The sequence below is a fragment of the Athene noctua genome, chromosome 2 (assembly GCF_965140245.1).
Source record: "Athene noctua chromosome 2, bAthNoc1.hap1.1, whole genome shotgun sequence".
NCBI lineage: Eukaryota > Metazoa > Chordata > Aves > Strigiformes > Strigidae > Athene > Athene noctua.
Window position 1 is genome coordinate 156,423,946 of NC_134038.1, and position 72,089 is coordinate 156,496,034.

The 72,089-nt window shown below is 42.4% G+C and overlaps 1 protein-coding gene across 2 annotated transcripts; it reads left to right on the plus strand.

Annotated features, from left to right (window-relative positions):
* The first annotated feature begins 13,393 nt into the window (after positions 1–13,393).
* On the plus strand, positions 13,394–54,467 carry TBX20 (T-box transcription factor 20). 2 transcript variants are annotated; one of them, XM_074900811.1, is made up of 9 exons: positions 13,394–13,616; positions 15,589–15,823; positions 17,174–17,338; positions 22,457–22,565; positions 28,057–28,215; positions 31,877–31,953; positions 44,138–44,247; positions 48,651–48,869; positions 54,045–54,467. In XM_074900811.1, exons 1-9 carry the CDS (start codon positions 13,490–13,492, stop codon positions 54,050–54,052), a joined length of 1,209 nt encoding a protein of 402 aa, XP_074756912.1. In that variant the 5' UTR covers positions 13,394–13,489; the 3' UTR covers positions 54,053–54,467. The 2 variants fall into 2 exon arrangements, with proteins under 2 accessions (XP_074756912.1, XP_074756911.1); XM_074900810.1 differs by having other exon boundaries at positions 48,651–54,467.
* Positions 54,468–72,089: the final 17,622 nt, after the last annotated feature.

Sequence of the window (72,089 nt, forward strand, 5' to 3'; positions counted from 1 at the left end):
GAGTTTGATGCAACCCTTCCCCCTTGATTTATGGCTCTGAGGAGAGGTTATTTTAAGATACCAAGAACTCATTTCAGGAATATGGTTAACTGCTGAAATGACCCCATCTTTGCTAGATCATGTATGGCATGGTTCCTGTGGATAGCGGAGCTAAGTTCACCAGTAACCCCAGGTGTTAGCAAGGCTCCAGCTGAACAGCGGTTTAAGAATATAAAACAGTGACACACCACAGGAAGAACATTGCAGCATCATCACTGTTTATTAACTCCTTTGGATGTGAGGCTGAATGTGACGATGTTTCAGCTTTACCTCAAAGCTTATGTGCTCTGAGAGAGAGCTGGCATTTCACAGCAGAAATTGCTTTTCTTTAAAAACAAATTTAAAAGTAAAATGAGAAACAAAGTGAGTTACAGATGTTGAGGACTATAGGCTGCCAGTGATGGCCATGAGATAGCATTCAGATGACCTAGGCAGTGCTCGAATAAACTGAAAATTCTTTTCTTTAAAAAAAGACCGGAAAGAGAAAAGATGGCTTGCAAAGGGGCTAACCCTTTCTTTCTTTCTCTGCGTGTACAACCTCCCTTCTCTATGCATTTTTCACTTACGTACTTCAGATGCACTCAAAAGTTGGTGCTTTCTGGTTCCTGATTTTATGTGAAAGCCCTCTCATTCCCATGACATCTGGCTCTCTAGACTTCGGCATGATGCAGCTTTAAGAACACACCCTTCTGCAAACAGAAGGAAAACAGGGTAAATGACAGGGATACATTAGAAATCCCACTCCCTTTACGGTGTCTGCTTCTCCAGCCCCCATCACTACCATCTACACCACTGTCGGTGGGACAAGCGCATACTGCTTCTGTAATTCCACCGTGACCACCACTGAAAGCACAACAGACACAAATTTTCAGGCAAAAGAGCACGGCTGAGACACAGACAAGAAATACCAAGGTTAACATGTTATTCAAAACTGTATATACTCAGGTTTTAGTGGAGAAGATCAGCAAAATAATGGTGACCATTGTATTGTGCTTGTGACTGCAGTCTGTATCCATTCTGTCTTCCAGTGCTCAGGTCACACATTAGAGAGGGATCAGTCACTGTAGATTAGCACATGTCATCCATTTTAGTGACAGCAGAACTAAGTAATACTCCCTTTCCTGCAGCAGTCAGTGGCTTCTCTAAAGACATTTCCAAATTCAATTGCTGTTGGGTTAATTCCTCTTCTCTTATATCATACTGCAAACTGGACAGCTGCCTCAGCTGGTGTCTGAATCTTCAATAGAGAAGAGGTCAGCAAAACTATTTTTCAATATTTAGCAGAAATCTACTGAAACTGTCAATTTTAGAAAGCTGATGGCAAGTTGTTTGACAGATGCCAAGTGGTAAGAGCCCAAATATACTATTGAGAATGTTTATTTGTGGGCATAATCTCCCCTGTCAAACTGAAGAAAAGGATGCCATGCAGGTTGCTAATATTAAGTGACAGATTTCATACGGCCTTTCTTTTGCTGAAAACATGAGTGCGTGTTAAACACAGAATTTCCCAATCCCTATGAGCACGCCAGTGTAAAAGGCTCACAACCCCCTGAAACTGAACTTAGGCAAGAAAGGGTTCAAACATTTGTTGCTTTGATAACAAAAATATTTAAAAAGGACTCTAAAATTTGACCTGATTGAATACGATAGTGTCATCGGCTTTTAGTGAGTAGCAACGCCAGCTTTAAGAATAGACTCTATCTTCTCCTTTGTGAAAGCTCAGACGGAGTCTACAAATCAAGCTGTCTTCCAAATACCCTGTTTTATAAGCAGTACTAATACCAGCTCTCTATATGGTGCTTTTAATCAGCACACTTCAAAGCCTCTTAAATACCAGGCTGGTATCATTGTGCTTGGTTTTGGGCAAAGCAAATCAGGAACATGGAGCAGTTGCAACTCTGGGCTAGAGTCTAAGACTAGTAAATTCCAGTCTCATGTTCTAGTTACTATCTCATACTGATCGAGAGCAAATACAGCATTGCCAAGGAAGGGTGGAGGCATCACCTGAGGTACAAAGCTGTCATTACTGCTGTAAAAGTTCAGCTGCGCTTAAGCCACTCTCTTTTCCAAGCAAGTATTTCCATTCCTGGGACTTAGCACCAAATATCTCTCTCAACCCTTTGGTCTTAATTTTCTTTCCATTACAAACTGCCAGATATGTCTGTTTATTTTGCCAGAATTAACCTTGGTTTTCCCTTTTTGATACAAAAAATCTGTTTCAAAGCACTCACTAAATTATGTCCAGGCTTTCCCCTCCTCACGTCTGCTAATGCCTACTATACACCATTATCTTTCTTTCACAGTGCCAGCCTCGGTTTACTATCTGCTTAGTAAATCCATATAACTCATTCTGGTATGCTAAAGAGAATTTTCCTTTTGAGTCTTATCTATTCTAGGCTTTTTTAGGGTATCCACTCTAATCAGTGAATAGTTTTAGTATTTTGTGCACTGTATAAAGGTAAGTATCACTTTCCACGGGATCATTTACATCTAAATTTTTCAAGCCTGAGAGACAAGGTTTGTTGTCTTAGCACCAGCTCTCATAGTATTCCTGGTGCTAGAAAGAAAAGTTTATTAAACCATTACTTGTTGTACTGTACTTTAGCAGCTGTCTTTGAAATGGAAAGATGCACAACAAGGTTCTGTACTCCATACTTGCTCAAGAGTTTCTGTAGAAGAAAAAGGAATATAAACTTAGGTATATAAAAAGGGGCTATGCCATGGACTTTAAAGATAACCCACTTATTTCAAATTGTGTGAGACCTAAGCTTTTGGTCAAATCCTTAATTTGCCAAAAAGTGACAATGTAAAATGTGTTTTTTAACTTTAAATATATTATTCTACCATATTTTAAATAATAATTTCAATAATTTCCATTAATGAAAGAGATTTATTATTTGACAAATATTTTTTTACTTTGACTCCACATACGGATGGAATTACAGCCTGTGGCTTGAGGGTGATTTTCATCAATCCCTTCATCAAACGAAAGATTTCTTAAAGAGGAAAGGAGAAAGTGTTTAACCCTAAATTTAAGAGGTTACCATGGAGGCAAAGTAAGTAGTTGGTTTAACTGGGCTAGGCTTAGCCCAGACCTCAACAATGGCTAGGGGTGAAGATTAGGAAGCTAATCAACTACTAGTGTAACTCGGAGCTGCCCTTGCTACTAATCATCCACTATGTAGTGGTGGGATTCAGCTGTATTGGGTAACTGTAGACATACAGAAAGGTCAATTCCTGCTCTGAAGTCCTTGCAGCCTCGTTGGAGGCAGGAGCAGGCCAGGGGTGGATGGAGGGTAGGGTATGCAGCCTTCCTCCCCTGATGGTCCCCTTGCACAAGAGGAATCCCTTCAGCCCAACAGTATTTAACAAGCTCCCCATTTACCTTCCTAATGCTGGGCCAAAAGAGCACAATGGACTGCAAATGTAGTTCAATCCTTGTGTAACAAAGAACCGTCAGAATAAAAGCCTAGGGATGGTGATTTCTCTGCCATGGCAAAAATAAGATGCATGATAAGTGGTGTCTCCTTTTTTATTGGAAATGAGCTATTTTTACACCTTCTTACTGGTTTTATCTCTAAGTTATCAAATTTACATGATTTACATTTAGAAACGATATCTTTGATTAAATGTATTGGTTATTTAGCAGGTACAGTGAGGTATTATTCTATTAGTTATGTTTGCTTCATTTTTTTTTCACAGTAAACAACAGTCGCAATTTTGTCAAATTTTGTAAACTTTTCCTGTATTTCAAAAAAAACAGCCCAACTTTGTATCCTGCAAGAACGCTTGAACCTAACACCTTATTTACTCTTGTTTAGCCATATTTTAAATTAACAAGTTCGAGCACTGCAAGACGATAAATGTTCTTCATTAGCAAACGCTACACATTAATTTATATTAAGTATAAACCATTATAATCTCCTGTCTGTTGTAGGGAAATGTTATTTTCTATGTCACCTAGAAGCCTAATTGATCTGTATTTTCATTACCACAATCATTATTGCTGAAAGCTTTAAGATTGACCATGAATACTGTACTACAGTCAACAATTTAAGCTCTAAAACCAGCCTAAAAATCCCCAAGAGGCTTGGTAAGGTTGGACTGAAGTATTGGTTCAAGTTCTTCTCTGATCCATGCTAAATGAACTGTTAACTATAAAGGGGCCAGATTTTCACCTCTGATGGCCTGAAAGCTGATGGCAACCTACCTGGCTTTTAGCCACGTTTTATGGTGCAGATTCCAGGTTGATTGGTTTCCTCGCTTTGATATAACTAATGGATGCAAGCTGGCTTCCTCTGCAAACCTGCACCGGCAGGGCAGGAAGGGCTTAACTCGTACAGTTGTCTTCACACCGTTGAAATGAAAACCCTTTCGGTGCCAGCCTTCCAGCGAAGTGTATGACGAGAATTACACAAACTTGTGAACTGCTTTCCCCCAATGTTATTTACGACCACATTATTTCAAATAAGCTTAGTTTCCCTCTGCAAGCTTAGTTGTTGCCAGATAAATCAGCGGTATGTTATGGGTACTGAAATATGTTTTCCAAGCCCTAATCCTGAATACTTTTGAAATTGCAGGCTTAAAAAAAAAAAAAAGAAAAAAAGAAATTCCTTTTCATGCCAGAACACCCCCAATCCTGTTCCCCATACTGTTAAAGTAAGCAAAAGCGATGCCTTTCACCACGCCACGGTGTGGGAATGCTTCTCCCTCCGTCCTTACAGTGTGGAAATAAGCCAGAAATATCTGGCAGCCCCGTCTGCGGTGCCTGATGGGTCTGGCAGCGCGGCCCTATCTGCGCGCACTAGGTTTCTGCGATCATGGCTGTAAGGCTTCAGACAGCAGAAGGCTGCTAGAGCAGTTTCTTGGTGACAGCAATGCTGCTCCCAGACCGTATAACACGCTTTATTACAAGCTGCTCTCTATGATCTGGGAGAGTTGTAAATCACGACTCTTCTTCTCACTTTTCAAGCTCGCTAGGCCAGAAATTAAATCTTTGTTCCGCACTTGCCTTATATCTCCTTGTTTTCTAACTTTTTTTCCTTTTATTTTTTTCTTTTAAACGACCATATTCCTTTACATCTGACGAGAGAGACGTGGGACACAAAATGTAGATGCATCACTGAGCAAAAATGGAAATGCATCCACTACTGAAGTTTCTGGAGAATGGTTGATAGTCTTTTTTTAATTCTTCCTACCGCCGGCCCTCAAAGCAAAACTCGTTGTCTTTGGGCGTATTCCTACTGCTGTATGTTCACAGAGGGAAAATATGCAGAGGTCAGCAGTTTCAAAGGCAGTCTCTAATTTTAGGTTCTTAGCTTTGGATATTTCGGGACAAAACTTTGGACACAACAAAAGAAGTGTCAAAGAACTATAAATCTAGATGAAGTAAGTAACACCCAAGACATCTCAAACCGGAGACCCAAAACCAGAGACTCTTCTATTTAAAAAAAAAAAAAAAAAAAAAAGTTTTAGCATTTGCCAGAAAATGTTTTTTCTTAGTTCTTGAGGTTTCTATCCTTCCCCACACTTCCCGCTATTCCTATTTTCATATTGCCATTACAGGCAACTCTGAAATTCTCCTACCAATCCAAAGCCTGCAAAAGTTGAGGGAAAAAATTGCCTTTTCTCATAATGTGCATGTGATCATCTTAAGATTGAGTGCCATGTAAACTGTGATTATTTTTTTTCAACTAAAAAATGCTTCTTGAGACTTTTATATTTAGCTGAATTTGTTCTAAATACTTTTAATTGGTAATGTATTGTTTATTAATGTGTTTTAAATATGCAGTTTTCAAAAATTTTTAAACAGCAAACAAAAGATCTATTGAAATTCCAGTTGCTTAATAAAGCTCAAAAGTGCCAATTTATTAAATAATTTTTTGAAAAATAAATATGAAGTATGGAAAAAGTCAAGAAGGCCTGAAAGAAAATTTAATTATAACAGGTTCACTTAAAACATCTGTCACAGATACAGAAAAAAAGAAAGAAATTTATATTGTTTCAGGAGCTCGACTACACTTTCGAAGCAGTCCCACTGCACAGTCACATCACTCAGTAGCCAGAGATTTGCTTCAACCAACAAACAATTGCAGGGACAGCTGCCTGGAAACTGCAAGCCCAAAATTTCGGAAGGACCACCGTCCCTGATCAAAGGACGGGGAGTCATCTCAGTCTTGCAGTCTGACAGGAATCGCATCTTCCGTTCTCAAGTTGAAAGTCAAGAACGAACTAAGTCCTACCTCTAGGACAGACAAATAGACGTGCCTGTCAGGACATGATAACTTCAGTGAGACTGCAGAAGTCATGAACCAGAAGAGATATTTCAGATGCTCCAGCAAACAGCTTTCACATCACTGACATACAGTTTTGCATCTTTAAAATGAGCACTGAAATACAGAAGTCTTGTTTTCCACTAAAATTCTGGTCCAAAGCAGTGGTTTCAGCTTACAGTAAATCTTGCACTGTGGCAGATTGCGGGTTGCTTGTATTGATTCATGGAAGGCAACCAAGAAAAGCACCACTGGGCAAGTTTAAATGTATGGTACTGCAGATGTATGTGTATAGCTATGTATACCTGCACACACTTATTTTTCATGTCGAATAATATTCCAATCTGCTAAGTGAGAAAGTCACCTTTTATGATTTATAAAATTTTGAAGAGTGTTCTAAAATGCTTTATGTGTAAAGAAATTAAAAATGCTTTTTGTGTAAAGAAACCAGGCAAGCAGATCCTTTTGCAAGCCATTGAAATGCAGTACCTTCCGACAAAGTGCCCGGACTGTGAATAGAAAACTTTTTATTCTCTGATTTTGTTTTTAAGACCTGTGAAGGAGCTTTTCTGAACCTATCCATCCCTCCGACAATCCAGCCTTTCTGCTTAGTACTGTCAGTTAATTCACTGCATATTTCCTCTAACTCTGCAGAACAGGTGGAAGGGCTCTTAAGGACCTTGGTTTGAAATTGAGCATGAAATGGATGTATAAAAATAGAGCTGTTAAAGATCATGTGGCTTTTTGTAACACCGCTGACTATTGTTTTAAGCCCCCAAATCCAAAGCGGGTGCTTGGTCACTGCAGGCGTGTGGTGTGTTGCCTAGATCTTTGCTGTTCTGGGTGCTGCTCGGGATGACTTGTTTTGCTTTAGTTTTCAATGAAATTATGTTGAGAAAGCTGCATGTTAATTAATTTATTAAAAAAAAAAAAAAGCCTAGAAAAAGAAAAGGCTCATGACTTCTGGTACATGTGATGTGAATGGGGGCAGAGGTCCCTCAATGCATGGAGGCAGGAAGGCCCTGCTGCGTCTCCCTACCCCCTCTCGCCATGGGGAGCCCAACCTTACCCTGGACCCCGCTCTGGTCCAGGGCAGCCCCCCCTTACCCACTGGGGCGGGATGGGGTGCTCGCCGGCCGCCGTGGAGCATCCTCTGCGCGGGGTGCAAGCGCCTGCCCCCGCCGGGGGGGAGGGAGGCTTCCATCCCCGGGGTAGAACCTCCCCCCGGGGCAGAACCTCTCCCCCAGAGCCTCCCTTCTCCCTGGGGGGGGTCAGGCGCAGCATCGGCGGCCGCAGTCCCCTCATCCCCTGCCTGTGCTGCCTGCAATCGGGGAAAACCAGCCCGGCTGGCTCAAACGCGCTGCCTGCCACAGGGAGAAGTAATTGCCTTGGATAACGACCTTCGTGGCTAGTCGGGCTGCTAATAAACTCAGGCCAGAAAAACAGCGTTTCGTGCCTTCGTTGCAGCTTTCTCGATGCCTGATCTTAAAACCTGAAGAGGTTTTTTTGCAAAGTTTTAATTGAATGATCGCGTCCCGCGTTTTGCCACTGCTTGGTGGTGCTTCAATGCCGCAGAGCCTTTAGGAGTACAACCCCTTAGAGAAAACGTCGTCAGCTCTTAGTGAGGGTTTTAAAGCGAAAAGAAATCTGTGGAGTACCCAGACTCGGATTTTTTTTTTTTTTTTTTAATAAAAATGTCATCTCTTCCATTAAGAGTAAACTTTAGATTTATATGGAAAATACGATGTATTTTCTGCACATGAAAGGGGCGCAGAAGTCTAATCGTATCCAGCTGACGTGCCGGTGTGTGCGTGCCCAAGATCGCACGTCTGAATCGGTGTTCATACGCCTGTGGATGCACCTACACCCGCACGTTTGCCGCGTGTGTGCGTGCGGTCGTAAACTCGCACCAGAAGCAGCTTTGCCGTATGGCTTTGGGTCGGGATAGATGTGTTCAATTATCCTCTTGCCTGCCAGACCTCCTGCCTGTGTGTCTGTCCGTGGGTCCGTATGCCCGGCCGGTCGCGCTCTCCGTGGACAAAGCCGCCTCCCGTTCGGGAGTGCAGCAGCCTGCAAAGTGTGAATAATTTTCAGTGAGGAGTTACACTAAGTGGGAAAGCTTTTAGCACATTATCCACTGGCAATTGGACTATAATCTAATTGTCAGCCCTCGGGTCTTAATAGAGCCTTTCTCCTTCCACCATCGGATTTGCATCTGGGAGATGCCTAATGGGTTTAAAATGCCTCGCATTTTGCTCCAATGAGCCACCTTCTCGGTGTAGGTGACATTGAGATGTTTTTGTTGTGAAATTGGATCTCGGGTACCTGGGCTTGTGCCTTGCTGGCGCGGCTCTTTGCGCGAAGGGGAGATGCCCCCGCCGCAGAAACAGCGCTGGGAGCGGGGGTTGCTGCGAAACCGGGGAGCGCAAAGAGCGGGTGTATCCGGGGGAGAGAGCAACATAATTATGTGCAGCAGAGGAGAAAAAAGAAGAAGAAAAAAAAAAAAAAAAAGCGCCTGAAAGCAGAGCTGATCATCGCATAAACTTGCAGAAGAGCAGCGCCGGAGAGCCCTGTAGTCATCGCTGTGTAAAGTAGCGATGCCTCGCAAGACGCGACCGGCCGCTCTTGCCCCCCTGCCCGGACGAATAAAGACGATTCTTTACGCATGACAAGCTGTTTTCCTCTATAGGTTGGGTGGGGGGGAATAAGAAAAAGAGATTTTAACTCCTCCCCTCCCGAGGCGGGAACGGGTCGAAGCCGAGAGCAGCCCGCGGGGCACCTTGCGGCGGGGGGAGCGGGCTGAAGGGTCGGGCACCGGCTCCGGGCGAGGAGCGGTTGGGTGGGAAGGCGGCGGTGGGGGTCTCGGCAGAGGCGCTCCGCACCCCGAGTCTCCTCTCTGATTAAAGGGGTGCGAGGGGCCTTGCCCTCTGCACGGGCGAGGGCTTCGGAGGGGAGACGGGGAAATAACGGGGGGAGGGATGGGGCGCCAGGTTATCTCAAAGGGCGGCCGGGAGCGGAGCGGGTGTCAGCTCAGCTCGGTGCTCTGCGGGAAACCTGCAGCCGGGGCCGCTTTCGGGGCACAGTCCCACGGGGGCCGCCGCGGGGCTGCGCACGGATTGGGCTCTACGGCGTGAAGTGCGCGGCGCGGGGGCTTTTGAGAGAGGAAAAAAAAAAAAAGCAAAAAAAAAAAAAAAAAGCGGTGGCCACTCCATCACTGCGCGAAACTGTGTTTCTAAAGAACCTGAGCCGGTCCTCCGCCCGGTGTGCGCCCCTTCCCGCACGCCCCGCCCGCCGGTAGGGCTGCGCGGCCGCGCAAAAGCGCGCAGGGTCGGAGCTCCCGTCACCCAAGCAAAGGCGCACCTGAAATCATCCCTCCTGCCGGGCAGGACACCGGGTTTCCTGGCGGGTCCGTGCAGGTTTCTGCCCCTCGTGTCTCGATCCCGTCGTGATTGCGTCTGGGTGAGGAAAGGGCCGGGAAGAAGCGGTCGGTGTCCATCGTCTTCTCGGGATGAGCTTCTCGCTTTTGCTTTGCAGGGAGCAGAGAGACGTTTTGGAGGGGGGTTAGGGGAAGAGTCGCAAGCTCCCTGTCAGAAACCTGACGGTGAAACTGAGGTCTAATCCTGGTTAAAGGAGGTGACTGAACGAGCGCAGTGAGGTGCGCAGCCACGACGCGCAGCGCTTCCCCGCACGCTGCTTTTTGCCAGCGCACAAGACAGCAAGAAGCTTTTTGCGCTCAGGAGGGTGGGAAAAAAAAAAAAAAAAAAAAGGTACTTTGAAAGCATAATGAAGTCTGCTGAAATGACTCTGCCGTACCAGGCTGACACTAGCGACAAACACGCTGATTTGTTAGATAGAAAACAAACTCTGCGGTGCAGATGGCGTGTTCTTTATATACGGTGAAAGAAATAACGAAGGATTAAATTTAAACGGGTTCGTACAAGGCAGCCACCCTGCTGGGGTGCAGCAGGGTTCGTAACTCTGCTCTCGGGAGCGGGGTCGGTGCAGCGGTGACAGCCGCCCTGCCGCCACGGGGACGGGCGCTGGGGAGGACGGCGGGGACCGGCTGCTCCCGCTCGCGTCCCCCGGGGAGGGCGCGCAGGGGTTTATTAATGACATAGTAATTACATCCCCTTGGCTGGGAACGCAGAGGGGAACCAAGAGCGCTGGGGTAGTGGTGTGTGACCCCGACACTCCTCTCCCTCGTCTCTGAAGGCCCCCCCAGCCCCGGAGAGGGCCGTGAGCAGGGGCGGCAGCGCAGTCCGGGGGAGCCGGTCTCTCTCCCCTTCCCCACTCGGGTCCGCGGATCCGCGTGTCTCCTCGGCTCGGCCCCGGCGGGGGAGGGAGCCGCAGCGAGGATTAGGCGGCCGGAGCGGAGCCCCATTCATTGCCCGGGGGAGAGGAGGGGGTGCTCTGGGCGTCTAGACAAGGCTCATTTCCTTATCGGAGGCGGAGCGAGGGAAAAACTAAGAAAATAAGGATTCTCGTGGGATAGAGCGAAAAATTGCAGGGCTTAACTGAGCAAAGAAAAGCCATCCCGTGTGGACGGTCCCCGTTTAAAATAAAAATAAAACGAAGCTCCAGGTTTCTTGCCACCCCGGGTGTTTGATCTCCAGGGTGCGAGCAGAGATCCGCAAGTCCCTGAGGCCGGTCCCTCTCCCAGGGGAACAACCCCTTGCCCGGAGGCGATCGCCAGCCCCTTCCCCGCTCCACGGCCGCGCCGCGGCCTCGGTCTCCCCCTCGCCCGGCCGCTCCGCTCCTCTCCGCTCCTCTCCGCGCCCGGCCGCGCCGTGCCCCTCTCACCGCGCAGCGCTTCCCCCGCCGGGGCCGGCTCCTTCACCCCCAGCCAAAGGCAGCGACCGGTCCCCCTGCGGGGCTGGAAATCCCGCAGGGCGGCAAAGCAGAAAGGGGTCCGGGCTTTGCCGCAGCTCCCGGGGCTGAGCCGACCCCCCCATGTCGGTGTTTTCTAGCCAGGCGCGAAATATTCACGGCCGCCCCCTCCCCTGAGCCCCGACGGGCCGGGCACGCCGGAGTAGCCCCTGCTGGGGACAGGTATGTTATGACCTGGCTGCTTGGGGACGGAGATAAGCAGGGGAAAAGCGAGAGCTCTTTTTTCCCCCCCCCCTTTATTTTATTTTATTTTTTTTTCCTCTCCCCAGGATCTGCGCTCTTACTTTGACGGGAGCTTGGCTTTTTTATTATCCCTATTTGCGCCGCGCGTAGAGGAGGCAGGAAACCAAAGGGGACTTGAGCATCCCCACCACCACAGGAAGGGTGAAGATGATAATTCCTCAGGCTATTTGTACCCTCCCTGTCTTGCTTTTCAGGCAGGCCGGACCCTGCTCTTCAGGTAGGGCCAAGGGAGCGCAGGGCCGGGACCCCCCGTCCCGCCGCCGCCGCCCCTCGCACGCCGGGAGCGGCCCTGGGAGCGGGGCTGTCCCGCAGGGCCCCCGGGCTGTTAAAAAGAGGGATGTCCCTCGGAGTAAAGCGGTAAAGCGGTTTGGGGACTTTTTGTTTGTTTGTTTTCTTGGGATTGGTGTGGGGAGAATCGTTCGTCTCGCTCCCGCCGAGCCGAGAGGAGATGCTTCGTGAGCTGCCCTTGCCGCTGCAGGCTCTCCCGGCTGCCCGGCCCGGGGGCTGCCCGGCCTCTCCCGCCGCCCCCCTCTCCCCCGGCTTAGCCTTAGGCGAGACCGGGCCCCCAGACCACTGTGGGCCCCGCTGAAATCCCCAGCCCTCTGCCAAACGCTTCAGCACGTCCTGTTTGAGATGGAATATGTCTCTATTTTATTCTATCCATTCGCAAATTCAGGTAATAAAAGGGCAAACCGCCGTCGCTTCTCGCTCATTTCAAAGCGATAAAGCACTATCTCGTGTTGTCCACTTCACGGGCTGCGAAGGGTGACCTGAATAATTGTTTCTCCGAATTAATTAATTACGTTCGGCAGGAATAGGAGTGGCACTGATCTGTTCCAGCAGCATGTCTCTTGGCACAAGCCTGCGTATTAAAAGCCCCTCGGATTCTGTTCTAGGTTTAGAAGTTGGAACTTTAGTGGCAAATTTGTGTGTCCTCTTGAGTCGTTCTAGCGAGCGAATATTTGCAGTCCTCTTTTTATTTAAAGGACTCTAGTCAAATTCCCCGCTTTTTTATTTATGGGAGGATGTGTTTAAAAGAGTACTGGCGAGCAACTTACTTAAATCACTGCCTGGGACTAATCTGCTCGGCGACACCATCAGCCCGTCCTGGTTTTCTCTCCGTTTTACGTGCTTGATCAGCACCATCTAATTTGGTGGAGCCGATGAAACGGTGTTGAAGAAAACTGTGCGATCAGTGACCCACGCCCTGGGTTGGCTGGGACGGGAACGCAGCCAGGGGCTCACCTGGAGTCGGTGGGGGCGAGTACCTCTGACTGGGATGACAAGATCTGGGATCCGGTGCCAGAAAACCGAGCGCACGATCAGCCTTAAGGAACCTTATGTCTCAGCAGCAGGCACAGAGCGACGGAAACGGCTGCTTTAAAAGTTGTGGTCTTTTAAAATTTGAATTTAAAACAGAAAACTGGCTCACGCACGCACGAGAAAAAAAAAAAAAAAAAAAACAAAAACCAAAAAAAACCCCCACAACAATTTATTTTCCTCTTTTCAACCATCTCTCTCTGATTCTTGCCTCGACAAAGCGAATAGCCCAGGGACTTCTCGGGAGCATCCCCGGCCGTGTGGCCTGGGCCCTTCCCCCCCCCTCCCCGGGCTGAGAGGAGCGGGGGGCGCACCCCGAACCGCGGCGGGGGCCTCGACGGGGAGCGGGGCTGAGCTGCCCGGAGCGGGGAGCGGCAGCGGGGAGCCCGCCCGAGGGCCGGCCGCCCCCTGCCCACCCCGCGGGCGGGCAGAGCCCTCCCCTCCTTCCTCCTCCTCCTCCTCCTCCTCCTGCTGCCCGCCTCCTCCCCCTCCTCCTCCTCCGCGGCCGGGCCGGGGCCCTTGACGTGTCCCGCCGCCGATTGGCCGCCGGCCGATAGGATCTCCGCGGCCCCGCGTTAAGGCGGGGGAGCGCGCAGCGCCGGGCACAGAGCACCGACCGCCCGGCCGCTACCCCCGCGCTGCTCCCCGCGCTGCGACCGACCGACCGACCGACAGACCGACCGCCCCGTCCGGGCAGCGCCGAGCCCCGCCGCGCCGCCGGGGTGGCCATGGAGTACACGCCGCCCCCCAAGCCGCAGCTCTCCTCCCGGGCCAACGCCTTCTCCATCGCCGCCCTCATGTCGAGCGGCAGCTCCAAGGACAAGGAGTCTCCCGAGAGCACCATCAAGCCGCTGGGTGAGTGGGGACCGGGGGGACCGCCGGTGTCCGCGGGGCGCGGAGCTCCCGTCCGTCTGTCCGCCCGTCCGTCTGTCGGTCCCCGGCGGAGCCCGCTTTCCGCTCAGGGTCCCCCCCTCCCCAAAGCTCCGGCAGCCGGGTCGGGCAGCGGCGGGTTTCCCCCTGCCCAAAGGTTTTCCCTGCAGAAGGAAAAAGCCGCGTCGCCAAAGCCGGTTCAGTCTCCCCGTCACCCACCATCGTTTTCAGGCGAGGCTCCTCACAGCAGAAACTACTTGCTGAATTCCCCCAGTTTAAATCACGCCGTTTATTTCTCCAGCTTCGCCGTTCGTAGAATAATCTCACACCCTACGGTAGTTAACATTGCTCTTCGCTGATGTGAAACGAACCTCTCCAATAGGTATTTCAAATTATATATGCTTTTGAAGTCAAATAAGAGAATCTTCGGTATCGTGCCTAGGCTTACAAGCGGTAGTAAAACTTGTATCTGAAGATCCCTTCGCTCCACAGCTACTAGATGTAGGCTCGTCTAGACCGTGTCACTTCACATCGACCGGGAGGATTTTTATAGTAATTCAGCTCGATTTTTGTGTAAGGGATTTCGCTTCTATTCTGTCGCCTCGATTCAGGTTCCCGAAGGCTTTTAAAAACCAGCAGAATCTTCCCCTCCTCCCCATTCCAATTTCTGCGGCTTGTGGTCCTTGCATGTATCTAAGAGTTCGCAGAAAACTACAAAAAAATGTGTTAAGCTTTCAGGGCACCAATGAACAATATTACATTCAGTCTTACAATAATTTAGAAAAGGCAGCGCGCTCGGCGGCTGCTCCATCTAATCAACTGTCTCAATAGATTTCACATAGTCCAGGGATTCATTGCAAACTTTATTTTTTAGTCTAGGGAATAACGTAGGCCGAGAATGTTGTAGTATTCCCGTCTGACATATTTACATGGTCTTGCGTTAAACGTAGCTAGTTTTCTTCTTTTTTTTTTTTTTTTTCTTTTTTTTTCCCTTTTCCCTGAAACCGCTCGTTCAATTTATTTTTCAGCTTATTTTTCAATTTAGTTTTCAAATTTTTTCTCACTCATTCCCCCACGCCATTCCATTAGAAATCGAAGGGAAACGACTGCTTCTAACTCGGCTTTTACTAACCGGAGATTTGGGCGAAATCTTTCTCTGTAGGGGCAGGGCGCATCTGTGCTCCTCCCGTTTCTTGGCGCCGCATCCCCGGGCCGGGGCAGAGACCCCCGCAGCCCGGCTCCCTCCCCTCCCCTCCTCTCCTTCGGCTGAAACTCAGCCCCCGCAGCCTCCCGGAGGGGGGAAGAGCCAGGGGGAACCAGCGCCTCGGCGCAGGTTGCGCGGCCGCATGCATCTCCCCCGGAGCCTGTTTCTCCAAGGGAGTGTGCTTAGGCTCAGCAAACCGGCTGGAGGCAGAGCAGACCCGGCTGAGTTAGTCTTAGGAGCTCGCTTTCCCGCGGAGGAAGCGCGGAGCTTGCGCGGCCGCGTTCGGGCTCCTTCTGTATTACGCTCTCTGCCAGCGGCGCAACTGAGGAGCAGCCGCCCGCGCCCTCCAACCCCCCGCATGACCCAGCTCTCAGCACCCCCTCGGAGCCGAGCGCTCCCGTTTTAATGAGAATTAAGTGACCTTTCCATGGAATCCCTCGGTTAAGCAGGGAGGCAGCGCGCAGGGCCCGCCCTGCCCCTCCGCGCCCCGCGGAGCGGGTATCGGCCGCGCCGCTCCCCCGAACACCCCTCGCCGTGCGTCTCCGGGAAACCACCTCCGAAAATCACCGTCCCTGCCCTCGGGGGTTGCTGCATCGCGGTGGGAGGGGGGGCTGAACCAAAAATGCCTTTTTTTAAAAAAAAAAAAAAAAAAGTTTTTTTTCTCGGCGCGCGCCCCGTCCCGGCTGAATCCCCTCTCTCTTTCTTTGTTCCCCCACCCCCCCCCCCACCCCTCCCCAAACCCAAACCCTGCAGAACAATTCGTTGAGAAATCCTCTTGCGCCCAGCCTTTGAGTGACTTATCCAGCCTGGACCCTCACGGGGATTTTAGCACCAGCCCTTCGTCCCTGTGCACCGAGCCCCTCATCCCCACCACCCCCATCATCCCCAGCGAGGAGATGGCCAAAATTTCCTGCAGCCTGGAGACCAAAGAGCTCTGGGACAAGTTTCACGAGCTGGGGACCGAGATGATCATCACCAAATCCGGGAGGTAAGGCTGGGCAGCCCGGCGCCCAGAGGCGGCTTGGGGTGGGGGGGGGCCCGGGGGGAAAAAGGGCAAAGCGAACAAAACCCCGCAGGTTTTATTTTGGGAGAGCGGCACGGATGGGGTAAGGGGAGGAGGAGGAGAGTGAAGCCCCTTAATCGCCGCCGCGCTGGTCAGCGGCCCCTCGGCGGGCTCAGCCCGGCGCTGCGCGGTGCGGTGCGCGGAGCGCGGAGCCCCGGGGCGGCAGCGGGGTGCAGTGCGGCGCGGCCGGCTGAAATCCAGCCGGGGGGGTCCCGGCGGCTGGGTAGAAATGTCATTTCCCTAAAATTTTGTTTTGTGGCTGAAAGCTCCTTCGTGCAGCGATTTTTTGCGAGGCTGGGTGGTAGAGACACAGGGAAATGAGGAGGGGGGGAGGAATAATTCAGTCAGGGTTTGGTTTGGTTTGGTTTTCTTTTCTCTCAGTTGCAAAAATGTGCAAAAGAATCCCAGGCTTTCTTATCACCTCAATCATGCCGTTTTTTCAGAAAAGCTTTTGGGGTCTGGGTCACTCAAAGGCAGTCCAGAGGGGCCAAATGTCTTGTCTGGTTTTGTATTCCCCCAAAGTTACTTGTTACTAATGAAGTTCCCTGACGATTTCTTTTTTTCCCTAACTGGCGAGCTCTACCAGAATGTGTTTAAAAAAACCCAAAAAAACCCAAAAAACACAAACCAACCAAAAAACCCAACAAATTAAAACACCGTATAAAATCTGCAATTTGAAGCTGAAAATTTTAAACTGTTCAAAGTGATTTAACTTTATTTCTGGTCTACAGCATAACCTTCGATTTAAAGATTGCGTTTTGTCAAAAATTAAGTGAAGAAAGGAAAGTTTAGTTTTGAAAATTCCTCTCAGAAGTATCGTGAGCAGGCTTAAAAGAACGTACATTGAAAATATGTGAGAATATTAATGGATATAATTTCTGCAATATTTCCCTAACACTAGTATGGATCCCATATTAAAAAAAAAAAAAAAAAAAAATTTCTTAGGACTTCTTACCTTAGGTACAACTATTTTCTGAAATCGTTGTGTACTTCTAACTAACAGGCAAAAAGTACATTTCTCCTTAACTTTTTGACTTTTACCATTTTTTTCTTTTTGCTTTCAAAAAATTGTTTTGATTTCAAGCTGCTCTTTCTATGCATATTAGAGATACACAGGATTTAACTTCTATCATGCTGTAGCAGAATCAATAGATGATTTATTGATTTTTTTTGCAGGTGGTTAAAATATAATCCTTACTTTTAGGAGTTTTTCAGAAGCTCTCTTATTTCTATTCTCCATCCATGTGTTTATTTTCTGATTTGCATTTATTTCAGGAGAATGTTTCCTACGATCAGGGTTTCCTTCTCGGGAGTGGATCCTGAAGCCAAGTACATTGTGTTAATGGATATAGTTCCTGTGGACAATAAAAGATATAGATATGCCTACCACAGGTCTTCCTGGCTAGTGGCTGGAAAAGCTGACCCTCCGCTCCCTGCAAGGTTTGTAGAATTTACTGCTGGTCTTTCTTTTATTTTCTTTACTTTTTTATATATTTTTCTTTTCTTTTTCCCTTCAAGAAATACCTGCTTTCCATGCTGTTTGCAAAGAGCGCCCTGAGACTTTGAGGCTGTGCTCAACAAAGTTGATTGCAAAATTCATTATTTCTGTGATACAGAATCGGGCCTCAAAGCTCTGCTTGAGGCTTGATTTATACTGAATGTTCCAAGGCACGCAGGATTTGGCTGAAGGGTCTTTTATATATATATATATATTTTGTTAAATGAAGTTTGCCTTGATTCGGATAAGAAAGTTTTAAAAAAGAACAAACCTGATTTGTCTCTTGGGTTTGCCCCCACCCTGGCATTTGACCTCATAATTTAAAGCAACCCAGGCACCACCAGCCAAGTCCAAGTAGAAATTCTACATTACAGTTCAGTGTTGTTTATGCTTGAAATGATATTATTTCTTGATAATACACCCAGCGTTTGCTAAATGATAATTTTATTCTTGCTTTTACTCACCTCTTAGACAGCAGATGAAGTATGGATCAGTTCTACAGCACAGAGATTTACATTTTTTGTTAAGAAACATGGCATTTTCTGAGATGTTAGGGAAAAAAATCCCCTCCTTTTCTATACAGAAACAAAATGCTGTAAAAATGATTTTCTAAAATCATTCCATTAATGTAATTAACGACTGACTCCCTTCAGTATCGGGAAACTGAGGCTGCAGCACCAGGCTGTATGGTAGGATGGCACTTCAGCAGAGACCCACACTTCATCGTATTCAGCCCAGCACTTCAGTACGTACTTAAGTCCCCAAGTCCAGTCAGACTGAAGCACATGTCGAACGGCTTTGCTGAGTCAGAGCCGGAGATATGGAAATAACGTGGATTCCTCTCTGGCTTCAAAGAAACTTTTTGTGGAGGGCTCTGTGCAGACACACAGATCCGCTCCAGGTGGCTTAGCCTGGGGTTAAGAACTTGCTTATTACAGAGAAAGAAATTAGAAGTGAAACACAAGAAATGGAAGCATATTTTTGTGTGTGTGTGAGTATAAGGACCAAATCCTGCACACTTTCCTCATATAAATAGTTCAGCTGAAAGCTTGCTGACTGCTGATCTCTGGAAGGCGGCTCAGGGAAGTAAACAAACAAAAAGCGCATGCAGAGAAGCTGTGATTAAAGACAGCAACCTAGGAGTTATGTCGGCTTTGTTTTCATGGCCAAAAACTCCTTCTTGCAATGTGGTTAACGTCCGAGGGCTTCGTTTGACGTATTGTAATGAGCACTGATCAAAACTCAAAGAAAAAACAGGGATCCTGCTCCAAAGGAGTCAGCATCAAAAGAAGAAATAGGGGAAGGACAGAAACAGTTTTAAGGCAGGGTTCTCCCCTTCTTATTTTCCCATTTAAGTACTTTCTGGGATACCTTTAAATTGATTGCTACTTCACACTCTGGCATAGACTACTTCAATGAGGAAATAAAAGAACATAAGACAACAGTTAGATCATTGGAATAATTAGCAACTGCCCTACTGAGTGGTTTAGAGCTGGGGTCAAGCCACCTTGGAGTTTAATATTTATTATCATCGTACTGTGGTAGCTCTTTAAGGTCCCCACTGGATCAGCGCCTCTGTGTGTAAATGTATATCTCTCCTGTTTCATTTTCAAGATGCTTAGCCAAAACACAATGGTCTTTTGGATCACAACACAGGCACAGATTACTTTTTCTTTGTATGAATGGCACTTAGATATACAATTATGCACTTTCTCCTTCGTATGCTCTTGTTTGGCGAGAAAAAAGATGTCAAGAGGTTCAGCGTGCCAATGTTTGCATTACTAGTGCTTTTTCTGGAGTGTTAATGCATCTTTTGAGGTAGGAGGCTTCAGTCTTGCTCAAATTAAAAGTAGTACTCCTCCCATCTTGAAATGGGTTTGGTCCTGCTCCAGTAACAGGAGCCCTTAATGAAGTTTTGATTTCTTCTTCTCCAAATACACATTCTTAGCTCTCCTTACTTGAGGAGTGTCAGCGCGGGGTGTATGTGTGCTTAGCGTCTGGGTGCTGGTACCAAGGTGTTAACTCCCCATCCACGTCACTGCCTGCATCTGCAGGGGCACATCGGCAGCAGGGGAATTATTCAGGAGTCACATTGTGCATAGGTGTGAGACTTTGCAGGATCGAACCCGTTAGGAGTCTTGCTCTTTCCATTATAAAAATAACTTTCAACACTGAGACAGTTTTTTTTTTTTTTTTCCAAATTAATAAGTATTCTGTGATTCTGTTTGAAAGATTAGCCCTTCAGGGAACTTTCCATAAAAACTGGTTTTATCCCTGTCTTCCTGCTGTCAACATTTAAGACAAGTTTATGTTGCAATGAACACTTAAATAAAAATACTTTTCAGAGAGTCTTTTGTAAATCTTCTAAAGTGCTATCTGGGGATAGAATACCTATGTGATATTTTATGTTTGTTCTTCCAAATTGCTAAGACTGTGTGAAACATCAGTTTAATAAGTTTCAGCATGTACCTTTATTTGCTCTTCTTCCTTTTTCGCCTCCTTTCTTTCACTCAGAAATCTTTTTTTACTTTTTTTTTTTTTTTTTTTTTTTTACTGTATTTGGCTAGAATAATTTGTTTAATGAAGTTATAGTGTTTACACGCTCACAGAGGACCCTAGGTAGGAAACCTTTAAAAGATTTGCAAATTATTTGAGACATTAAGGTAATTAAAAGCCACATGCACAGGGCTTGCAGGACCAGACCAACTGTTAAACTAAACAGAAGGAGAGTGGTGTCACATTCCAAAATATGCAAGAAGGAAGCCGTACCCAAGCCTTGCATATATCATGAAACTATATACCGTGGAGCAAACTCATATCCAAATATGGCTTCTAAAGCCTTTGTGAATTGAAGTGAGCAGCCCCTCGCATCTGGCTGGCCTTAGGCAGCAGAGCCCGCGTGAACTTCTGGGGGAGCCTCGTGTGCTGTGCCAGAGAACGGTCACGTTTATTTCTCTAACCTGTTTGCTTGTGCACGCTCACAGTCCTGTCGATGACTTCTAGTTCAGTGGGCAATCTAGTTTTCACACCTCCAAGGTGTACAAGCTCAGGCCATAGGAGAAGTTGCCGATAGGTGTAGTTCACCAGGTGGAACCAGATGTTGCAGTGGGATCAACGGCATCTAGCAAATCAGTAAAGAAAAGGGAGGTCTATTAATACATTTACGTAAGCGATGTTCAGGTGCCCATCCTTCAGTGATTTTCCTGTTAGCACTCTGCTAACATCCAGGCATGTCGTAGTTTGAAGGCAGTGCCAAGCATTAACTGCCTATTGTGTAAAACAGTTGTGCTCAGTTTTTGGACACATCAAGATCTTTACTCATTCCCCAGAGCATTTTTGAAATAGTTTGCCTTTTTGGTCCCAATTAGCTAAACCTTGCTGAGCCTGACACTCTGTGATCACAGTAAACATTATTAGCTATCCAGACATTCAAAATTAGAAGTCAGGCTCCAAAAAAAATATCACAAGACTGGCTGAAAAGTTGCAGGTCATGTTTGGGACTCTTTCTGTTTTGCTTTCTCTAATTCAGAGCTCTAAAGGTTGAGATTTTTGTTTTTTACAGGAAGGCAAAGTTAATTTTCATGAGAGGTAAAATTATTTTGACATAACAGGATTCCAGGTCTTAGTTTTTCAGATACTTCATAATTTTTCATGAGCCTTGCAGTGCAATCAGCAGAGTCGATAGCTATGACGACGCCTGTATGACAGGAATATTTTATTGTGACAGGAACCTTGGCTCAGCATCCCTCCTGTGGACATAGCTATACCAGCCAAGCTGTGCTTCGGATCAGTGTAAGGAAAACATCCTGCACATCTGAAGTGAGCTGTGCTGCTAAAACTTTAGTTTCACTGTGTCTTGGGGATTCTGCTGGCAAAAGTGGAGAATGCAGGATCTAATCTCCTTCCTCTTTGAGTTACAGAGCTGTGCTCCCTGGAGTCTTTACTACGGGCATTCCTTGATAAGGGATCAGTGTAGTCTATCAGAAAGTTACGCCCCATCGTTTGGTGGTTTTTCCATTCTTGCCTAACCAAAATCGTAGCTCAACAGCAACAATAATGTTTATCTTTCTAACCCGTCATCTCAGCACTGCCCCACCCACCTAATGGAAGAAATCCATCCATGTGGTCAAAGACATCACCCAAAATGAGAGTCAGGCCCTCAGTGAGTGATAACCAACACTGACAGAAGCAGAACACTAGCTGAATGTCTAGTTCAGCTCTTCATTCACTATTACAAAAGAACCTTTGAGCTAATTTTCAGCAATATATTATTTCTATAAAATGTTTTTAGATAGCCTGGCACTTGTGATTAGTCTAGTCATAATGTATATATCATTGTATCTACATGTCTTCTGTGCTTCCTTTTCTTCTGCTTAATTTCCCAAGTGGTGGATTGTTAATTACAGAGATGCAATTAATTTTTCATGTCAGACCACTGTGCTGGACTGCAGCCTTCAACCTCTTATAAACAGACGTCACCACAGCTAATGCGTGATCGAGTGCAGGTTAAAATCATTATCACGACTTAATGTTACATATAAAGAAAAATGTATTTTTATCTACATTCCCCCATTATCTCTCTAATGACAACATGTTTTTTCTCTCGTAGCTGTAGTCATTGTTATTTTAAGTGCTTGTTAGTACAGCTGTGGGGAAAGACATGATCAATTTTTCATTTGGGAAAAGACACAACAGTGAATGTTAGTTAATGTCTCCATTTTAGGTAACTAGATAAAATAATAGGTATGGTTAGAGAACACTCTAGCACGTGGACATGGGATTCTTCATTACATTCCAGTGAACTAAACAAGTCATCTGCTTTACTGTCTGTCATTAATGGTCGTATTTCAGGCATTCATTAAGTTGGGGGATATTGTATTTTGTTTGACTAGCTGATCTGTATAACCCTAAGCTTTCAGGAAATCCATGTCCATGAAACCACTGCATATTCCAAAATTAAGATATTACAGGCTTTTTAAAATTTCGTACTGGAGTGGTGCCCACGTGCAAGCCAAGAGGTGAGATATTTTATGAGCAGGCCTTTTCCCCGTGTTTTCCAGGTTGTACGTGCACCCTGACTCCCCGTTCACAGGAGAGCAACTGCTGAAGCAGATGGTGTCCTTCGAAAAAGTCAAACTCACCAACAATGAGCTGGATCAGCACGGCCATGTGAGTAGCCCTCCTGGTGGGAAAGGGTAAAGGAACCACCATAAGGGAACTGCTCACTTGAGCCACAGGCCTAAGCTTGTGGGAGAGAGACTGTGATGGGGGAAGATTGCTGGGGCTCCCTGTGGACCTCTCATGGCTGGCCCTTTGTACCACAGTAGAGAAAGATGCTGCACGAAGCTTAAACATGTTGGGTTTTAATCTTTGTTGTTGAGGAACAGGTGACTTCAGAAAAGAGGTTTTTTACCTTCCATAAAGTAGAGCCCAGGTCAACACAAGCATTCAAATAATGTTGCTACTGCTGTTAGAGGCAGAACATCCACTGGGGATAAGTTCAGAGTGGAGTCAAGCATCAAAGTATGGGAGAAAAGGGAGGCAGGTGAGCTTTTTGTTCATGCTTCTGCATGCATTTTGCTGTGACATGGCAGTATGCTCTGCCACATGCACTGGTTAGCAAGTTCACATGCTTTTTCCATGTGTGCTTGGAAGCTCCTCGTTACAGGCAAACTTTTGGGGTTGGGTCCATCAGTAAGGGCTCTCTTACTTCAAGACTCAACATAGCATGGGCACAGAGTCAGCAGATAATAGTGGTGTGACACCAGAACAAGGGCTGTTGAATCATAAAAATAAGTGTGCCTCAGTTGCCCTTGAAATAACTGTAGGCTACCTGCAAGTCAAGGTGCCACAGAGTGGGCTTGAGCCTCTAAAGGAAACAGGTTCCTGCTCTGATCAGTACCAATCTGTTGTCACAAGCCCTGAGGCTGGAATCTGATAAATAGGATGCAGAGCTGCTGACCCCGGGCTCCATGGGTGGTAAGAAAAAGTGTTGTCTGTTCTGTCCCGTCTCCAAAAGTGCCTGCAAAGTACGGGAATGACTTGGTAGCACCTCCAAATTGCAAAGGAAGAGCTAAAAGTGTTGCCTCTGGGCTTGGTGGCTTCCCAGGGGAAGGCTGAAGGAGCAGGGGGATGGATTTGAAAGGGTTGCTGGCTGAGAACGGGGCAGTTAAGAACAAGCGTAAAGGCAGTGTTAGTAAAAGAGCTGTCAGGAAGAAATGAGTGATTTTGAACTCTGAAGCATGTGTAGGGGTAACTAGCCTGTAAAGCTGAATAATTGTGGCATATACGGTATCAGAAATCCTTCCCCTAGTGTGGTATTTATTGTGTTTTCGGACTGTGTGAGACAGTGGCTGTTTGTCTGAGCTGTCTCCTGTGTAAATGCTTCTCATCTGAAAGAGTATTTTTGCTCATTTCAAGACCTAAGAATTAAACCACAGTCATGATCATTTAAAATACATGCTGGAAACAACAATAATAAAAGTAGTTAAAAAAACTCGAACCAAACCAAACCAAAAGAAAGCCCAGATAGATGCCTCTGTGTTGTTCTTTTGTAAAGATCCATCTGTGGGTATATTTTTCTTGAATATGGTTTTTCCACTGTTGTTCCTTTCCTGACTAGTGGAGAATGTCTGTCTCTCTTTTTTTTTTTTTTTTTTCCCTCTCTCTTTTATTTCATAATCTGTAGAAGGGCAAAGCTGAAGATTTGTGGGCTCTATCACTGAGTGATGATAGAGCAGTATACGTGCGCATTTAAAAAGAAGCATTTTTCATCATAACAGGGGCCATGTGTGCCTCTAATAAAGGGCTTGCAGCAGTATATTGCAAACTAGTTAGGAGCGGTGCAGTTCCCAGAAGCCCAGACGAGTATAAAAAAGTAGGTCTGAGAAGCTGTCGGGAACAGAGACATGTGACAGAGCAAGAAGATGTAATCTTCTCAGATACAAGCAGTGGGAGAAAATGATCTGTAGTGTTTGAGGTGCGGCCTCCCAATCAACTTCCAAAGAAGCAGCAGAGGTGGATCCTATTCTTTACATCAAGGCTTTGGACAGCTGAAGTCAATGGGAAGTTTTGCATGTTCAGTTAGGAATAAACCCCAAAGGCTTGATCCCATGTTGAGATTTGCATGACAGGCGTGACACCTCTGCGGAGCACTCCCTTTTTAGGTATTTTGTGGGGTTTTATGTTCCAAATTAAGTTTTATGTGTTGCCTTATTGAAGCTATGTAAATACCATTATTGGATGCTCAGTAGAATTAAAGAAATTCATTCTCGGGAGCATTTAAGGAAGGCTAACGGGGCTGAGGCCAATGGCATTTCTGAGCTCCAATGTACTGAGAGAAGGGGAGAACTGCAATGCCCGAAGGAGCCCTTCTTCACTCACAAGATCTTAACTGGCCTGCTAAAAATCTTAATTATGTTTGATAAGGCATGTGGCTCCTGAGGAAGTTTTAATGACCTAAAAGACAGCTTTAAATACCAGTTATAGGTAGAGCAGCTGGATCCAACCTGATTCCAGTTTGTTCTAGTTACTTGCTTTCTCCATCCTCCCGAAGACAGGTTTGGTTGTTAAGGTAATTGCAGTGTGTTTATTTGTAGGGTGGTTCATTTCCTGAAAAGGAATCTGAAGAGAAGAGAGGCTTTTGTTTGTTCTAGCATTTGTTTGTTTTCTCTTATTCCGAGACTTCTGGAGTTGGCAAGCATCTCTTCAGCAGCATGCATAACCCCATAGCTGTGTATGTATTCTCCCCAAGCATCAAGGCAGAAGTCTTATCTCTGTGTGCATGACATACAGCTTGCGCCATGGAAATACTTTCAGATACCCTTACCAGAGGAAGGAAATGGCTTCTGTCTCTGGATTTTTACAGATGAGTGAATATTTCCCATTTTTCTGGTTGTGGAACTCTTATGAATGTGATTTTTTTTTTTTCCAGATTTCTGATGATGTTTTTCATCAGAAAAGACTGCTTCTTTTAGAACTTTTGGTGGCGCTTAGCTGGCATGGCATCATTTATGGTGAGGTGAACCATAAGTGTATACATTATTGTAATTGCTTCTCTGGCCTTTATGATAAGCAAAAGTCAAACACATGAATGTTTGCAAAAGTAAACACAAAAGTGTGAACATGGCCAACAAGTAACTGTGAAAGCAGAGGTTTTAGAATAGCCACAAGGCGTTATGCCTAGGGGGTTTTTTTTAAAGCCAACCTGGCAGAAGTTAGGAACCTCCGTGTTTTTAGAGAGCAAACTTTGCCTGGTAACACTCTTCGGTGAATATGGAAGCTGCATTCACAGCATAGTTCCTGAATTAAAAGCCACCTCAGGGATTTTGCAGCTGGCATCCAGATTGCCTCTGACCAGTCTGTAGCCAGTGGGAGCCAGATGCCTACAAACCTGCCTGACCTTACAGCAAACATGATCCTGTAAGGATGGATCCTGGTCATCTTCCCTGCTGCAGGCTGTCAGCACGAAGGCAGATGGGATGGCTGGGGGCCTGTGACCACACTGTACTGCCAGTAAGCATGTGCTGGGGGGCTGCTGTAAGTATATGTGCACCTGGTGTTTCTCTCCAGACACACTAGCCAGAGTATCACAGAGCTCATCAGGGATTTTCTGATAGCTACACCATGCAGGTCGGGGGCTGCTTGGACTTTGAGACCACCCTTGGGGGCTACTCTGTAAGATGCACCCTGTGTATCTACTCTTCTAGGCTGTTTTGATGGTCCTGACATAAGAAGATGCACAGATATACTTTGTGCAATATCCTGCTGACTTTAATATCAGTGAATACTGCAACACTGGCGGCCTGTGTGGGGATGCAGATGGAGCGCTAGATACACAGACCCTCACAAAAAGGAAATAGTAATCTTAACCTTGGCCATGGGTCTTCTGTGACCTCCTGGCTACATTCGCTACTTGCTTTGTACCTGAAAGACCCAAGCTGCCTCTGGTGGGAACATGCAGGGTAGAGCACCATGGCAGGAGATGTTATCCACGTGTGCTTTTGGTTTCGGAAAACTTTCATAAATGTTTACGTGGTCTTGTTTGGGAAATGGAGTTTCTTCATCACAATTTGCATTCACAGAGTAGTGAAAGGAAGGGGCATGTGTGGGAGCTGCTCTGTCACAGCTTTTTCCTCCTTCCGCTCGGCTGCTGCTCAGATGTAATGCCTTGGTGTGGATACAGCAGCCATGAAAGGCAACGGGAAGTGTCGAGCTCTGTGGGCTAAGCTCTCAGTAAGCTCACCACCATCCACACACTGTCCTTTAAAATGTCTTTTCCAGCTGCTTAGAGCAGCCCAAGTGACTAGGCTAGTAAGACAAAATTTCACAAAGAGAGGGAAAAATGCTGAGGATATTAATGGCCGTTGTGTGTGTCCATATATAAAATGGTGAAGTGATTTGAGAAAGGACCTGAGCTGGTAAAAGCAGACATGCAACACTTTCAGGACAATGGTTCCCCATCACTGTAATGACCTTCTTCTCACTGTGCACCCCCCACAAAGTCACAGTGCGAGTCTTCGCAATATTTGCCCCCAAGAAGAAGCAAAGAAAACGCTGATGGAGATTTTAGGCATGACAAAGCTGTCTCTAAGCTCTCCACTCCAATGCAACGTCAACCTTTCTCACTGACTGAGTTAGCATGAAATACTGCACCATTTCTACTGTGTTTCAGCCGAAGTTAACGCTTCCTGAGGAATGCACATTAGCTATTCCAGATGTACAGAGCTGACTGTAATGTCGTTATGGCCCCTGCAAAATAGAACCACCCACACCATTGCCAATTTTGACTTGTGACTGTGATTATATCCAAAACAAGGACTGGTGCGAGCCGAGCTCTGTATTTAATTCTTATATTGTAATACTGTGGTTAGAGGCAGCCAAACAGGCCTCCAGCCAGTGGTAACTGAAGCAAGTGGGACTCTCAGTTTGACGCCAGTGAATGTTGAAATTGGTTAGTTGCTACGTTAGGTTTAGAATTGTTTTGGGAGCTCGTAAACAATTATTAATGAGGATAAAATGGCAAAACCTGGTCATTTTGGGGTTCCGGTCTGGTTTCTCTTTTCATTTTTGGTAGTCTGCGGTGAAGAGCATCTATGAAGTATTTTGCTTTAAAGGTTTGCCATAGTAAAAGGATCTGGGGAGTTTTATTTTAGGTCAGCTGGTTTGTGCTGCTGGCTGTGGTGGTTTTTTTGGTTGGGTTTTCATTTCTCTGGGTTTTTTGAGGGATTCTTGGCTGTTTTCATTCTGCACCTGCAGTTTTGCAAGTGTGGATTCTCTGTCATGAGCTTTCAAGAGTTAGATGTTTACACTTGCAGCTGACACCTGCAAACTGTGGCACACACTAGCAGTAATGAATTCTGTATGTAAAACACCTCACCTGTAGGAACAGGTATCTATGCTTCAAAAAAACGTGTGCTCACCAGCGGCGTAGGAGTGAGAAGAAACCAGCTCCTAGAATGCCTGCTTTTCCACCTTCAATTCCTGGAACTGCCCAAAGGAGTTGGAGAGTTTGCTCTGAAAATCAGCCCCTGGCTAGTTAGATTTCAGATGTCTCCCTTGCAGTGTTAATTAGATCTTTTTTCCCCCTATGGTTTTACAGCCTTTGGAGGTTCCTGTTAACCTGCCTCTCAGGATGGTGCCTTGTTGCTCTTTCTTGCAGATCATTTTGAACTCCATGCACAAGTACCAGCCCAGAGTCCACATTATTAAGAAGAAGGATCATACAGCTTCTTTGCTAAATCTGAAATCGGAAGAGTTCAGGACATTTATCTTTCCAGAGACAGTTTTTACTGCTGTTACTGCCTACCAGAATCAACTGGTGAGTACAGTTGCTAATTTATGCGGATTTAACTAAATCCCACCCTGCTGAAAACACCCTTTCCCCCCATCTAAGATAGGAAACTTTCTGATATAACCTACCCTTCCATGCCAATGTCTCTAGTGACTGTGACCAATCTAATTCATATTCAGGAGTAATTCTTATGTATACGGGTAGTACTACTAACTTTAAAGAGCCACAAGGATTATTCATGGGAGTAAAGATGACATGAAAGAGACTTTCATTTGTCTTCCCTTCTGTCTATATAAAGCTGTTTGCATATTATAATTTAGTCCTTTTCTAATTATAGCTCATTAAGGAACTGTTCTTATTTGCAGTGATCTTTCAAGCCACGAGCTATTAGCTGAGAGATACTCTGGTTTGCACATGATGATTTCATGGGCTTAAAAAAGTTGACTAATTAAGCTGTAAGGCTCAAACATAAGGGAAATCATTCAGAGATATGCTTTTCAGAGGCTGCCCAGATTACATCCAGATGTTTGAATTTCAATTTGCATGCCAGTGAATAATATATACAAAATGGAGGAGATCATAACAATGGATTGCTAATGAGTAATTTTAGGAAGTATATAAACAGTCAGAGAGCAGAGGCTCTGCTTGACAGTGGATAGGGCTTTAATATTTAAGTCAGTGGAAATATGTTGTTGGCTTCAGTGCAATTTGGAGTGTGCTTTAAGGGCTTAATGACTATGGCACTTCAGAAAAACACCTCTTTCCCTCTCTAATTCCCCCAAGTTAAGAAAAATATAAGTACTGTCCAAACATGTGCGCAGGCAGCAACACAGAGTCAATGTACCTGCTGGATTATTTAAAGAAGTCTGCATTTCTTAATATGAAGCAAAAGTAATTAGTTTCTAAATGCTACGAGTAAAATTAAACTACTGTTTAGGGGTCAAAGAAGCTCTGAAGATAATAGTAGTAATATTAAGCTGGTCCTTATGACAGACCCTGCATCCCTCTTTAAGGCTTTAATATCAGAACGTATTGATTTTAAACTCAGGTTTGTATCTGAATGCTGCAGAAAATGCATTTAGCACCTGGCAATCTCAAGAATAATGTTTGGACAGGGAGTTAGATTTTTCCACGTAACTTTCTGTAGAAACCAGCACAATAGTAACAGGCACAAAACCAGCTAAACCTGGAATTTATTTTGGTAGGATGGATTTGTGTTTGCCAACGATATTTACACCAGAGATGTTTCTAAACTAACCTTCTCAAAGCACATACATTGAGTCCTGGAAAATTTCTCAATGGAACATCTCCGGAACCCCTAGAGGTTGATGCTGTCATTTTATTTATGACTAATGAAAATGGAGCCTTTTTTCATTTTTGCCATTTCTTTCAGAACTGTTTTAAGGAGGGATTGATTACATTTCTGGAGGTTATTAGATAAAAGCTAAATACATTACACTTTCAACAAACTATCTCATAATTTAAGATTTAAAGGGCATGCATTTATTTAAACAGCCAAACCACTGCCACAGAGTTGAATTGTAGGTCAGATTTCATTTTAAAATGCTTTCTAGCAGATGTTCTCTGATTGTTTGTGAGACAGTCTCTCAGGAAAAATATGGTCATAAATGATTGTGAGTCTCATCTGGCTTCGGTGGATACAAAAAGTTTCTCTTGTGATGTCATACCAAATCTTTAATATTAGGAAAATGGAAGTTTGATTGGTGAAAATACACTCAAGAGATGAATAGACCTCCTTATTATTCTGCAGTGCAGTTGGCTCAGTGTGTTGGTGATCTAAGTCAATGGAACTAGTTAAAGCTTGTCTTTTTTCAAGGTAGTTCTCAGAATGCTGCCATAAAAATGTTCGCTGTATGTGAGGCACTAACCCCTCACTCCTTGCAACATCACCATGAGTCAAGAGCTTATGGGTATCTTGGGAGTAGAACAAGACTAAAACTACCTTGCTGCGCTGTTGCAAGTTCCTGTGACAAGACTGGAGTTCAGGGTAGTGTCCACCAGTCATACCTGCATGATGAGACAGCCTCAAACCCGCAGCCAGCACTGAGGTCCCATGTTGTGTGACCAGCCCATAGGAACAACTGGTGAGCTGCAGCACCTCCTACATAGTGCCTAAAAGCAAGGACCTTCCCCAGAGAGCTTGTCCCTGTATGGACCCGAAATGCTGGGCAGGGAAGGCAGCAGCCCAGGGGTACAGGGTGTTTCCCATGGTGGCAGAGCAGGTGGGTGGCAGCTGCTCAGTGCATCATTCATATGCTGCAGACCAGTAATTCAATACTCAGGTTTTGTGTTTGTAAGCCTGTCCTTCTCTCTTTGTGTTTCTCTCTCAGAAGACTTCTTTCTCAGAATGAAAAGTTGGGTTCAGTTGCCCTCTTTTTTTTTTTTTTTTTTTGTTTTGTTTAAATTTTGGAGGAAAATCCACCCCATTTTGAAATACATTTGATTGTTTGAGGATTTGGAAAAGATCCTTTTTCTTTCCAAGTCTCGAGGACCAGCTAGTAAAAATGAGGTTGTGGCCTATTCAATACAGGGTTTTTTTCAGGAAAACCAGGCTGACATAGCTGCTCAGTCTGCTGAGAGCTGTTGATTTTCACGGGCTTCAGCTAGAGTTGGTGGCATTCACTGCCTTACAGGACAGGTCCTGTGTTTTCCCTCATCAAGCTCTAACTCCCACTTACAATTTTATTTTTAATTATTGGAAGAAGTATGGCTTGAAGCTCTGAATATTGTGATGGTGTCTCAGGTTTTATTCACTAAATCTCATTTGTTTGGACAGCTAGAAAATTTCACAAGGGCAATAGAGGATTTTTTTCCTGCTCCCAGAAAAACACAGTGCCTGACCCTATGTTACCACCGATGCCTAAAAAGTTTCACTGCGAAGTTAAAGGGAGCCCTGATGATTTGGGGCCGAGGGACTCTGATCAGTGGGTTACTCTGGCAGAATGGAAAGGCTGACAGGATGCACTGGGCAGATTTGTAGCGACAGTTGAAGAAAGGAGGAGAGTCTTTTGTTGTAAGACCCCTAGTTTTCCAGGACTGTGATAGTTTTAATGGGGTTGCTCCTTTGAGCCAGGCTCTGTCACCTTAAATCTGAGTTCTCCCCACACTTTTTCCCGCTCCTTCCCTTCCTCAGCCTCTTTCCATGCAAAAACAGTTAAACTGCCCCTATGTGATGTGGCAGGTCTGGCTGAGAACATTTGCATCCCAGTTAAAAAAAAAACCCAAGTAGTGCTGAACTAAAGCAACCTCTTTAAGTCTGCAAGCAGTGGCAGACTTGCAAGTTTGGAGTCATTAGTTGATGTGCAGCTCCACCAACAAGGCTCAGATGCTAGCAGGGTGCTGTGCATTGCTCATGGAAAAGACAACCTGATTTGTGCTGTTAAAGTATTTGGAAGCAGTAACGCTATATGTGGGTGGTTTCCTCCTGCTCTGGGTAACATGAAGGCTGAGCCCACTGTGCCCTTCATTCTTTCCATTGCCACATGTATAATACACCTTGGTTTGCTTCCCCAGCTTTGCAGCATCTCAAGAGTAGCACAAATGCACACACACAGGGAGCATGGATAAAATTAGCAGTGAAGTCAGGAGGATGGATTGATTAACACTTTGTACACTGGAATACCTGAACACTATATTCATGTTGCATTGCTCTTTTCTGTGTTTGCAGATAACCAAGTTGAAAATTGACAGCAACCCTTTTGCTAAAGGATTCCGGGACTCTTCCAGACTCACTGATATCGAGAGGTAATGGGGACTTTCTGTTTACTTTCCATGCAGATAAGATAAAGAAAAGAGAGAGTTTGTAGGAAAAGCATCCTTTCAACTCCTGAGAAGCTGTGCATTTTAACGTTATCTTGTTGCATATAGTAAGCCTCCTCCACCTCCTTTAAAAATACTTATAAACTTTATGAAGAAAGAGCTGGTTTGAGTTTTGACATCTGTTCCAATTGGGACCAATATATTCATCTTCCTCAGGGGGCTTCTTGAAGAGGGGAGAGGGTCAGTTTTACAACTTCAGAATGAAAAGCTTTTTTCTTATCATGCCATTTAATCCTATTGAGGGCTGTGAATTGGGTCAATGGGAAACAAGGGCAGTGGTCCTGTGAAAAACATCTTTATAGCTCCCCACTGCTCCACACAGTGGAAAAGAGAGAGGGGAGCTTCCCAAAATACACTTCAACAGTCCCAGACACTGAAGTCAACAATTATTGCCATCAGGACGAATCCCATAACTCCCACTCTGATGACAAAAATGCCGTTTTTGTTTCACCAAAATTGTACTGTAGGCTGCATCAGGGGAAAGCTTTATCTGGAAACTGTTGAGTTTTGTGTGTGTACAGCTCAGTATAAGCAACTGCTGCCATAGGGACAGAAGCATTAACCCACAGTTGAGTAGGAAATAATCTTCAATCTCTTGGTAGCTCTCCAGAGCATCACATTTTTATGATATCGTGTCAAATAGTTTGGCAAATGAAGCAAATTAAGCTGCCTGTGTCCTTTAACTGGAGGAGAACTCCATGGAGATGGATATAGCATGTCCAAATTTTCCTATGAGCACATAATCATGAAAGAAATTTTGGAGAGGCCAAAACCCTTCAGGTTCCTGTGTGGGAATACCCAGATGTATCTGTAAATCATCTTTCACGGGTGCGTATAGGGGACAAACTGTTCAGTGAAGCCACATCCATACAGCTAGGGAAAGTGTTTTCAGAATTTTTCAGCATTTCAGAAGTACATCAGTCTAAGCAGGTCCATAGATGGGAAGTAGTGGTATATTTTATCCCTTATTAGTGACTGGATCATTAGTGGTTTGTTGAGCAACTAGGTAAAAGAACAGTAATTTGGGGAAAGCAAGGTTCTAGACTGCAGTGCGTACTTGCAAAGTTGTTAAAAGTTGTTTCCTACGTGAAAGTCTTTGTTGAAAATGAAAAAAAAAACCTGAAACAGATTTCATTAAAATGAAATGCCTGCTGTCTTGACAGAGGACTAAGGTAAACAACGTCCAAAGCTCAGGTTTGCATGCAATAAATAGCCAAGAAAGGACATGTAGGAAGAGAAGAGAGTTTGATTTTTGCATTTCAGTTTCCTTGTTTTACAGACAGGAGACATCTAATGACAGATTTGCAAGGGCTGAGAGCGTCTGAATAGATAAGCAAGGAGAAAAACTTAGTTACCTCTGTGCAGATGAACTGACTATCATGGTGCTGGATATGAAGGGAATTTTTCCAGAGGACATCTTATTATAACAGCACATGGCATGGAGTCAGAAATGCTGAGCATAAACCGCAGTGCCCTTTTGTTTATTGATAAGTGTAAGAATAGAGCCTGAGACAGACAGCCTAGACCAGGAATGAACATTACCATGAAAGATAAGGTAGCCAAATGTGAAACCTACAATAAATACAAGAAACAGAATGTGAAAAGTATTGAAATGACATTAAAACTTTGGATTTGAGAGTCCAAGTTTGGTTAAGATCTTATTTTGATTTAAACTGGAAAGCTTAGCCCTGGTTAGAGAACAACAGTATTTAAAAAAACAACCTGCTACACAACACATCAAGTAATGAGACAGTAAAAACGTAACACACAAGAGGGCTGGTAAGAGACAGTTTTAGAATTTTCTAAGTTATCTGATATGGCCCAGAAATACCAAGGATTTTATTCAGTTCCAGCATTAAAATATTCAGGTAGATGAGAATGTCATTCTCTAAGTGCCCACTGATTCTATAGATTTCATCTTAGCTCCAGCAAAATTGCTTAAAGAAATCTGATATAAAGCAAAAGAAATAGAAAAGTGAGATATGACAACAGGAAGAATTTGCTGCTTGATGTCCATCAGGACACGCATTACAAGATGTAGGTGATACACTGAATAGTACAGCATGACTCTTGTTCAGTCTAGTTGGAAACGCAGCTATTTCTAGAAGATGGGTGTCTGAGAAAAACATTTGCCAGGGAAAAGACTATGCAGGCCAAATGCACATTTGCACATCTCTTGGAAATTGAATGGTTCTCTAGAAGCTGTAAAAGATACCTTCCAAGCACTGCTTCCTCAGCAGGCCTGCACACAGCACGTGCATGCATAATCTGCGGCGCTGTGCCGTGATCCTAATGGTCTCCTGCAAAGCATCCTGTGATGTTAGGGCCAAGAGAGCACTCATTTATTGTGAGTTCCAGCTTTTCCGAATGACCTAAGTAGTGTGAAAGTGTACAGAGCTTTGTATTTCATTTCCAGGTATTTAAGCCTGCTTTTTCCTAAACAGCCTTTGGGGAGGGAAACAAATCAGATCAATTGATCTTTAGAGACCTAAAGAAATTAAATTAGTCTGGAGTCAGTTACTGCACTAAACCATCCAGTAATTGGATTGCTCCTTGTAACTGATTGAAAACAGCCTCTATCTGTAACAATATAGGGAGCTTTTCTTTATAGTAGATCTGAGAGAAAAACACATCTTTTTATGACATGATGACAGAAATTGCACTTTTTTAACCTAATTGAATATGATTTTATATATATGTGACTTTAATGATTTCAGGCTTCCCACTCTAGATTTACGATCCTTATGCAGGAAATTCAAGCTGCAAATGCCTTTAGGATTAAATCTGTTTGCATTATATGTGTTGGCGTTAAAATAATGTATGTAAAGGTAGTGAAATTTGCCAAATGGTAGAGGAGGTAGGCAACAGCAAAGCTATTGAAGTGCCTGTATTTTCTTTTGTTCCTGTCTAAATACCTTACAATGGTTTCCTTGTACTCATAGCTACATATATGCAAAGCTGTTAACTACTGAAAAAATCTTTGTTGAATTTGTGATATATTGAATTTTCAGTAGGATGTGAGATTCCTTCCACAATCAACTCTTTCCATACATTACTTCTGGTAATTTATTTATGGCAACAGGGCAGACTTTATCTGGGGCTACTGTGATTAAGATAAGTTGCTGATTCACCTTTTGATCTTTTTACATGGTATTTACATTTCCTCTATTATAAAAAGGCTCCCACAGCCTTTTTGGTTGTGATTGAAAAACTGAACATTTATTGTCAGAATGTGGAGCTTAACATACTGTGGTGTTGACTATGGGATGCCAAATGCAGTAATGTGGATGAGTGTGATCTTTTTTAATGGTAACCTTTGTGAAGAGGGCCAGTGCAGGTTTTATAATGAGCAATTCACTCTGAAGATAGGCTTTAAGGGAATAAAAAGTGCCAAAGCCATGAAGGATGCAAAATCAGAACCCAGCAGATTTATTTTTTTGTCTTGAGCCTGAAATTATCTTTTCAGTTGTCGTGAAGAATTAGCCTTTTAAAAATAAATAAAACCATTGCAATTAAATATCGTGCAAACAATCCAGTGAAAAAGGTGATTATTTCGAGTGTGAGTCAACAGAACTAGTGAATTGTAAAATAATGATCAAACAAGAAATGACAGATCATAATCATGATCTGAACGTTGCTTGTCTATTTGATTCAGTATGAGATAGGCAAGTTCACATTGTGGACTCGTAACTATTAAAGAGACCTAAGTGAGGAAACCCATCTGCACAAGACTAATAATGCTTCTGGGAGGCAGAGAAACAATATGGAAAAGAGGCAATTCAAGAGGCAAAGTATGGCTGCACACCCAAGTAAATTTTAGGCAAAGAAAGGAAGGACTGGGGGATGAGAGAAGCAAGAGAGCTGTATCCTGGCATCTCAGCTGGATTTGCATGGTAATCAGATTCTGAATTTTCCCCTGAGAAACTTCATGTCTGAGATGTGGAAATACATTGTACCAGCTTACAAGGCCGTAAGTGAAATGGATGCTGATGCTCGGATGTGGGCACTGCTCTGTTGAAGTAGCAGTCAAAGCCATGCTTAATGATGTGCTCTCTGCAGCAGACCTCTCTTTCATCCCTTCCCTACTCATCCCACAGAGTGTCTTCCACCTGATTCCCACTGCTTACTGCTGGTATAGAAGAACTTCCCTTACTCTTGAGAGCCCCCAACAGCCAGAAATATATACTCTCTATGACTTACTCCCATGTCCATGGTTAAGTAGGGCTTTGTCATAATTCTCCAACAAGTCAAACTCCCCAGGTGATCTTTTATCCTCAGCTAGTCCTTAGTCTGTGAATGTCAGCAGCCAGCCATGGGAGGTCATCTCCGATGTTTAGGTTGAAAGAAGTCCTGAATTTAGGAAGGAACACCAGGCACTCTGGGGCCTAAATGCCTGAATCTGGTGGCAATCCAGATGTGCTGCAGTTGCTTCAGCCTCCAGCTGCTGCTCCACAGAGGGGTAGATGAATTGTTTGTGTTTTCTGCATCATCCCTTCCAGACCACTGCAGATGGGTATCTTAGGGCATCTAGAAAGCACTCCTTGTCTATATTTAGACACTTGAAGCATTCCCTTCAAATCTGGTTCCTCCACCTCTGCGTACTGGTAGACAGGCAACTGTTCTGTTTTCCCAGCGAAAGCCCTCCATGAAACTTCTTCACTTCCCAGGATTTTAAGCAATCATACCCTGGCTCATTTTCCACTTAGGTATTCTGTTATCTATGTTTTCACTTGTGCAAAACAGTATAAAAAAGTTTTATTTTGCTAGTGTTTTCCACTCACCTGGTGCAGGTCTATTGTGTGCATAAGGGGAAAGGATGACGTCAGATCAGACCCATGGTTTCCACGCCAGAAGAAGTTTTCCAGGGTCTTCCCTCAATCCCAGTTTCACAGTACTGCTCTGTCCTCACCTCTGTCTGGCAGTCAGAAAGAAAGGGTTGCACTCACTGGGCGAAGTGGAGCTCTGTGGGGTTGGTTATGTTAGAGTTAAGTGTGTCACTACATTTGGTGAAAAAAGATAAAGAGCTTTGACATACTTTGCATGTGCTATTTTCCAAGTCAGAGAAGAGAAATGTAATTTTGTCTTTTTTTGTTGTTTGTTTGGTTGGTTGTTTTTTTTTTTTTTTTTTTTTTTCCTTTCCCTGTATAAAGATAGCTGTTTCTCTCATTTTTATTTGCAGTTGAGAGAAGTGGGGTGGGTATATTTAATAAACTCATGCTCCTTCATAAGTGTCATGACTTTTCCCATGTCATGGCTTCAGACAGTCTATGTCACCTCCGTGCATATTATAGGTCTTGCAGAATTGCCATCAGTAGCCAGATGTTTTATTGTGAGGGTACCAGTAAACACCACTTTGGAGACACATTTATTCTTTCCCCGGAAATCATCAAAACCTAGCTTTTTCATAATTTAATTCTCATTTTCCTTCATTCTTAAAATCATATGTATTCTTGGAGTATTGCATCCATCCAACATTTGGCCAATAGTTTTGAATTTGTGTGAAAGTGTTTGGTGGCTCTGTATTAAATTTTGTTCCAAATCAAACTTCAGTTCATGTGAGCCAATGTAGTCTGATGGACCCTGGTTCTTCCCTCATTGGAACTGGTTCAGTTTTAGTCTAAGTAGTTGTACTGGTTTTGGCTGGGGTAAATTTTCTTTATAGTAGCTGGTATGGGGCTATGGTTTGGAGTTGTGATAGAAACAGTGTTGATGATTCAGGGATGTTTTAGTTATTGCTGAGCAGTGCTTACACAGAGTCAAGGTCTTTTCTGCTCCTCATACCACCCCACCAGCAAGGCTGGGGGAGCACAAAATGTTAGGAGGGGATAGAGCCAGGAGAGCTGACCCCAACTGATCAAAGGATATTCCATACCATGTGATGTCATGCTCAGCATGTGATGTCATCAGTGATGGAGCCCCAGAGATGGCTGAACACCTGCCTGCCTATGGGAACTGGTGAATGAATTCCTTGTTTTACTTTGCTTGCATGCATGGCTTTTGTTTTACTTATTAAACTGTCTTTATCTCAACCCATGAGTTTTTTCACTTTTACTCTTCTCATTCTCTCCCCCATCCCACCATGGGGGGAATGAATGAGCGGCTGTATGGAGCTTAGTTGCTGGCTGGGGTTAAACCACAACAGCAGTGGAACAGAGCTACTTTGTTCTGGTCAAATATTTGATCCGTACCGTGTCAGAGCTGAATTAGGTTCCTATGGTCATCCTGTAATATTCATCTATCAGTATAGAAGCAGCTATATGTAGCAAATCAATATGTCTGTATGTTTATGCATGTGTGAAATAGTGACTAAAAGCCACGGGAACATGAAGGCTGAGTGATATCTGAACAGTGGTTCTGACAGTGTTTGTTGTTCATTCTTAGCTGCTGTTATGGAACTGTATTTGTTTCTCCTGACGTGTTGGGGTTTTGTTTTGGTTTGGTTTTGTTTTCTTTTTAATTTGTTTGTTTGTTTGTTTGTTTGTTTTGGGGTTTTTTACAGACTTGTTTTTAGCACTTGTGTCTTAGACAAATTAGTCATCTTTTCCCTTAAAAAAAATTCTACTACAGTGCAAGTTCCGACAAGTTTATTTTTGAGCCTTCTCAGCCCATTTATTCCATCTGTCTTCACCTCACCTCACTTCTGATGTCTTCTGTTATCTGGGCTTTCTTCCAAACATACTAACTGGCAGCTACAAAAAAAGGAAACCTTTGAAATGCAGAACTAAAGAAGTCATTCAGGCTGCAAACTGATAATTCATACACTTTATATCCTGTTCTGTATTTTTCTTTGTGTTAAACTGAATGGCAAAGCAAAGTAATGGTTGTCAATCTTATTATTTAATTATATTTTTTAAAAAAATTTTTAAATTAACATTGCCTTTTTCTTGTAAAGAAAAAGACAAAAAACAAAATAACAAACCCCATGACACCAGGAACTGGGAGCGGATTCTGAGGATATCCTTACCTTTTTGGTTACCTAGCACTTGGATAATAAGGGCAAAAAGAGAAAACACTAACAGGTTGCTTAACTCTGCTCTGAAATTTGTACCTTTTGTAGCCATTCCTGAGACAGTACCTTCTGCAGAAGGTATGAGTTCAGAGTGCCTGGCTCTGCCACTGCTCTTTCTCACTGCAGACTGGCTTTGGCACATTGTCTTCAAAGGAGGTTGAACCTGGCTTCCAGTGGAATGAGTGGCTGCCTATTACATCAACTTCATCCTCTTTGGAGCTGTAGCATGGATCTAAGATGGATACTAACCCAGGCCTGGCTCCAGCAAGCTAGTTCTGGGTTAGCTTTTCTAACACCTTCTGCCAAACCCAGATATATTGCCTGAAGCCTCCTCATCCCAAACGGAGAAGACAGGCTTCCTGTCTCCATCCCCTGGGTGTGCTCTCTGCCAGATTCAGGAAAACCCATAGCTTCAGGTGCATGCAGCCACATAACAGCATCAGTGGTGACAGTGCCCTCTGGCCAGGTGAGCCCTCTTCCATATCATCAGGGTTTGTGGTCATGCGCTTCAGAATCAGGATCATGGGGATCATCAGGCTGCTGTGAATGCACAGCTGAAGCGGAGTAACTGCAAAAGGAGAAGAAAAAATGACACAAAGAAGCATCAAAGAGATGCCTGCTTCCACCTACAAAGAAGCACTGTTCTTTCATCTTGATTAAAGATCCTGCTCGGGGTAATCTGGGACTTTACCGTCTCCCAAGAGAATTTCTGTAATCTGGGTTGACAGCAAAAGGAAGTGAGCATCCTCATGCAGGGCCTCGCTCCTCAGCTGCTTCCCAAGTCAGCTTTGTTTTCTGCCATCTCCCAGTTCATATTCATGGCTAGATCTTGGGTTTAGTCTGTAGAGTGTTCCTGAATCATTTGTCAGCTACATCAGGATTTTCCTATCTGCTTTTGATCCTCTGCGACTACTCTGTATGTACAGGGCACTGTTAAATAAGCAAGGCCAAAGATTCAGTTTGTAGCTGCAAGACACAAAGCGTCCGTAGCTGGAGGTTTAGTTTTTGGAATCAGTTGCCAGCAGGGACAAGAGTGAAATGTTCAGTCAAGAGGTTAAAACCTGCAGAATGGCAAGATGCACCCTGTGCACCCTAAAACTTTGCTAATTGATAAATTCTCCAACCTTTCACTTCCTTCGATTCCTGGTTCAAAATCTGCTGTTCTATTTCCTGCCCAAAGGAGAGAAGTGCTTCATTCATAATAAGCAGAGGTTTATTGACAGAGCTGGGCTTAAGAGGTGCTTCTGTTAGAATGCAGCTTATTCGGATCAGCCTGAGCTCCTTTTCCCTATTACCTCTCCTTACATCTGTCCTGCCTCAGTATCTTCTCTGTGGGTGTGCTAGCCAAAACAAGCTGAGGTTTTTCCTCTCCATTTGGCACCTGGTTCCTTCTTCATTTTCTCAAACAGCTTCAGCCCCTAACTTGCTCTGCTCCAGCCTGTCATCTGCTACTATTATCCAGTTGTACACATAGCACAGCTTAATCATAGTAATATATGATGCCTGTACATGTGTTTTTCCCCTCCTCTGGGTATTTACAAGATATCTGTGTGTTGAAGGGCAGTCTAGAAGACGGAAAATTATTGGTAGACCACACAAAAGAGTTTGACAGAAAAAAGACATCTTTCCTTTATCCAGCTGGCAGCTTGTGACCTCTCAAAACAAAGTTTATTGCTAATTTATTGCTAATAGAAGAAACTATGGAGTTCTAAGATACATTAAAAGGTAAAAATTGTTAGGTTCAAGTATTAGATAACAAGTATCTGATGACAACGTACCAGAAGTACAGAAGCTGAGCATTGAGTAACTTGAAGTCACTTCAGCCACTTTAGTGTGGATGAGCTCTGAGAAATACTAAAGGAAAGCTTTAAAACAACTCCACCGTACCCTTCTTGCTCGTTGTTTTGTTTTTTTTTTATCGAGAAGAATCATAAAATAGCAAATATTGATTCATCATTCCAGTAATTTAAAAAATTATTTCCATAAATTCTCTGAACCTTGAGATATCTTGAAGTATCTGAAGATGTTGCATACAGAACTATAAAGCCAGAGGTTTAAATTAGTATCTTTCCCTCTTAGTAGCAGTATTATTATTATTATTATTATAATGTTTTGGGATTTAAAAAAAATTAGTTTACTGGTCCACTCTACAGAGCACCATATTCTGGATATCCTAAACAGTTCACACTTCCATAAACAGAATTTTCAGGAAGATTTTGAGATTTAAATCCTTTTAGCTCTGGTTGAAAAAAGGGTATAAGCAGGATCCTGTGTTCCAGATTTCCAGCTTTGTTCCTGCATTTTGAACTAGATTTCACAGGCACTTACATTTTGTTGTTTAAGTTTTGCTTCCTTTTATATATCTACCTTGGAGAAAGTCCTAAAGCACCTACCTCTGTCTTTAAAGGGTGGAGGAGACTGGCCTCCTCTTCCCAGTCTACGTGGGAAACTCCACATGTTTCCATAGATTAGATGAGTTTTAACTCCTTTTTTACTCAAGAAGATCTGATGTCTGGGTGGTGTTCTCCGAGCATGAAATATTTGTGCATGATGCAGAGACCACCACCCCTTTCCTTTGAAACACAAAGGGAAGGAAAGATTATCACTTAACTTAGGTCCGGGATGGGGGAGACGTGAGTGCAGACTTTAGCTCTTGTTTTTCTAGGTGGAAGAAACAGTGCATGGTGGGATAACTCAGAGATGTATTTCATGAGTGGAGAAAATATACCACTTCTTGTTTTTCTTTGTTTCCTTTTGCATGCTTAGGTGGTTTCCTGCTTAGCCTTTGCATTTCATAGGTCTGTTTGGAGGTTTATATACAGCATGTGTTGTATGTGGAAAGAAGAGTGTCCACCTGAAGGCTGTGGGGGCCAGGTGCCTAAATTCTGGTGCGAATCTCAATGCTTTGTACTCATGGTGTGAATCACAGCCACAACCCCTAAAACGAAAAATTGAATAGGCGTGTTGTGATTATAGCATAAACCACCAACAGGGTTAGGCAAGATAAGCATATACAGTTTTGAATGTTAAATCCCAGTTGCACAAAAGGAATGGCTTCTGTGAAATTAGCTGTTTCCCCTGATCCAGATTTCCTTGTTAGAGTGTTCCTTCTGCCATAAAAAACTTTGCGTCTTGTGCCAATGAATGAGATTAATCTTCTAAAACCTTTAGCATATTACCTGCAACATTACAACATTAAAAATAAATAAATAAACCTACCACATAGTTCCCTGGTTTCAAACTTTGCAGATTCAGGGTTCACTAAAAAGTCATCTCTTTTTCCTTTAAAAGAAGACAACCATATAGAATAATAGAGTTCTCTGTCTAGCATACAAACCCATCTGGAAAGAATTTAGTCTGCAATAATTGTGGGCATTTGATTTAGCTTTAAATCCCTCTAGGTAATTCAAATGTAAATTTATTGGGGTGAGTTTATCCCCAAACCACCATTGGATCCAGTGTTTTAGAGATTAATTTGGCCCACTGCACTAAAACTAGAGCCTGCATTGTTTCTGTTGCATCAGGATCTTATTACATACTGTAATGTCCATTGTTATAAGCAAACCTTTACTAAAAATAAAGTCAATAGAGACAATACAGACAATCACCTGAATCATATTTATTTTTCAGACCTTTAAAGATTAGTAATTCTTTGGTTATGAATATGTTTATAGACTGGTATCTAAATCACTCAGACAACACTGGTCTAATTTGTTATTCTGTTATTCTGTACTCATCTGAGATAGTCTTTCTGGCTAAGTAAAATTCTTTGCATTTCACATTCTGCTTCAGAAAAAAAAAGTTTCAAGAGGCATTCAGCACATAATGTAAACAATGCCATCTGTCTTTTTCTTTGTAAAATCTTCTTCGAGATAGTCCCGATATGCCCACTGTTTTCAATCACTTAAAAGGCAGTAATTCAATTATATCATCCTCTATGTAGGAACTGCCATTGCTTTCAGTCCACTTCCAAGCCTGACACAAGTAAATCACTTTGATAAGATCCCCTTTTTATTTATTTTTTTCTGAGGAGACTAGCATAAGTAATGATGCCAGTGATAGACCAAGGACAAAATGACCATAATGGGCTTTCTGTAGGAAAGGAAAACATGTGCCATTGTGATTTATTGTGTTACTTGGAAAATATTTTTCCTTGGAATTTCTGCAACAGCCACGCTGTCTGAACGAAGGGCATTAGCAAGTATGAATGGCAAAATGGTAAATTCAGACCAAACCTTCACCGAGCAGTGGATTTAAACAGCTTTCAATGCCTAGATTTCTTAAATGAGAACAGAAGGTCAAAACCATTTTGGAAATGTGCCTCAGTCATATTCATCTTTGGTATAATGCCACCTACTTACATGGAAACACGCTGGGAATGTGTAAGGTTGGATCTTCCTTACAAACTGTTATGGCTTATCATGAAGATATGCCTTCCTTCTATTTAAAAATTGTTTGGGTGACTTCAGTGCTTTGTGCCACCAGCAAGGCGGGGGCCTGGCAGGCACGTCTAACCTCCCAGAATAGAGGTGGCACGAGATCGGTAGTATCTGTAGACTTCCTGCTATGAACTGGCCTCAACTCTGATGCTGAGAGAGCATGGTTAGAGCTGAGCTGTTTCTGGACACATCTATTTCTTGCCCCTGATTTAAAAAAAAATTGGAGAGGGCTAAATGAGGTGGTCTTGTGTGGTGTGAAAGCTTGTTCGAAAGGAGGTGGACCACAGGTGCCTCTTTGAACCCAGACTGATCACCCAGCACAAATAACCCCAGAGCTTGTGTTTTCAAATCTATGAAGAGTGCTGGTCTTATATTCACGATCCATAGACCAGGAAATGTGGTGGGAAGTTCACGCTATTTTGCTGAAGAAGCAGTACCACACAGGTAAGAGATGACCAGCAATATTAAAACACTGCAGGCCAAATTCGGCATTTCCAGTGACATGCTATGAGGTAACTCTTTTGTCAGGTAATTTTGGAGATTCTGTGTGAGAAATCTGTGGTCTGAACAGGGAAAAGACAGCATGTTCATTGTATTTAACTTAATGAATTAGGAGGCTCTTTATAATATTATTGATACAGTAGGTTGTTTCCTTTCACAGAGAAAGCGTGGAGAGCCTTATCCAAAAACATTCCTATGCCCGATCCCCCATTCGAACCTATGGAGGAGAAGAAGATCTTGGAGATGACAGCCAGGCAACACAAAGTAGAGGTAGGAAAATTTGCTCATGAGGTAAATTACGGTGACCTAGTTATGCTTGAGAAAAGGAGGACCACAGTCAGTACTGTGGTACTCTGAAGCATTTCTCTGCTGTACCTCTCTGCCATGAAGTCCTATAATGAAGAAGAATACTTCTTACCTTATGGCTCTTCTGGATATCTGATATGCCCATGGCACTGGTGTGGGTGGATAGTTCAGGAGGGAGCTCTAGAGATGCCTATACAGCCCTTGTCATCAGCACAGAACTGTCTCTGCTTCCTCTTCAAGATGGCTGAAAACCAGGCAACTTCATTACGGTGGTGCTGAGAACAAGCTAACACTCCCCAGGTCCTGCCTCCCTGGGCAGGACTTATTAGCTGGGGCTCAGCACCATTTGTAAAGTACTGTGTAGATGTGGCATTTGCTGCCCCTCCAGCCTTCTGTGAACAGAGGACTTGGTTCTGACCATCTTCAACCATGCTGTGGTTAACCTGCTTTGCCTCTACAGGAATAAAAGTCCATAGCTCCCTGGAAAACTGATGTTTAATTACTATCTCTTGGTCTCTAAAAGGTGCTTTTCCTGCTGAGGCAATTCACCTCAAATTTGTCTACTTTAGCAGTCGCAAAAGTAGTAGCAAGACAGAGTTGTTCTTTGTGGGTATACTTGCTGGACAAATTGCATCTGTCATAATTTGTCACTGGAAATAGATCTCAAATCCGTCCTGTGAGATCGTTGACTAGCATAAACTTGTGTTGCATTATACTTTGCATGTTGACTTTGTGACCCGCCTGATATGCAACAGCCACTTGAGGTAAAGCAGTTCTATCTGCCTTCCGACTGGCAGTGCCCTTGTCTTGTCCTCTAACTTCATACAGTGTTGCTAAGATAAGAGCATTATTTCTGGTCATAAGCTCTTCGGACTTGTGCAGGGAAAACACACTTATTTTTAACCACAAGTTGCTCTTCAGCAAAATGTGATTAGGTGAGCTTGTTCATACATCTCTATTCTAAGACTAGTTCCTTAGATTGTGGAGTTTCTGAAGCAGCTCCTCCGCTGATATGATGCCATCTTTTCACATACTTCTGGCGGATTACCTTGCTTCATGTCAGCTTAGATTTTAGGCCAGTTATTGTTGAAGTGTTAAATTTCACCTTGTCAGAAGTGCTTGGAGCAAGGCACCCTCTCTCCAAGAATTAAATTTCTCCCTGTTATGATGTCCTCCTCTGGGAGTGACAAAGTGAATAAGGTGAACCTCAGTATGAGAGCTGGCCATTAAAGTCTTTCTCATTTGAAGAGAATCCCTAGGAAGGTGTCATAAGAGGAAAGAAAAGTTTATTACAATTAATTTTATGTAAAATATATCCTGTTCTTGATGTACAGTTCTGCATTTGCTCACAATGTGGCAAATGAGTAAGCGAGGAAGATGACGAGTTGTGGCAACCAGCTTTTTTCTAATCTGGGAGCCATATGCTGGCATAGGATGTGATTGTTCTGGGCAACCAAAGGCATGCACAGAGGGTAAAACATACTGCTCTTGCAGATGAATAACTGGTACTGCCTTCACTCTCTGTTTAGGTCTGGTGTCCTTAAATAAGGAAAAGTCCTCCAAGATGTGAGGAGACAAATAATGGTCTTATTGAAACTCTCAGATGTTTTCATTTTTTCTGATGCTTTTTAAAATTACCTTGCATGCAAAATTGAGGGATGCCCTTCCATACGTATGAGAGTTGACAGCCAAATACATACATGTTGCTGGGTGGTGTGTGTTACAGGCTCTCTGAGGCCTCGGCTGCCTCAGAATTACTATGGCACATTTTTTGGCGCTGCCAAATGTGGTATGTGAGACTTTTTGGAGTACTAAGTTGCAATTAGAGACCACTGCAGTTGGAGGAAAGGGCGCTTATGGATGTTCCTCATGAGAATTACAGAATCATAGAATAGTTTGTGTTGGAAGGGTTTTTTAAAGGCCATCTAGTCCAACCCCCCTGCAATGAGCAGGGACATCTTCAACTAGATTAGGTTGCTCAGAGCCCCATCCAACCTGGCCTTGGATGTGTCCAGGGATGGGGCATCTACCACCTCTCTGGGCAACATGTTCCAGTGTTTCACCACCCTCATTGTAAAAAATTTCTTCCTTATAGCTGGTCTAAATCTACCCTCTTTTAGTTTAAAACCATTACCCCTTGTCCTATTGCAAGATGTCCTGCTAAAAAGTTTGTCCCCACCTTTCTTATAGGCCCCCTTTAAGTACCGGAAGGCCACTATCAGGTCTCCCTGGAGCATTCTCCAGGCTGAACAACCCCAACCATCTCAGTCTTTCTTCATAGGATAGGTGTTCCATACCTCTGATCATGAGAAGGAGTCATATACTTTATTCTATGTAGAACAAAGGAAGTCTGTCACTGCTATTTATCTCTAATTACTTCAGCACCCACCCAGAGCATTCTCAGCTCAGGCAATTTCAGCCATCTAAAGATGGAAGCGGCTAGCCTTCAGTAGTATATTTATCATAAGCAGCCGGTTTTCAAAGGAATTAACAGATATGAAATATATAAATCCAATTAAAACTCTTTAATGTATAATGTCTGGATGTCTGTGCTCCAGTATCCACACACAGGATTCATAGTCGCCACCTGGAACGGAGCCAAATGTAAACCTTCTAGGCAAACCCAGATTCGCATCCCACTTTCCCTGTAGTGCAATAACGTTCAGATATCCGCTGCGTTGTAACAGGATTTGCTCTGGTCTATCAGTATAGTGTTATCGTTAGAGTTTGGCTCTGGATCCAAACTTCCCAGCAGTTAGGATTTGGTTCAATGGTAGGGCCAGGATTGGGTTCAAGTCTGTTTCTAGTGCTGAATTGACACAATTTCTCTTTCCTGTTACTAGGCCTTTTTCCTTGTTTCATTAAGCAGAGGAGGAATTAATCATGAGCAGCTCTGTTTTGAGAATATATCCCTAAAGAGATTTGTGATTTTAAGAAAATAATATTTTGCGTTTTTCTTTCTATTCTTGTTTGCTTATAGCTTTGTTTTGAATATGTGCCTATGATTGGTTAGTATTCAATAAGTTTTCCTTGACAGATAGATGCCTTCATATTTTTTCTTTGCACAATTTGGATGAACATATTTTCTAGAATCAGATTTACAAAACTAATACCTGTTGTCAAATTTGTTGTTTCAGAATGTTTTGCAATATTGGCTTGAAATTATATTTTATCAGATATTCTTGCCCATAGATTCATTTCTTAAAGTAAGAGACATTTTCTCAATGGATGAAGTTGGACAAGAAAAAAAATACAGAAGGGACATAAGCTGCATTATTGTTTGAATAGGAATAAAATTTAAGAATTTATAGGATTTTATTGTATTTCCCATTTCTAGAAATCAGACACCTGATGATGATCCGACGCATAGAGGAACTGCAGAAGTGAAGGGCAACATTGTCACCAGATTGTTTGAAAATGACCATGTATAATTATACAAACAAATTATTCAATGTTTCCACAAAATTTTACTGTCAAAATAAGTAGTTTAAATTTTAAAAACCATTTTTCCTTTTTTTTTTAATGATTCTGCAGTTGTCAGAGAAAAAGTGTTTTAGAGGTGGAAGGTTTGTGAAAATAATTTTTGGAACTTTCCAGATTAAAAAAAAATCAAAGAAAACAATTCCATTTGATCAAAGGTAGATAATTGCCCCAAGAGAAAGTTTTTAATATTTTTGTTGCATTTCACTTAAAACCCTGCATCTCTTCCTATGATTTAACAGTAGTGTTTTTCGTTAGACCACTGTACACAGCTGGAAAAATCAAAAATGTTTTGACATTGTAGAATTTTGGTCTGTGTTTCTGAAAAAGTAAGATTGAGTGAATAGATGCAGTGTTGACAAGTTTTACTGGGATAAAAAAAAAAAAAAAAGGGGGTGGGGGGGGTTGGGGTGTGGAACTTGTAGTGCAAATTACTTTTTCCTGCATTTTTGCCAGACTGAAATTTTAGCAAAAAATAGCCAGTTCTACTGAGGATCTGATGTAAAAATCTACAAACATGTCTTCAAAAGAGGGGTGTAATGCACTTAGATTCCACATCAGAGTAGATGCTTTAATGTTTAGTGGCAGCATTACAAGGTTCTTCAGTGTTTAATACCAAAAATATCCAACATGCAAAACTGATTTTACTGTTCAAGCCACTACAACCAGCTTCTTAAAATGGAAATTTGTCTAAGATGTAGTGATAAAGGACAGCAACTGGCAAATAATAATACAAAGAAAGATGAGAGGGAAGTATTTGGGAAGTATTTCCAATGACAACTTGTCATTAAAATCAGTCTTGCTGTGAAGATTTCTTCCTTTTTGCTATTTTTCCAGCTTTGCGCGTTGCAGTGCAAACACCAGGTGTTCTTTCTCTTTGCTTGCAGGATCAGCCTTTACAACATCTGATAACCTGTCCCTCAGTTCCTGGGTATCCTCCTCAACCAGTTTTCCTGGATTTCAGCATCCACAGTCTTTGAGTGCCCTGGGTACCAGCACTGCATCCATAGCTACACCCATTCCTCATCCAATCCAAGGATCTCTGCCTCCGTACAGCCGCCTGGGAATGCCTCTTACACCCTCTGCTATAGCCAGCTCCATGCAAGGTAGTGGCCCCACTTTCCCTTCCTTCCACATGCCTAGGTACCACCATTATTTTCAGCAGGGTCCTTACGCAGCTATCCAGGGACTGCGTCACTCCTCCGCAGTGATGACACCGTTTGTATGAGTGACGTAAGCCAAGAGAAACACGAGATATTAAATGTGCGAGTTTGGTATGAAAAATACAAGGGACCTTCCTGAAAGGCCTGTGGCAGGAGTTCTGAACTCATAACAAACCAGCTAAGATAATGCATTATGGATATAGATTCCTCTGTGGAGGGATCACAAGAAGAGAGCATGCAGCCTGAAGCTGCTCACAGATCTATCTGTAACACAGCTGAAATGGATCCCAAAGTTCCCAGGATTTTTGGTCACATACAGTTTGTTCCAAAGGTGCATTATTCCTAGGGGAAAGAGATTACGTTTATGCAGCAGTGTACAAATTAATTGTGTATAGGTCTTTTTTCATACGCTAGAAAAATTCTGAAAAAGGCAATACTACTCTTTACTCATCTTCATCTCTTCTTGTGACCGATGAGCATCTAAACAGAAAAATGTATTTCTATAACTTTGAGCATGTTCTAGGCTCTCTCAGCACACATTTGCTGGGAATGGGACAAAGTGGAGAAGACCACCGTCCTTTTTAAATGACTGGCTTATATTCACCAAAAGCAGTATTTCTTAGTTGCTACTATAATTCCAAAGAGAAAATTGTTAACAAATCTTTCTTTCTTTCTTTGTTTCTTTCACAAAACACTTATCAGTTCCAAAAAAGAACTGTGTTACAGGACTGTAGCAGTAATGATGTATTCTGTCCTTCAGTCTGAAAATAAGTTTGTCCTATATCCTAGGAGGAGCAGTTTAACTGTCTATTAAGGTATGATGAAGGAAAATGCTGATTTGGGAAAATCTGTTACTTAAACTTAGAAACCCAAGATGTCAAATCTTTAAATCAGTTCTTCTTTGCTACTGCACTCGACACTGAAGACCTGCTTCTAGCTGCAAATGTGTATCAAGTTAACTGAATTTCAGGCTAGATCAGTCTATAGACTCTCCAGAAAAAAAAAAATAATCAATGGACTGGTATAAGATGAGTGGCATTGGAGTGTCCTTCTACTTCTGATTTTCTCGGGTTTGGTCATGGCTGTTGTTATACAAGCTCTTTGGCCAGGTAAATGAGGGCTGTGCTGTCTGTTTTTCCATGTCCCAGTAGAATGGTGGAGTTTCCTCGGGAAAATGTCAGTGCAAAACTTCACATGTGACTTTTTAGTTCATATCTGCCTTTTTTCAGTTAGTAATTAGTGATTTTATTCAAAGTACTGTCCACTTTTTCTAGTATGTTATGTCTGATGCAACGGAGGAACTGAAGAGGTATAAAGAAAAATGACCTCTCTGCAGAGAGCTAGCATGAGTCCTTTGCACTGCTGAAAAGACTACCAGTATGATGCTGGCTTTCTGTGTGGCAGGAGCTGGGATTTCACTGTAAATAAGAAGTCAACACAGAGTTTCTGTGTAGAGTTGCATCCAAGTTATAGATGATAACACATTTACTGATAAAAAAGAACTAGCAATCCAATCTCATATATTAAAGATTTGTATGGAGCTGGAACACAGAGTGGAATACAGACTTCTTTGGCACTATTCTCTACTTTTGACCAGTGTGTGTTTGTATCATATGGTAAGAAGTCGCGTGCAGCACACTGAGTCACATACTTCCCATCTCTGTGAAGTGCAAGGCAAGTGACATGCCTTTTTTTGTCTCATTGCCTCATCTTACATGCCCCATCACACAGAGCAGTGACAACCTCCCAGGCTTTTCCGAGTTTCTACTGTAGGTCAGTACTTGCATTCCACAGATAAGGGCCATCTTTATGTATTTCCCAGTAGCTGAATTTAAAATCTTGTCAAATTGGCTATTTCAATTACCTCAGCTATCTGCAGTATTGTTCTAATTTCCCTTTACTCACTGTTGGACCTGCTGATAAAAAATGACCTGAGGCATTTTGCAACTTTTGTGCTCTGTATGTGAATGAAAATGAACCTTTATTTACATTTTCTGAGTTCAGAGATACTACAAGAGTTCCATATATTAATACAATAGGCCAAGCTCTGCAGTATTTAAATGGCTTAGTATCAGACACTGAAGTTGGCTTGATGTACCCAAATATTAGATTTTGCTCCAGGCTATCAGATTCACCTGACAGGTGCATGTTGCAAGGTTGTGTCTCCTTATGACTTGTTTTGATATAAACCCTCTATTTTTCAGGAAATTAAATTATTCTGGCCCCACAACAACGTAACTCTTCAAGTATATATATGATACTACAGAAATGAGAATTTCAGGGGAGAATTGGAAGAAAATTTTAATCCCTCTCCTTCAGTTGCTTGACTTTTGTTAGAGTTGTATGAAAGCCCTATGATGACATGCACTAAAGCCTGTGAGGAAATTCTGTGTCTTTTATCTATTTCCTTCTGCAGCTTCATTAACTTATCTGGAGTTGCAGGAGATATGGTTAGGTTCAGAATTCAAGCCAGTGGCTTTAATGTTGATATTTCCACTGGGAAATGGTCAAGTAAGTCGGCAGCTTCTACACGACTCCAGAAATAAGTTTGGAACAGGTAGGCTGATTTAGGCATGTTTGACAAGTCACATAAAGACTCCTCGTACATTGACCTGTCCTTCTTCCATGAAGCAAATTCGGAGAAATAAACTGTACAATCTCTTTAGTCCTGTCCCAGTCCCTGTTCTGAAAGCACCATTATTTGGCATGCAGAAATGCCCCTGATACTGTTTCAGAGAAAATTCTCCAGGGTCTTCCTGAAGAATTAAACTGGATTTCAACAACGTCGTTGACAAAAAATATTAAATGAAAGATAAGTGGTTTTCACTACAAATAAAATGTAATTCATATCTGAAAAACTATGGCAGGAGACTGTCCCTGTATAAAAATGTGATAAGGCCAATTCCTCATCCAAATTCTTTCTGAGAAGCCTCATTCTGTAGATGATACAGAACTATCTGTCAAAATCCACAGCTTGATTTTTCCAGTCAGATCAAGTCTCAGTGTGCTCATACCTCCGAGTGCTTCTCTCTGGCATATGCTGCTCTTCAACCATTTAATTCCTTTGCATCAGAAACCCACTGGGTTCCCCACTAATGCAGAATCATGTGCGGCTTCCAAGCAAGGGAACAAAGGCAGCTTGTGAGAGCCTTCCCCAGGAATAAGGTCAGTAGGTATATCCAGTTGTCACCTCCTCTTCTTTGCCCTCAAAATCCTACCTCCAAAACCTGTTGTGTAGAGTTGAGGTTGAGGAAACCACAGGCCACACAATGAAGAGGTCTTTCCACCTCACAAGGTTTCTTCTCCATGTCCCTCTCACCTTCCTGTGGGCAGGGGCAGCATGGGAGTGATTCTAGGGATAAAATTCCCTCCCCACTGAAGTCAGATGCAAATTTCTTGACTGCAATGGAGACAGGATTTCATTCAACATTCTCACCTCAAAATAAAGTGTAAGAACAGTGACTGTAGCAACAGCAACAATATAGGAGCTCTATAGAAAAGACTAAAACCCCACTACAAATCAGCTTTAGCACTGATTTCACAATTGGAAGAAAATGAATGTAAATTCGTAATTAATCAGTTAAAGAGTGAAATCGCTTTTCCTTAAAAAAAAATTATCTGTACTACTCTGAGAACAACTCAATATAATTTATTTAAGGAGTTGCTGTACTCCTGTCAAAACTGTATCACTTTCAGGACAGAACATCTGTTGCTGGTAGATGGTCTAGGAATGCCAAATATAATCGAGAGTTTATTTTCCAGTATAATTCACATTTTTATATCCCATGAGAAGTACTCTTCACCTTTATGAGCTCTCTTGGCTGAGCAAACTGGTGCTGGTTTATGTTGTTGAGTTTTTTAAAAGAAGGGTGGAGAGAACGTGCCTGAATATGCTTTTCAAAGAAAATAAGATTATCCTCTAAAGTGTTACAAGTACTTTTAGGTGTTTCCTGGATTACCATTTTATCCATAGATAGACAACAGCCTCAGGTCTTTAATCCAACAAAGGCATCACAAAAACTAACAAAGCTGATTTAGATGCATTTGTCTGATTTTTTTTTTTTTTTTTTAGTACTACTTTTGGAGCTCTGAGAGAAACTAGACATAAAAAACATTTTGAATTTGGCTGTTTGGTTTGCAGTGTTGCTTTATACAGCCTGAAGCACTGTCAAAGACAAAACTTCAGTGCCACTGTGTGGTACTCTTCTAGATATAAACTGACAAACAAGCATACACCAAGTGGATAAAGGTACAGAGTTTCTAATGGAAATGCTTCTTGATGAGTTCAGAGATGGTAAGTTGTAGGATAGCTAACATACTTGGTAGTACAATCTACAAAATGCAATTGCAAATTTTTTCCCAGAAGGCTTTATCCATGGAGGCCAGGACACTGAATGAGCGTGTATGCATAAGAAGATGTTGCTGCTTCCAACATCCAGCAAGCACTAGCCAGCATTTGAAAATGAACGTCTTTTAAACTGAAAACATTTGGGCTGGCAACTTTGATTATGCACTACAGCCTCTTTATGTGTGTGTACTATAGGGAAAAAGAAATATCAATGGAAATTATTGCAAAAATCTGGGGAGCTTTCCAAAACTGTAACTTAATATAAATTGTGGTAATTTACCCCTAGATAAGGGATAAAATCAACAGTGAGATCAATGTAACACTTAGGGATCCTTATCTGGGAGTGAGCTGTGGCCACAGTGCTCACACTCATTATCTGCAGAGGGATGACATTCACTCAAAGCAAGATTAATTTGGGGTTTAGTGAGATCTTATTCTCACTATTCCTTACAGACCATTTTTTGCTGCAGGAGATGTGGTTTCTTTACTAACCACTTACTTGCTGGCCGGAGGATTTATGTATTATTCTGTAATAAACTGTCCTTGCATATAGTCTCTAGTATATCAAATGACAACTTCTTTTTCTTTATTTTATCTTGTTAAAAGAAAACTAAGCAGTGATTTAAGTAAACTCTGAAGTAACTTTTAATGATAGTTTAAGGACAAAAAATACAGTTTGCTGTATTTTACCTTTAGCACATTTAAACAACCTTCTCTTTTCTTTTCTTTTCTCTTTTTTTATTTTTTTTTTTTTTAAATTGTACCTTCAGAAACATGAGGAAAGATTTGGTTTCAAAATAAGGAAGGTAGAAAACTGGATGTAACCTCTTTAACAGAATGTACCACAGTTCTGCTGTTTGCTGTGTTGACTTTGTTGTTTATAATGCATTGCGTGAGCACATTCACCATGTACTGAAGTGTGTGTTTGTGTGTATGGGGTGGGGGTAGGGGGAAATCTTTTTATGGAAAAAGAAGTTATGAACATAAACTATGAAGCAACATCTAATGAGAAGTTTCTTTTTAAGTGCAATATATTTATTTCTGCTAGAAATATATCAACATTATGTAATATTTGAAGCATTAAATGTTATTTGTAAACAGCTTAAAATTATATATATATATCACAAAAATTGTACAGAAGTGCAAATGTGTGGATATTCAGTTTCTTTCATTAAAATATTGGGTGTTTTGATATATCATTCTTACTTAGCCAAATCTTTCTGCTTCTGTTGTTTATCCTCTAACCAAGTCACTGAGTGCAGTGGAACCAGAGATGGATTTTCCTGGGAGCTCACAGAATCCAATAGGGCTGCTCATCTGCAAAAAGCGGTCTAAACGTTGGATCCGTATGGAGTGATAGTTGTACTATAGTTAAATACAATTGTAGTTTGCATATAGTTACACAAATTGCTTTTTTCAAAGTGCCTTGCAATCATATTCAGAAAAATTGCTGGGTTTGCCACCAAAGCCCAAATAAAGTGGCTAAAATATGGGGTTTCAGGGTCCCCAAGTTAGTAAACAGAGACCTAGGAAACAGCTTAAGAAGAAAGTGAAAAGGAATTAGGTCTGTTTAGTCTGGAGAAGATTGTGAAAAGGTACAATAAGGTTTTCAAATGCATGAAGACTGTAAAGAAGTAAGGAATAAATTCCTCTCAGTATCTGCTGCGGGCTTTTATTTAATAGGATTTTATTTCTATTTTAATAGCATATATCAAAGCAAGGGAGATTTACCCAAGACAGCTAAGATATTCAAAGAAGAGGGATAGTGAAGCACAGCATTGGATCGACTAGAGAAGATAAGGAGCAATGTCTACCACTGGAAGTCTTTAAGAACAGGTTGAACACGCATTAGTGAAGAATAATGTGATTTGACCTAATCTTGCCTTGGGACAACTAGATGATCTCTTGAGGTGCTTCCAAGCTTTCTGTGAGAGCCATCCCTTAAAGCAGCTTCTGACAAAAACCTACACACTTGCAGTCCAGCTTGTCTTCAAATTGAGCTCAGCTGTTGGGTCTTTTGCATCTAGGTCACAAGAGTTGCTGACTTACAAAGAAACTCAATGTGATAGGAGAGCTGCAAAGTCCTAATGAACTTGCATTGCTCTAATTTGGTTTTGTCTGTGGATGTAAGCAAGGAGAGAACAGCCTGAGGTAATTCAAATCCACTTTTAACTATGCTGAGTTGCAACCATGCGTTAATGTATCTCTTTTACATTTGGAATACATGAAAATGAGGACAGCTTGCTGAGTTGTCTCTTAGATTTTTATGTCATCTTGGTAGCAAAAAGCATGTATTCCCTCATGGATATTCAGTGCTGTGAAAGTCTTCTGCTTAACATCAGGCTAGGGGGATTTCTTGATTACATGTAAAAATAAGAGCGTGCATTAGCACTTTCCTGAATCAGAGATATTGGCTGTATGCTGGTTCAAGATATAGTTATGCCAATGGTCTCACTGAAATCAGTAAGCTTGCTTGCTTAAAGTTAAATCCGTGCTTAAGTATTTCAGTGGTTCTGCAACTCCTTGTGCTTTGTAGAATCAAGCCATTTGGGACAAGTGGCAACAAACACCTGCAAAATTGCAAGTTTTTATTTGCTATTGTCCAAAGAGAAAGCAGGGTTTTAAATAAAGTGAAGATTCTGAGCTGCCTTCCAGTAGGGTTACTCTGAAGAGACTGCTGAATAGTCATGGTGACTGTAGGCTGCCTTGTGTTTCACATTTAGAAAACAGATTTGTATCCAAATTATCTATCTTAGAGATAAGCAGGGCAGAAAAAAAATGATTTGGAGAGTGATACTTTCTAAACTTCCAGTGCAGAAGCACAATGAATGCACTGATTTAATGGTATGCTAGAAATACAGAGCAATAAATGATATTTTGACTCATGAGTAAAAAGACCATTTCATATACACATAAAATATTTTAATTATAGGCCATCAGTTCAATATATATATAAACTAACAATAACCAGAAATGATAATTTTAAGTATAAAGAATTAAACTGTCAGTGGTCTAATGCCCAAGATCCTTATTAAAGTTAGTCATTGACATCAGGGTTGTCAGTGAGGCTTTGGAGACCTTTGTGGGAACTACAGAAGCTGGTCTTTGTTCTCCAGTTATACCCAGGGGAGTAAGAAAAACCCGTGGGGATGCCTACCAGAAAACTGCCAGAGAGGGGGTTTTTTTAAGAGTAAGATGATAATGTCTCTCAATGTAGACAGTATTAGATAATTCACCACTGCAGCACTTTTACCTCTGTTAATATAAAATACAGTTTTACAAGCAAACCCAGCAAAATCTAATATTTTTAAGTCTTTTTTTGATTGGAAAACAGACTTAATACAGGGAATGCACTGACTAACTAATTCATTGAGTTAAAATCAAGCAACAAGGCTGAATCATTTTTATCTAATAGTTGATTTTGATTTGTTTTTATTCTTGTGAAGCCTGCTAGGAATATGAGCAGTAATTTTTGATTTCCTTCAGGTTTCTGTGACCTAGAGAATCTCCTGGCTTTGAGTTATGTTTTCATTGACTGTTTCAAAGTTCTGCGCTCTGGTGTGTTTGGAGAAGGGTGGTTAGCAGAAATGGTGATGAGATTAATTATCATCCTTGAGGTATGCAAGGGGCACTCAGCTAGCTCATTGTTTTAATTCAGCCAACAATTGCAGGGGAATAGCTCAAAGAGTAAGATGAACTAAAGCAGGGTAAATGCTTGCAACTGAATCTGTAATTGATGATATTTAGAACAAATAAGCCCCCAAAAGGTAGAGGTGATGTAGTTCCTTGAAGAGCTGCAGCTTTTCTCTGCTTAGATGCTTAACTTCTGCTCAGTTGTTCTGAGAGGCTCATAGAAGGGATGAAGCACATAGCAAAAAATCTGTGTCATTTACCTGTGTCAGAAGTCTGTTGTCTACTCTTTCTGAGGCAATGCATTCATATATCTTTGTTGCCTCAAACCAGAATTATTAGTGTGCTTTTTACCTGGGTCTTTGTCTTAGGGCATCTTATAATGTCCTGAAAGCAATATGGCACTGGAGAAGTTAATGATGTCTTTACTTACAGTCTGCACTGTCTTCCAATCAGCATCTAGGGGCAACACATACCATAATTTTAATGATAAAATACTAAATCATTTGGATATTCGGTGTCATCAGAGTCCACACTCCTTTCTTTGAGTTTTCACAGAGCTGGAATAAGTTGTGATTCGTAAACTGGTAGTCTGTGCTTAATAGGGGCTGCTGGAATTGGACTGCCTTCAATCAGGGGTCTTTCTATTGAAAGTCACCCCTCCTGTTCTGTCCGTGCCTGCATTTTTGTACGCTTTTATGAGACAAAAAGTCTATTGGTCTTCACTGGTGTTCTCTGGTGTGGAAGCTGAGAGAGAGAGTAGGTTTATTTCTGTTTATCTTACTCCCTGTCTTAAAGTCATGGTTGATACATAGTCACTTACAAATCTATTATTATTCCTTCCTGTGCTCTCTCATGGATTGATCCCAAGGCAGCCAAAAGAAGAATTAATTTTTATCCTGATGCAAATCGTTGGCTGTAAAATTTGCATTGATAGTATCTGAACATGTACCCAGGGCTTTGGAATGGCAGGCTTCCATTACTTTCCTCTGAATGTCATAGCTTTTAGACTTGAGACACCAGTCATACTACTCATCTTCAATGATATTACAAATAAGTTGATAGTACTCAGGAGATTTATCAGCCTGACTTTATTTAATCACTCCATTTTCAGTTAACATAGTCACCCCAAACAGTGCATTTCCAGAGCATGATTAGATTGTTTCAGATGGTTAAAGACTTTGGCCTTCTTCTCTCCTTCATTTTACAGTGCACTAGGAACCTTGTGCATTTTTGTATGAACATATAAAACTCTAATACTTGTGCCCCCTAATTTCGTTTACAAGAATTTAAACATTTTCCAGTTGTTTTTATATGAATGAATATGTACTGTATAGCCTGCCTAGCACTTAAGACAACTTGGCATGGTTTCCAGTAGTTCTGGACGGACAACTACTTGTGTTTTCAGTCACAGAAAATATTTTTCTTCCTACATACCTGATGAGGGAAAAGATTAACAAGGAATATTATAGGCTGAGATTTCAAAGCCATTATGGATGTAGATGCACAGCTACCACTAATTCTAGGAAGAATCATGCTTCTAAGTCCTGGTTTGTATGTCTTCGCTATAGTGTTTGCTGTTTTGAAAAGTTTACATTTTTTTCAGAGACCAGCCTAAACGTTTTATCATCCCTTCCTGGAACAGCATTTTGAAGCTTCTTTTGCTCCATGCCATAATATCATGCCTTTGTTCTCCTATTCTTTCAACTTTGGCCAAACTGTTACAGAACACATGGATGCTTCCTTTTTATTTGCTACCTCAATAATAAGAGCACTCATCTAAGTTGCAGAAGTTAATTTATCTTTTTTTTTTTTTTTTAATTTGTGGGGTTTGGGACATGTGTGCTTTTGTGAATCCTCTTCTTGGAAGTTTAGTTCTCCTTATGCTTTGCAGACTAGTCTATATACCTGTCTCAAAGGCAGAGCAGCCATCTAGACATTATAGGCAGAACTGAATTTTAATGTCCAGAGTATGGGGGATGGGCTAGAGCTGTCTTGCGGCAAAAGAAACTGGGAGATGTCAGAATGTAAAATTACATGGAGAAGTGTAGGATCAGCATGCTCTTACTGCAGCCAGCAAGCAATGCCTCCAGCCCTGCTCCTGAGCAGCTGCTGCTGCTGCCCAGCATGTTCAAGTTCCTCCCCCCCCCGCCAGCAAAAGCAATCCATTTTGCTCTTCAGGGCTTTGGTATAGGCAGAAGAGCAGGCAGCAGGTTTGGGACCGGTCTGTCCTCACCTTGTCCACAAACATAAAGACACACAGACTATCTGATGTTGAGGAAGTGCCATGTCAGCTTGTGCCTAGAGCCCCTCAAGGCTATGGATTCCCCTAGTGATCTAGGAGACTAGAAACTAAGATCTGCAATGTTCAAGTCTCTCTCACATGTACAAAATCTTATGACTTAAAATATTTTTAACACTTGTATTATTCTGGATATGTGAATCTGCAATGCAGCTGTGATGAGACGGACACTTTCACCAGAATGAACACACTGGAAAAACTAGAAAGACATAAATAGCAACTGCCCGGATGCTACAGTAGAAATAAATTGGAAGCTGATCATAAGATCCAAGTGGGTATTTAGAGTTAGTGTAAATAGAAATACCAAATTAAGCAAATAACATGTAATTTTGAGATGAACTGCTCTATGTGCCAAGCATAAAACTTTGCACTGACTAGGCACTGTATGATAACAGGAGACTGGGGGAGACATCTTAAAACCTAAAATTGCATGAGAAACTGCAAACCACAAAAAAAGAATATTAAAAGTCACACACGCGATATGATCATAAACAAAACTGCAGTATGGTTAAAGACAACCCTAGCTTAGGAAGAAGGTCTCTATTATCATGTAACCTGAAGGAAAACCAGATCATACATCCAAGTTTCAACTATACCAGATCCTGATTGAAGAAAATGTTAAAAATCATCTGTATAAGCATGCCTAAGCACAGGAAAAATGAATGCTTATCCTAATTTTTGTGTTAGAATACACTGCTAATTCCCTGTTTACTGCTTTGGTTCTGGAGTATGTCCACATAAAATAAGTTGCATGGCTGGGGCTAAACCAGCTATTCAAACACAAAAAGACAACAAATGGGATGACAATACTGGATTTCTGCTTTATCTGTGATTCATGACAAGGGCTGAGCATGCATCCAGATGGAGAAATTACTCAGAGAAGACGAAAAAGACCCCAGAAAAGGAAACAGAGAACTGTATATCATCTTCATTTAAATAATGAAATCCATAAGAATTAATAAGTGCACCAAGCTGTTGGAATAAATTTGAGAAAAGAAACAGAGCTCTGCAAAATTTCCCCCACCATTGAATATGACATAAATAATCTTAAAATGAACAATGACTTCATTTTTGTTTCGCTCCACACTTCACTGATGTTGAATTAACAAATGCCTTAAAATAGATTTCTCCATGTGAAGTCACTTTGAAAAGTAGCACTTGCAAGAAGTGTTTTAAGCTAGTGAGGAAATCAGAAGTTAAAAAAAAAAAAAGGCAAGCCTTTGCAAAAATGTTACGTGATGGTCTGCACTTTTGATAGTAAAGCAAGCAGTGATTCTTAAACATGATAAAGTTCAGGCATAAATCTGATTCTATAAGTGCTATGTATCTCAATGATGGAAGGGACCGTAGCAGGGAGCTTGTTCATGAAACACAAATGTGGTTTCAGCTATGTTTACTGGATTTCCTTATTTATACCTAAGAGACATTATAAACTAGTTGTTTTACTTTGCTCCACCCAACCTCACATGTATCAGATAGCCAGCTGTAGAGCTGTAAGGTACAAGACTAATTTTAAATTTGAATATGGGATGGCTGCAATCCCCATAGCTTAATTTTAAGGCTAAAATATTTCACTTCAGCACTAGGGTACCCTTTTTTTCCCACAAGAGACCCTCTAATTTTTCTTTTGAGAAAGTGATCTGCCCCAAAATTCAGGATAATAATATCTAAAATACCTTATGATCCTTTGATCCTTGTTAGGTCCTTTTTTTTTTTTTTTTTTTTTTTTTTTTTTAATATTTGGGTCTGGAAGAGCAGAATACCTTTTGCTGTTGTTGCTATGCCAGCAAATACATTTACTTCTAACATAATTTATTCCAGTTTCATAACCAAAATAAACAACAATAGCAAAGTGACCTTTCACTGTCACTTTTTACACAGCTCTACTTAGGAATCTAAAATAATGGGTTTGTGAATGTTTTCTGGTTGTCTGATGAGTGGAAAAATAGGGGAAAATTAATTCAGAATTAATTGAAAATGCAAAAATTGAATTTGGAGGAGTATAAAAGGCTGATTTAAAAGAAGAACAAGAAGAACCATGCATTTTGAGTAAATGCACAATGTTGTATTTGGTGAAAATATTTGACTGTGTCCTCAAGTTAGTTGCCACTCTTCCTTATTTATTTACATTAATTTCAAAATGAAATATTAAAACACTGTATCACCTATCAAAAGAACTTTTTTTTTACTTGTAATGTAGTTCTGTGGTTTTGTTTCCAGCTGAAAATCATTTGGTATGAATTAGAAACTCATTTCAGTTTCAAGGAACCAGGTCTTTCTTTTGACAAATTCACACATCACTGAACTTGTTGACCATGTGGAGTCCTAAGTCACACTCCTTCATTTAAATATCTAATCTTTACATTATTATACACTGCCATGCCATCATACTTTTTTATTGTTAGATGCCAAAATAAAAAAAAAACAAACCAACAAAAAAACCCTGCACTCTAACATAAAATTGCAGCCTGACTACTGTAAAGGCTGAGACAGGATGTCATTTCACACCCCCTTCTGTAGCTTGGGATGCTGTGATAGATTTAGACCCTTACTTTTACACGCAAGCTCAGTGCTTTGAGGGCCGCTGCTCCTGTCCCACTACCCTGCGTGCGGCAGGATCTAGCACTGTGGAGCGCTGACTCTGGAGGATGGAGGGGCCCTACACGGCCGGGCTGCTGCAGCCCTGCTCTTTTCCACCAGCCTCCTTTTACAGGTAGGGACTCTGTTCCCTCTTGCCTGCTCTTCTTGGGGTCAACAGCTCCCACCGCTCTGTGCCAGGAGCCTGTTTCTCTGCCATGCTGCAGGGCTTGGGAGCTCTGCGTTGTACCGAGCCCACCCGATGTCCGTGCTGACGTCCATGTGTGCATGAACACGATTCCTGACAGAGCACAACCTGGTTGTGAAACTTCAAAGCTCAGGGAAATGCTTCCAGCTCAGGTACCACCAATCGGGAACTTTTTCACAGGGGGTAACTCACTGAGGCGGCCACTGCAGGGGAGGATGGAGTGTGCTGCGCTAAACGGGGGGCTGTCACCTTCAGAATTTCTTGTCAGGCATCAGTGAGCTGCTTTTTTTTCCTAACGTGTGCCCTAACACTCATCCTAGCCTGAAGCTACTTAGACACAGGAACAATTCCCATCTTTGTTTCTAAACAGAAGCTAATGGTCTCTGGTATACCATCCGATCCTTCCCCTCCTGGACTTGGATACCACTGTAAGAAAAATGCCACCTGGAAGGGAAAAAGATCTCAAGTAGGGGAATTGCAGCCGCTGTATTTCGCAGGCGCCCTGTGCCCTCTGCCGGCGGCTCAGCGTCCCTCCGCCGGGACACTGCAACCCCCCACCGCACACCCCCAAATCTCCAAGCCCCCTCGCACCCCCCAGCCCCCCTAGTCCCCCAGCAGCAGCCCCTGCCCTGGCACAGGGTGGCCCAGCGGCTCTGCGTGGGGTCTCTTCGGGGAGGCATGGGAACGTGGGAGAGTAAACAGGGAACAGGAAAACTGAGAAGAAAAAAAAAGGAGATGGTGTATCCAAAACTGCCCATGTGCCCCAGATGCTGTTACTGGTATTCCCCAAATTCCCTTGTTCCCGCTGGCCTCCGTCCTCTGACCTCAAGCCCTGGGCAGCAACAGCGTTGTTTCAGTTCTTTTCCCAGTAACCTACTCTGTCACTGTGGCAAAAGTGCGTTGTACTGCTTCAACCGTTTTTCAGGCAGCTTTATCCACTTTTTTTTTTTTTTTTTTTTTTCTACACCATATGCAACCTACAGTCTGCCTTGAGTAGATCTTCTTGGATTTTCTGCCAGGTCCTCAGGTGCAAAATTCCACATGGTGAGTGAAAGGGTGCTGGCCTGCATCAGCCATCTATTTATGTTTCCTGAATTGATTAGGCTTTTCTCTGGTTTGTTTTTATCTCAGTAGTTTTGTTTGTTTTCTACTTACTGGTTGGATGGCATCCAGGCAGTTGTAAACTGTAATGTCTTTTTGGATTATGGATGGTAAGATATATTTTTTTTTCTCTCTTATTTTCAGCAAATATTAGTGTTGTCTGTAATAAATGCTATGTGAACAAGAGAAAATAATTAGCTCATATCCACATACACTACTAATTTCTTCCTGGTACACAAAACAAGTATACCAAAGAGGTTATCTTTAAATACTTTTGGAACACGTACTCAACACCATACCAGGCAGAAAATACACAGCCTGATTTTCATTTACACAAAAGCCAATTTATAATGCTCAGGAAGCCTCACAAGGCTTAAAGCAGATGTCTGCACCCACTTAAAGCTTTCTTTCCACACCAGAGTTGTGTAACTGAGTAGTTGTTCAGGACTTGCTGTTGCAGAACCGGGTAAGTGTGCCCCACCTAACACCTTACTCAGGGCAAAACTATGTAGATTGCATGTTTGCATAAAAATGCATGTATTTTGTGGCAATAATTTTCATATGTTTGCAGACCTTCACTTTGAGTCTCAGACGGCATGCTGACAGTAAGCTATAAAGAGACCTTGTGATTTATTCTCTTGCAGTGGTCTCAACATTTTGTCCTCTCTTCCTTCCACTGTCTGCATAGATCTAAATTGTTATTAGTAGAGAAGCCATGCAAATAGAAAACCCACACTCTACTATTGTAAAGTGTGACCACTGAATTAAGTTGAAATTAGCTAAATAGTGAAGCGATTTTGGTATAATTAAACAAACATGTATATGCACATACTAGTATAGAGGCTTGTTTCTGTAGATGACTGAGTAAAAATAATGAGCTTAAGGACTTATTTTCATATTTAATCTTCATGATTTCGGATTCTATATTCAAGTAGAGAAATGGATTCATCCCCTGAAAGGCACAAATACAGTCTCTGTTGGAGGATCAGAATGTCTCAGCTGGACTCCCTAGTGAAATGGGAAAGAACCAGAAACATCCGCTCCATGAGACCTTAGAGACTTATTTGAGGAAACTCTGAGGAGGAAGAGACCTCCAGAGTCAGTTCAAGACAGGAAAGTAGCAAAAATCCATCATATGAGAGATAGGCCTTGAATGTGGGCAACAGAGTGAATATCATTCCATGGGAAAGCAACATTTACTGTATCCAGGCATAGAGAATGTATATATAAGGATGTCTTCTCAATCTCAAATTACATGAAAAATTTAATTATGACTGACTGAGTTTTTATGCACTGTTTCAGAAACGTGAGACCTCAGGGCCTCGAACCTACTATAAGCAGCAGGTCAAGGGATCCAGGTTCTAGGACCAATATCCTCTCCTGCATTTAGGCATTTCCTTTCTACCCATAGCACTCCTTAAAAAAGAATCCGCGAAACACTGAAAATAGCATAAACTTTGTTGGAGTTAAGCCTCTGTTGCACTTGCACATTTAAGGTTATTTTCCAATATGACATTTCCTCCCTCTTCCCTTCTTTGTCTTCTGACTTTTCATTTTCTTCCTCATTTATTGCCTGCTTCTCTCCAGTCTTGTTCCACATACGATCTTTGTTCCACAGTCCCTGTTCTCAATGCTACTAATCAATTCTTGTCACAACTCCCCTCCTGCCTCGTTATTGCCTCATTTTAGATCATACACTGGACTTACACAGCAGATCTGTGGCAGACCTATTAGTGAAACTCAGGTGTCTCTTTAAGACCCAAGCTAGTTTTCAACTGCAAACTCAGTGTTTCCTCTTTCTTCTGCTCCCCCTTCCGAAAACAAAAGCCCAAGCAAATGTTACAGGTTTGGTCCTACTCTTTTGCTTCCAGAGTTCTTTTTCTTCTGTTAGTCTTTCAGGTGCGGGCAAAATCTGAAGGCGCTGCCATATATTTCATTGTAGAAGACTGATAATCTCTGCATTACATGGAACCTTCATGACAAACAACCATGGAATGGCAGTGCAGGGTAAAAGTAGCATTTTCCTCAGTATATTAGGAGCTGGGTGGTCTCTAGCTCACAGCTGGGCCAGGGGATACTTGGGATGAATTTTTTTCATAAAGACTCAGTGAGAGATTAGCAGGTATATAATAAAAAGTAGGGCAGGAAGGGATCTTCGGGGATCATCTCCTTGGCTCAAGCCAAGATCAGTTTATAATTAAACCACCTCTGAAAGATGTTTATCTTATTTGCTTTTAAGAGCCTCCAACAATGGAGATTCCACAGGTCCTTTAAAGAGTCTGATGCTTAACTATTCTTTCCTTAGAAATTGGCCCTAATGTCTAACCTGACCCAGACTGTAATTTTAGCCCTTCAGTCCTTATCCAGTGCTTCTGTCTCTTCTTGTAGCAACCTTTTGCCGATGTGAAAACTGATATTACATTGACCCTAATTACTCTTTTCCATATTATTTTTCACATCCTCCTTGTGTAGACTTCAAGGGGGTTTTCTGCTGGGCATGTGTTTGGTGGAGGGAAATCTACTTTGCAACTACCATGGCTGATGTAAAATAAAAATGACAGTAAGGGATAAAGGAGATTAGGAAAAATCCTTATCCTTCAGTGGGTCCACATCTTTCCTGAAGTGCAGTGCTTGCTATCGGACACATTCCTTTAACTGAGATCTCACCAGTACTAACTGGAGTCAATAGATGACTTCATGAGTGAGATATGAAATTCCTTTTCACATACTCCAGTGTAACATTTTGTTTTTCCACAGCTGTACAACACTGTTGACTGATTTCACTATAATGTAAGAGATTTTTTTATCAGTTTACCATAAAGTTAAGACTGCCATCATTTATTTTGCATTCTTTCTTCTGCAATTTTTCTAAAAGTGCTGGCAATAAGGCTTATAGTGACAGCTGAAATGCAGAGGTTTCATGCTACTTGCAAAATGTACTTCTGCATATGCATACGTCATGTAAACATGAAGTTACTTTAAACCTGGTACAGGTAGTCTGTGAGTTGTTTGTGGGCAGTGAAGCTCTTTCTGTTCAAAAAGTGAGTAGAATTTTTCCAAGTATTGCCTCAGCACATGCGAAAAGGGAAACCCTTCTAAAGAGAAAACATATTTTAAAACTTTATCGCCTTTTCCTGGTAGTCGTTCTGCATTTCTCTGCTCCCCTGCATGATCCCAACAGTGTGTTCTTGCACCCAAAACCAGCTCTAAGTATTCACCCTACACAGCATACTCTTCTGCTCTTTGACATCCTTTTCTCCTTCCATTAAGTGGTAATTTTAAAAGCATCCTTCCTGTGAAGAATTTCTTCAGAGAAACCCAGGATTACAAGTGGGCCACAGTTTCCTTGCAGTGCAGCCCTGAGGCTCATTCTGGAGCCTCAGCTCTTCTCACTATCAGTGAAATTATCTGCGACATTATGATGTGACAGTTGCATGGAAAAAATGGCTAGATAAAGACAGGTACATCTGCTATGTTTGAAATATGCCTTCCATGCCCAGCAGCACTGTTTGATTTTTAGTATTTTATAGATACTTTTTATACACACATGCATGCAAACACACACACACTTATATATGTATGAGTATGTGCATTGTTTAGTGAACTCTCCTCATTTTGCTATCAGACTAACACGAGAAAATGAATGCTGTACTATATTCAGGATTCACTCCATCATTAATATGTACATTGATATATATTATCAATGTAATCTCTCCAGAAGGAAAAATCGTCTGAACGCCTACATGTCATGCTATGGGGAATCATGCTACAAGATCCCCTACTGGGAAACAAGTTGTAGCACCTTGAGGAGCTGGAGTGGTTGCACCTGCCTCATGAAACAATAAGCCAGCTGCTGCTTTCTGAACATAATGAGTTGTTCTGTCGGGCTAAAAAAAATTCAGAATATGAAATGAACAGTATATTTTAAAAGACACGTTCACACACACACCCCCCCCACATAACCTTTTCAGTGCTATCTGCTGCATGCTTCTTAAGAAGTGGGCCAGGCTAAGAATTTTTGTTGGCTGTAGATGCGTCTTTCTATTTGATTTCTCTTTGCTGAAATCATAAGCAAGTAGAATTTTCTAATGGTAGGGTTAGGGTAAGCAGAGCATCCCACCTCTTGTGTGAAGGTAAATGGGGCTTTGGGGTGAGAGGAGGAGTGTCACAAGGGGTCTGTGGTTACTTGTGAGGGATGGGTTGGCAGGACAGGGACAGTCTCAGGCTCACTTGCAGGATGTTGGTGCTCCAGGGGACACCCACAGGGGAGTGAAACCACCTACAGAACCCCAATCACTCCTGAAGAGAGATGGTGAAGGCAAACACAAACAGGAGAGGAGTTTGTAAAGAACATCTCCATATGTAATAGGTGATTTGCATCTGCATGGTTGGAATGATCACCAGGAGCAATATGAATCTGTGGCAGATGTATTTACAATTTGTACTTGAAACACAGGCCTGGTTGTTCTTACTTTGCATGTATGTCAGAGCACTTCCTTATGTGGAATTACTCAACACTTACAAGTCAGGTGTGATTCAAGCTCTGCATAGATCAGTGGTTTAATTTAAATTAACAGGGACTCTGGCAAAGCAGCCTTCCAGTCAGCAAGAAACGACTATGCCCTGGCCAACCTGTTTTCTGTTGAATCGAACAGCCCATATGTGGCCAGTTAGTCTAGATGAAAGTGTATCTTGAAACAGAAATAAATGTGCTAATTCTGGGGAAGAAAAAAAAAAATAATTTAAATTGCTCTTTTTAGTGAGTATATAAAAATACCTGGCATACTGTTTTTTTTAACCAAGATGATGTTGGAGAGGATGCCTCAGACAGTAGAGGGCACTGTGACCTCAAAAATAGGCTCCAAACTGGGCCATAGCTGTACCTGTTTGTCAGCACAGCTGATGCGACACAGGCAAACGCGTTATTCCACCTGAAAGAGAGCACTCCTTGTTTCATAGCAGTCCAAGAGACTAGAGTGTTGATGTGAAAAATTAAGGGGGAAAAGCCGAATAGGTAGTGTAAAACCATGATGCCTACAAATGAACTATATTTCCACATGGGAAATAGAAAGGAAGGGATGAATTCCATCAACTTGTTTGACACTGGCAAACAGTTACGGGATGTTTTGGGAACACGGTCTTTAAAGGCTGATTTCAGTGCGGTTATTAGCAAGGACTCAGAATTTGTAATGAAAGCACACAAATAGTCAGGATCATGATTTGAGACAGATGATCAAAAAGTTAAAAGGGTGAAGAAGGAGATGAGGAAGACATAAACTGCTGCTGTTAGTCACCAACAAGGACTCCATAAGGGATTTTCAAAATTTTTGTGTGTAAAATTTGTATTACATTTTTAGGTATGCGTGGGTATAATTTAAAGAGTTTGTAGCCTCAGCATCATTTTTTCTCCTCTTGATAAGGTCTATGGCAAAAAGACCAGATTTACCAAGAAGGAATGCCCTGTAGCCCTCAAAATGACCATGTTAGTCACTTTGTCACACATAATTCACCTTTCCTCAGTCATATACAGGAAGCAAACAACGTTCCCAAGTCATGGCTTTGTTTGCCATTTAAGGGGTGTTTGATGTGTAGGATCATCTTGCCTTTGTGCCGGTCTGCCATTTTGCTTAGTTTGCCAAAGGTACTTTCTATCACTGTCTGTGGGCAATTAATCTGCCTCTTCCCTACCTTCATTAACCAGGGCAGTAAAGATACACCGAAATCCCCACTGACATGAATATCAAGGTAAGCAAAGGGTGAAACAGCAACAAACTTGCTAACATCTGAACACACAAACCCTGCCTGTTTCTGATATAGCTGTCTGTAAGGATTTCACAGTGGTCCACAAGCTTCTCTCACTCTCTTGCCAAAGCAGATTTGCCAGTAAATCTCCAGCAGCGTAGGTTTACTGACTTTGATATGGCAACATATTTCAAGAACCTACTCTTTATCACATCTGGCTGCTCTGCCAGTTGTTAACTGAAAAGGTATTCTGTGAGCACTTTCAGGTCATTGCTTTTCCCATGCTTCTGTTCTAAGTGCATTGCTGGCCTTCCCGTATTTCCACCATAAATGTTGTCCATATTCCCAGTCTCTCATAGAGGGCATCTGCTGTGAAATACAATAGCTCAGCCCATGTTCATATGATCCTATTCTGTTGTTGTCACTTAGCTTCTGCTTATCGCTGCAAACTCTTTCCTCTGTCTTCTCTGATGCATCTTTTGGCAGCAGCTAGAGACACACCAGCTAAACACTGACTCTGCAAAAATTGAAGCAAAACCATGGTGGCTAGTAAATCAGGTTAGGGTAAGCTGGATCCATCACTTCTGCTTGTAATAATGAGTTCTGTGGTCCTCCAATAACTTGCTCTATAATTTGCTCCTCCAAATAGAAGCATAACAAGATGCAGTTGCTGTGGCTGGGAATCAGGGCATCTATGCCAAATTAGCATGACTACTCGCTGTGGCCAAACGCCACACAGTGAGAACGTGGAGCGTACAGCAAGAGATCTTAATTTTGAAAGCTGTAAGCAGATTATATCGTGCAGAGGAGTTAAAAGTCCTCAGAATGGTGAAGAATTACAGAAACATTCCAGGCCCCAGTTGGGAGGAGATGATCACACTCCATGCTGTAAGAGGGGGCATTTGGCAAATCTCCCGATCAGCTGCTCAACAGGGCAAGTGGATGGCTGTGCTGCTCTGATCGTTCTGTCTGCAGCAAGGAAGGAAAGGTAACTAGAGATATGTTAGATCTGTGAGGTTACCAGCATAGCTTGAATTTTTTTCCTGATATTCATAGTAATTCTTGTTCCTTTTTTTTTTTTTTTTTTCAGAGCTTCATGGAAGCATTTCAGGTAGCATGAAAATGGTACTGGAAACTGAAAGCCAAGAAATCAGAAAACGTCTGGTGGAGAATAATCAGGTTTTCTGAGTCACTAATGTTCTTCGTGTTATTGTGGCAGCCTGCAGTTTGAGACTTACAATCACCACCTTTACAGAAATCAAGGAGGTAATTTCTGTGTCAAAGAAAGAAGGGTCTTCAGGACCTCTCATTCTGAAAATGTGATTTTTTTTGTTGCCAGGGTAGGCAACCTGGGTAAGTTGTTCTCATTTGTTTCTAGTAGAAACAAGCTTTTGCTCATATAAGAAGTTAGCCATACAGACATAGATGCTCCAGTTATATATAGTTTTATATAAAGTTAAAATACAGCTGTAATTGCTCCAGTTCTATATAGTTACATACATATATAGTTAAAATGCAACTGCAATTTTAAAAGTGAGAGAAGGTAGATCTGAACAGAGATGTGCAAGTAGAGATCAGATTGCTGTATTACTAACTCACCAGGAGCATGTTTTTCTCTCTTCAGAATACAGGCAATGCATGTTTAAAGGAGTTAACTCAGGGGAGCATGTTTGTATCCTGCAGAAAGAGAACTGACCCCACAGAGCTGTTAAATAGGACAAGTTGCACACTATAACTTGTTTGCCACTACGTTCTTCTGTTTTTTCCAGGCAGATTCCTCCATGTACAAAGTCTGAGGGCAATCCTGCTTCTTTACTTCTGCCTTAAGAGACTCCTTAGCTTTCTGCACTTCTGTTCAGCCTGGTCTTCACAAGAAGTCCCAACTAGTTCTGTTCTCATAGAGTTCTTTCTTTAGGTAAGAATTTGTCTGCTCTGTGACTGAAGCTCAAGTAGGATTAATAATGAGTTAAGTTAGATATGGCCATATGGTATGGAGCTCAAAATGGTCTAATTGCCTGGCGAGTTACCTGAGGCTCTGAGCTCTACACTGCTGCAGATATGCTGCTGTCAGCACTCAAAATGGCTAGTTTAATGCTAGGTTGAGTATGTCTAACCAGGCAGCAGCCACACAATTGTTTGCTGAAGAGACATATTTCATTGCGTGCTAACCTCGGATTAAACAAACCAAGGAAAGGGAGCCTGAAGTTCCCTAACTTGCTACAATGCAGTCCTGCTATTATTAAGTCTGCTGCAGAATGTGTGAAAGTGTGGGGGATCAACACAAACTTCGCTGAAGCAAAGCCCTGTGGTAGGTGGCAATGGCAGCCTTGACACAAAATCTGCAGAATATGCTCTGAAGCAGTGCCACTGGAACAAAGCAGAGCAGTACAAGAAACATTATTATAGGTATAAAAAGGGACTTATCTACGGGCACTCTTACTCAGATCACCTTGGGAGGCAGAAGGGATTAGTATTGGTAATAAACTGCAAAGTGAAGGTTTCTCTTGAGGCAAGAGGAAGAGTGAGAGAACTGGTAGCAAAAAAGAGTGCAGGAGCTGAGAATGAGTGGAGGAAAAGAAAGCAAGCTCTCAACTACCTGGTGATGGTGCATGTCCAGTGTCTTGAGGAACAAATACTTCTAGAGAATATATAAGAACGGCCAAGGCAATGTGTTTTATTAGCAGGGCCTGACACCTGAAGACTGAGTTATCTCTGTTGACAGTGTGTCACAACCACCATCACACTCAGCAGCCTGAAGTTGCTGATATCTGGCAGGGCGATTTGGAAATATGAAGCGACAGTCCAGTGATCACGGAAAATGTGTGGTCAGAGAGATAGGGAAGACCTATCAGAAACAGGAATGCTGTGTTCCAGGATGTGCTTTGTCCTGGGACAGAGGAAAACTGTGGAGCAACATTTTCGGGATTTTGCTGTCCCTGGACAAAAGAAGTTTGGATAAGCTTATTAAGACAATGTCTCTCCTGTGGCCAAGTATATATCCTTCAGCACCCCCGAGGGTTCAGAGAAATCATATTTACTTTTCAGAGTTACCACATTTCCCCCCTCCCCTTTTTGATGTGAACAGCAAGGTATGTGAGGGCTTACTGGGATCACTCCTTTCGCTGTGATGTGCAGGACTAGTAATGAGCTACTCTGTATGAAATGTGGTGTTGGAAATATGCAACTCCTGTGATGATATAAACCCAAGGTTTATTTCTTACTACTTGTGTCTTCAACAGATTGAAGCAAGTGACA

Bases quoted from the DNA above. Each gene is read 5' to 3' on its own strand.
- TBX20 (XM_074900810.1), top strand. From the start codon at position 13,490: ATGGAGTACACGCCGCCCCCCAAGCCGCAGCTCTCCTCCCGGGCCAAC. The intron at 17,339-22,456 runs GTTTGTAGAATT...CGTGTTTTCCAG, and splicing joins GACCCTCCGCTCCCTGCAAG to GTTGTACGTGCACCCTGACT. The intron at 22,566-28,056 runs GTGAGTAGCCCT...TCTTTCTTGCAG, and splicing joins AGCTGGATCAGCACGGCCAT to ATCATTTTGAACTCCATGCA.